We start from the raw sequence: 72,089 nt of genomic DNA, 5'->3' as shown, positions 1-72,089 counted from the left end.
GTATCCGAATAAAAACATCTATATCCGAAATGGATACATTGTTACAACCGCAATACTTTTTCATGTCAAATATAATAGCGGAGCTCTCTGTAAGTTACACAAATAATTAAATGCCGGCCGTAGACTGGACGAAAATTGGACGATTTTTTTAACCGTTGGTGGTAACTGTCACGATCGCAAGATCGCTGCCACCAACATGCGACGATCGCAACCTCCAATATGTGACGAACGCGGCATCAGACCCCAGCCCTTCTCACCAAACTCGTGATCAAAGGACTAGCCAATCTAAAACCGCGATGTCACGTGCGTAACAATGCCACACCCAGCTGCACCCTGCACAACGATTTTCCAGCTAATGGACCACAGATCGATGTACCGGCAGCCTGAGCAATTGTTACTGGGTCACGTTAATTACGCAATTAACCCTTCACACTGCCACCACCTCCTTTTTGTCAGAGAAAGAGGAAACTCAGCGATCTCAGCTAAAACACTATAACAATAATCGTCTGCATAACACGGTCATAAAACAGGCCAGTTATACAGAGGGTTAAACAAACAGTAGCATTCTCTTTAGAGGCAGGGATTCGTAAATTATTATACAGTATTTATATAGCGCTAAAAGGTTTGCTCAGCGCTGTACATTTTAGTGGGGGACAGAACATGAGACAATACAGTAGCAAAACAAAACACGAGGGGTTCAAGGGCCCTGCTTTTTCGAGCTTACAATCTAAGAAATTGCAATACAGAGCTATAGAAACAGTTCAACACTTTCAGAAAGAAAGATTTATTACTAAAAGGTCACACGGGTGCAATAGAAAATATTTAGAGAAAAAAGATGTAACTAAGATATATATAGATATATATATACACATACAGAGAATAACAGCACAACAAAGAGATAACAGAGAGAGGTTAAAGGGTTAAGGTACTTGCCATTAAGCCTTGGATGTAAGCAGATCAAGTTTCTGAGCAGAAGGGGCACGGGTCTCCCCCAGGTGGTACTGATGTTAAAAATGGGAGACGGCTTCATCTACTCTTAGGCCTGACAGCCTATTTTGTAGTCCCCAGCAGGGGGTGTCACTGATGTCAGGGACCAATATCCCATGTAGGCGTGGAGGTCTGGGTGTCGACCTAAACTAGAGCCAAGATCTCCCCTAACTCATATTTTGGCCTATAACTTTCGATCTGCACAAGTGACATTCCACCCGCGGGTAGATTATTATGGAGACAAGTCTGAGGATTGATTAGATATGAATTATGAAAATGTACACTGAACTGTTCACGAGATCTATTTTCCTGCTTTACGGTGTGTCCGAGACAAGGCAAGTGACCCATCAAACTGTTCGCCTGCTCATCGTCCATCTGACGATATGTCTGGTTTTTATGTAAGTCTCATATTCCAAGATATGAGACATAGGCAAAAAATGGATTTTGAGAAGTGTTATCTGATTCTGTCACCTATGCTGAGTTAGGTTTATTAGGTCGGGATCTCTTTCAACTCTTGGGAAAGTTTGCCTTATCTCTTCCGAGGTGTGAAATGGCACAGGCTCAAGGACAGCTAGGCCCCCCGCTCCCTGGGGGGAGCTTTATAGCTTCTATGACCCTCCCGTGACATTTTTTAACACACACATACACTGTCACTGTGCCTCACGATTGCGACAGTAACGTTGGCCTATTGAACGACCGTTTTTTGTTTTTTTTTTAAATGGCCGGTTTTCGACCAGTCTATGGCCTGCATAACGCTGCATTTATGGGGATGCTATACCAATGTGAACGCTGGTATAGTGCTGATCTGATCAAAGATATTGATCCATTCAGACACTATACTAGCAATGGAGGTTTATTGTGCATGAGCGTGTTCCTGGCAATCAAGGGGTTAAATGTGATGACTGGTGTACTGACGGGCAATCTGACGCTATCTGGAGGGGCGTGAAAACCACAGGAGCGTGAATCACATATACATATATATGTATATGATTTTGTGCACCCATGTCTCCCTGTAGCAGTATTTCTGCTATAGGGCGGTCAGGAAGCGGTTTGTGTTACGTCGCTGCGTTACTTTAACTGACAATTGCGCGGTCACGCAACACTGCACCCAAATTAAATTTATGTCCTTTTTTCCACAAATTAAGCTCTCTTTCGGTGGTATTTGATTGCCTGTGCGTTTATTTTTTGCGCTACAAAAAAAAAGGCTAACAATTTTGAGAAAAAAAAATGATTTTTTGGACTTTTTGCTATAAAACAGGTCCAGTAAAAAAAAAAATGTAAAAATCAAAATTTGTAAAGTTCAGCCAAAATTTATTCTGCGACATGTCTTTGCTAAAAAAAAAAAATCCCAATACGTGTAAATTAATTGGTTTACGTGAAAGTTATAGCGTTTACAAATGGCGGTATAGATACTGGATTTTTGAAATTTTTTTTATACTAATAATGGCGGTGATCAGCGACTGATGGCGGGGCTGCCGGTGGCCATTCTGACACTGGGGGGGGGGGGGGGGGGGGGACTGTCTTGGGGTCACCGACATCCCCAGTGACACCAATACAGTGATCAGTGCAAAAAAAAAAACAAAAAAAAAAAAAACACTGACACTCTACTAATGGCACTGGGGAGGAAGGACTTAACTTTTTTTTAGGTAATGAAAGGGTTAACTGTGAGGGGAGTGTTTTATTAGGGGGCGGGGGTGTGTACTTCACAGGAAGCTGATCTGGAGAGATAAACTCTCTCAGGATCAGCCTGTGCTTGGAAGTGACAGAGAGCAGACTTGCAGTGTAAACACTGCAGCTGTGCTCCCTGTCAGTGATTGCCGGTAATCGCCGGGGTGATTGACACCCCCTGCCACGATCGGCAAGATGGTTAGGGCGGGCACGCGCCCCCTACCTGTTTTGCAGAGCGCTGTTTAAAAAGCGGTGCCGCCCTGCCTCAGTGAAAACACTGTTGCTGGTCGGCAACCAGTTAATAATATGGTTGGGGTGTTGAATTTTATCAGGTTTTATATCCTTTTGCTGTAGCCGATTTTTATTTTTTAGAGGTTGCATGTCCAGGAGCGCTGTGGGTGGTGGTGGAGTGCCCGGGGAGTAGCACCCCTATGGCGCCAAAGCCAAACCATTCTTTGGGTAGTCTTGGGTAGTAGGGCACCACCTCCCCTTTTTGAGAAACTTTGGCGGTGTTGTGTGCATGCGTTTTCTTTTTTGTTTTTTTCTGGTGCCCAAATGTTACTGTGGTGATTTTCCCATTCCCCATTACTGGCCTGTGCTGCCTGTGGCAGTGTTTGCGCCTGTGCGGTAAATCACGTATGCGGCACCGCCCGCCATTACGTTTGTGGGGTTGGTGCCATTTTGAAATGTGCAAAACGCATATGTGATTGCACTTCACATCGCAATAGCCATCCTGGAATCAGTGGAACACGCCGCAGCATCCTTGTGGAGGGATTCCACCTGTGACTAATTTCAGGGGCTATTTAGGGGTGCGCAATGTGCTCAGCCATGCTGTATTGCTTTTGATGATACCACTGATGGACCTAACCATGCTGAGCTGCTTTAGGTCGCGATTTTAACTACAGGCTTATAGCATGTGGAGTACATTTAGGTTTTTTGGATAGTTTTTTTTTTAAGAAGGTATGTTGTCAGTATATCAGGATGATGGTTGATAATAGATAGTTTGGAGCGATTCTAGTATAGTAATGGGACTTTATTTTTGGTGTTGCTACTCTAGGGTATCCCAGTTTTATTCAAGAATTTGTCCTGGAGGTTAAGATATGAACCATACATTAATTTTTTAATAGAAGATATGGAGCTGTATTTTTGTATCATTGAAGGTGGGTTATTGGTATTAAACAGTTGTGCTCAAAAGTTTGCATACCCTGGCAGAAATTGTGAAATTTTGGCATCGATATTGAAAATATGACTGATCATGCCACAAAATGCTCTTTTATTGAAGGATGATGATCCATGAAGCCATTTATTATCAACAGAAAAGAACTTTAAAAAGTCCTACGTAACAAGGTAATGGAACTTTATAAAGATGGAAAAGGACATAAAAAGATGTCCAAAGCCTTGAACATGCCAATCAGTACTGTTAAATCACCTATTAAGAAGTGGAAAGTTCGGGGATCTCTTGATACCAAGCCAAGGTCAGGTAGACCAAGAAAGATTGCAGCCTAGATTGTAAGCTCGAAAGAGCAGGGCCCTCGAACCCCTTGTCTATTGTATTGTTACTGTATTGTCTCATGTTCTGTCCCCCCACTTTAATGTACAGCGCTGAGCAAACCTTTTGGCGCTATATAAACACTGTATAATAATAATAATAATAACTGCCAGAAGAATTGCTCGAGATACAAAGGGAAACCCATTAGGTAACCACAAGAAAAATACAGGCTGCTCTGGAAAAAGACAGCGTGGTTGTTTTGAAGGAGCACAATATGATGACACGAACAAAAATGAGCTGCATGGTTGAGGTGCCAGAAAGAAGCCTTTACTGCATCAATGACACAAAAAGGCCTGGTTAGGCATGTCAAGGTGTTGTCAGGCATATTGTAACTGGGCTTTTTTTGTGGCATTGGTGCAGTAAAAGCTTTTTTCTGGCCCCTAGACCAAACAGCTAATTTTTGTTCAAGTATCACTGTATTGTACTCCTTAGAAACAACCACACCGTCTTTTTCCAGAGCAGCCTGTATTTCTTTTGATGTTGCCTGTGGGTTTTTCTTTGAATCCCAGACAATTCTTCTGTCAGTTATGGCTTCAAACTCTCTTGGTCTACCTGCCCTTGGCTTGGCATCAAGGGGTCCCCAAACTTTCCACTTCTTCATAGGTGATTTAACAGTACTGATTGCCATATTCAAGGCTTTGGATATCTTTTTATGTCCTTTTCCATCTCTATTAAGTTCCATTACCTTGTTACGCAGGACTTCTGACAGTTCTTTTCTGATCCCCATGGCTCAGTATCTAGCCTAGTCAGTGCTTCCACGTAAGAGCTAATAAACGCATTAACTATTTATACACGGACACTAATTGCAATTTAAAAAGCCACAGATGAGGGATATTAACCCATAATTGGCATTTTAATCCATGTGTGTCACCTTGTGTGTCTAAACCAAGGCGAAACATTCCAGGGTATGTCAACTTTTCATCATGGCCATTTGGGTGATTTCGGTTACTATTAGGATTTAAAAAGGAACCAAACAACTATTTGATAATGCATGGCTTCATGTGATCATCATCCTTCAATAAAAAGGGCATTTTTTGGCATGATCAGTAATATTTTCAATATCAATGCCAAAATTTCACAATTTATGCCAGGGTATATATTGTATTTTTTAACAATTAAAATTATTTACTTGAGCCAAGGATCTCCCCGTTTGCAATATTTGTTAATAGGCGTATGTTCTGCAGCAATATGCATATATACCTAGATGCAAATGTTGGTCCATCAACTGAGTTTTCAATATACAATCAATCTAATTTGAAGGAACATTAACATTCCTATAGTGGAGTCTCTTATGCTGGCTATCACGCAGAGGTAAAATGCTTACTTAGATATCTTTGTTGTCAACATCCCCTCCTGTGTGGTAGGTAGTAATGTGGCCACGTACATAAAATTAAAGCGGAGTTCCAGACGTTTTTGTGTTTATTAAAAGTCAGCAGCTACAAAAACTGTAGCTGCTGACTTTTAATAAACACACACCTGTCCCAGAGTCCAGCGATGTTCTCACCCGCGCGGTCTCAACTGTGGGCACCAGGCTGTGACAGCTTGTGGCTTCACAGCCTGGTTCCCACTGCACATGTGCGAGTCGCGCTGCGCCTCCTAATTTGTACAGCAGTCTTCTGGGACCTGTGAAAGTTCCCAGGAAACTACGGGAGGGAGGAAGGGGGCCGAACTTCCAAACTGGGAGGAGGAGGCAAATAAGCAGGGCTTCCACTTTTGAGTGGAACTCCACTTTAAGGAAATCCTTTTGGCGACTGCTGGGTATTTTGTTTTTATTATTAATATTAATAATATATAGTTGGAATTTTCTTATAGGGGTAAACTTTATGGCTCTAGCATGGCACAATTTTATCCCGTGCCCTTGGGGGGAGGGGGTCTTGGTCTCTTGGGCTTTTCTCCCCTGTCCATGGTGCATTTCCAATATGCTATCCTATTATGTTTATACCGGAATGAAAAGTGGTAATTAATTAATGATGTGTTTTGTTTAGATCATTATTTAGGAATACTGTATATATTGTGATGGCTCCTGAGGAAGTGGATCAAGTCCATGATACGCATCAAGGCTAAAGAACTGGATCACCTGTGAAGCAATATGTTATTCTATTATGTTGTAACCTTTTAACTTTTATATAATATGGGGTTTTTGGACATTAATATAAGTTTTATAATGTGTGGTGATAACTGATATGAAACTGTGATTTTATACAGATGTTTTTCTGTTTTTTTTTTTTAGGGGTTCTTTCCTTTTCCCCCCTTTTTTCATTTGTAGATTTAGGAGTATAAAGAACTAGGGATGTGGCACGATTACATTTTATCAATATATGAACAAAACAGCTCTGATTAGCAGTTAACAAGCCACTGATCAGAGCTATTAACTTAAAATGTGACCCCTTCCAACTCGTTACCACTGCTGTGTCTCTCTCCTACTGCCTTCTCCCCTCTTCTCCTACCTAGCTCCTGAACTGCAAACCACCACCCCCCCCCCCCCCCCCTTCCTTACTGGCCCTTTCGTCCCTTATCGGTGTCCCCCAGCACTGATCCTTTCCCCCCTCAAGCCCCCTCCCCCAGCACCGATCCTCTGTGGCTCCCTCCTCTGCCTCTCCCGCCAGCAATTGCATGGGAAACACAGCCTAAAGGGTTAAATAATCCCCGCTGCTGTTTACCTTTTATAACATGTTAAACCCGTTACAGATGCAGAGGATCCCATTGCGACAGCTGTCACAATTTAAAAAAAGAAAAAGCACAGCTGTGCGCGGCTCCGCCCAATGGGCTGCGTCATTTATTCACAGAGTACTGTAAATGGGAGAACAATTAGTAGTGTTCAATGAACTACCAGGGTGCTGGTGAGCAAAATATATAATAAATGCACATTTTTATTTACATGCAAAAAGATGTGCATTTATTTTTTAAACCGGTGTATCTTTGAAACATGCTAGGAGACCTTTAAGGGAACCCATACTGGTAAACTTCGCTAGGGCCAATGCATGCTGGTCTAGGCACGTGTGCACCCTGTCAATAGGAGCTATATTATAGAAAGATATTAATGGCCCCTGCGTTTTGAGTTAACATGGCTGGAATGTTCCCCATAAATTCAGACATATTAGCTGAGAATTCCTCCCTAGATATGGCAGCAGTGACTAAATGGTTAGCACTTCGCTTGGTAGTATTAGGGTCGCTGGTTTGAATCCCAACCACGGCACCACCTGCCTGGAGCTTTCTCTGGGTACTCCAGTTTTCTCTCACACTCCAAAGACATGCTGTTAGGTTAATTAAATCCTGTCTAAATTGACCCTACTATGTGTATGTATGAATGTAAGCTAGGGACCTTAGATTGTACGCCCATTGAGGGTTAGGGACTGATGTGAATGTACAATATATATGTAAAATACTGCGTAAATGGTACGCAGCGCTTTACATATATTAAATATATATGTAAATTGACAGTGCTATATAAGTACCTGTAATATAATAAAATAAAAAGAAGGGGGGAGTTACACCTAAAAGGTGTTAAGAGAACACGGTGGAGTACAGCAATAGGAGACAGTGATCTGGGCTGTGTCAGGTCCTTAAGAAAGAAAACTGCAACTCACACTAGAATAGGATCAAAAACTGGCAAGGCCTGTGGAACCTATGGTTCCCACAAGGAGTACTCACCAACACCAGTGGAGCAGGAAGGCCTAATGCTGCCTGTGACCCTTAATGCTGGAGGCAGCAGGGAGCCAAATACATTAGTGGAGGGAATACTTCAGTTCTCCTAAGGACAGGTCCTTACCCTCAACATGGGCATTACTAAAAACAAAATGAATTGCGGTTGTATTGGTCCTCAGACCCGATTCATCATATGACCGTGTTCTCTGCTGCCAAGACCAGGCATAGATATGAGAGTATAATGTCTTTTATGCATTTTAACGACAATACACTCTGTCGTCCTCGAGGTGACCCTGAATTTGACCGGCTCCTCAAAATTCAGCCCCTCGTAAATCACCTTAACCAAACATTTGCAGGTATCACCGTGAACGTCAGATCAAGGGCAGTAATTCTAACACTAGACCTCCTCTGTAAATCTAAAATGGTAGCTTGTAAAGGCTTTCAAAACGTTGCCTATGGATATTAAAAACGTATGCAGTTTGTCGCCATTGCATGTCATGTTTGGTATCTATTTACTCGGCAGACCATCTTTTATACTTTTCCAAATAATTGCCCAATATATTGTGTTTTTGTGCATTAGAAGTTAAACTATTTTTTTTAAATCACGTTTTAAAAAAAAAAAAAAAGAAAAAAAAAAAAATTGATGCTCAAGTACTATGTGACATAAAAAAAATCACAGCACCCACCATTTTATTCACTAGGGTGTTGGCTTTAAAAAATGTATGTTTGGTGGTTTAAATTAATTTCCTAGCAAAAAAATAGATTTTTTTTCACGTGAACAAAAAGTGTCAGAAAAGGCTTGATCTTCAGGTGGTTAGAAGAATGAGTAATGTGTGGCATAAACTTCTAATGCCCCCCCCAAAAAAAGACACCCCAAACCATTTGCTGAGAGGCATGTTGAATCAATAGAAGAATTTATTTTTTACCACAAGTTTTTGGAAAATGACAAAATTGTCACTTAAATGATTTATTGCTCACACATGCCATAGGTATATGTGGAATGACTCCCCAAAATACATTCTGCTACTTCTCCCGAGTATGGGGGTACCACATGAGACGATTTGGCAGTCTAGCCAAGTACAGGACCCCAAAATCCATAAAGCAACTTCAAGCTTTTAAAAGGGCTTTATTTCCTCATTACACTTCCTCACTATCTATCAGTTTCGGAGGCCCTGAAATGCCAGGATAGCACCAAACCCCCCCCCCCCAAATGACCCCTTTTTGGAAAGTGGACACCCCAAGGAATTTGATAAGCATGGCAAGTATTTTGCAGATCTCGTTTGTTGCCACAAGTTTTTGGAAAATGAAGAAAAAAAAACATTTTTTTCTTTTTATATATTTCAGAACCTTGTGAGAAATAATTAGATCTGCAAAATACTCACCATGTGTCTTTTTAAATTCTTTGGGGCGTCTACTTTCCAAAAAAAGGGTCATTTGGGGGGGGGGGGTGCTAAACTGTGATAGGTAGTGAGGAAGTGAAATGACGACGTTATGCACCTTCAGGCTTTCAAAGTGGTCATTGGATTTCAGGCTCCTGAAGTCTCACACATCCCCGTACTCGGTAGAAGTAGCAGAATGTATTTTGGGGTGTAATTTCACATATACCCAAGGCTTGTGCAAGAAATATATCATTTAAAATGTCAACTTTGTGTAAAAAAAAAAAAATATATGTTTTGGTCATTTTCCAGAAACTTGTGGGAAAAAAAAATATCTTCAGTGGACTCAATATGCCTCTCAGCAGATACAGTGAAGGAAATATGTATTTGATCCCCTGCTGATTTTGAATGTTTGCCCACTCACAAAGAAATGATCAGTCTAAAAATCGATTGGTAACACTGGAGAGACAGAACAGCAACAACAAATTCAAACAAAATGCATGTCTAACAAATTATGCACTGATTTGCATGTTCATGAGGGAAATAAGTAATTGATCCCCTTCACAAAACATGACTTAATACTTGGTGGCAAATCCCTTGTTGGCAATCACAGAGGTCAGATGTTTCCTGTAGTTGGACACCAGGTTTGCACACATCTCAGGAGGGATTTTGGCCCACTCCTCTTGGTAGATCATCTCCAAGTCATTAAGGTTTGGTGGCTGAGGTTTGGCAACTCGAACCTTCAGCTCCCTCCACAGATTTTCAATCAGATTAAGGTCTGGAGACTGGCTAGGCCACTCCAGGACCTTAATGTGCTTCTTCTTGAGCCACTGCTTTGTTGCCTTGGCCCTGTGTTTTGGGTCATTGTCATACTGGAACACCCATCCACGCCCCATTTTTCAATACCCTGGCTGAGGGAAGAAGGTTCTCACCCAAGATTTGACGGTACAGTGCCCCATCCATCGTCCCTTTGATGTAGTGCAGGTGTCCTGTCCCCTTAGCAGAAAAGCACCCCCAAAGCATAATGCTTCAACCACCATGTCTGACAGTTGGGATAGTGTTCTTGGGGTCATAGGCAGCATTCCTCCTCCTCCAAACACAGCGAGTTGAGTTGATGTCAAAGAGCTCGATTTTGGTCTCATCTGACCACAACACTTTCAACCAGTCCTCATCTGCATCATTCAGATGTTCAGTGGCAAACTTCAGACGGGCCTGGGCATGTGCTTTCTTGAGCAGAGGGACCTTGCGGGCACTGCAGGATTTCAATCCTTGTAGGCATAGTGTGTTACCAATTGTTTTCTTGGTGACTGTGGTCCCAGTTGCCTGGAGATCATTGACAAGATCCTCATGTGTAGTTCTGGGATGATTCCTCACTGTTCTCATGATCAATGACACTCCACGAGGTGAGATCTTGCATAGTGCACCAGTCCTAGGGAGACTGACAGCTGTTTTGTGTTTCTTCCATTTGCGAATGATTGCACCAACTGTTGTCACCATCTCACTAAGCTGTGGGTGATAATTTGGTAGCCCAGTCCAGCCTTGTGTAGGTCTACAATCTTGTCCCTGACATCCTTGGACAGCTCTTTGGTCTTTGCCATGGTTTGGAATCTGATTGTTTGATTGCTCCTGTGGACAGGTGTCTTTTATACAGGGAAATAAATATTAGCAGCACTCCCTTTAAGAGACTGCTTCTAATCTCAGCTTGTTACCTGTATGAAAAAGACATATGGTGGCCAGAAATCCTGCTGAATGATAGGGGATCAAATACTTATTTCCCTCATGAACATGCAAAACAGTGCATAATTTGTTAGACATGCGTTTCTTTAGAATTTTTTTGTTGCTATCCTGTCTCAGTTTAACAATACACCTACCATTCGATTTTTAGACTGATCATTTCTTTGTGAGTGGGCAAACATTCAAAATCAGCTGGGGATCAAATACTTATTTCATACACTGTAGCTTAGGGTGTCTACTTTCCGAAAAGGGGTCATTTGGGGGTGTTTGTACTATCCTGGTATTTTAGCACATCAACAAATGTGATGGGCACTCAGAAAGTAAAAGCTGTGTAAATTCCATTATCTATACCAGGAGTGGGCAACTGTAGCCCTCCAGCTGTTGGTGAACTACAAGTCCCATCATGCCTCTGCCTTTGGCAGTCACGCTTGTAACTCTGTTTTGCAATGCCTCATGGGACTTGTAGTTCTACAACAGCTGGAGGGCCACAGTTGCCCACCCCTGATCTATACCATATTTTGAAGAGGCTATAACTTTCACACAAAGCAATCAATATACATTTATTGGGATTTTTTAACCAAAAACATGTAGCCGAATACATTTTGGACTAAATTTATGATGACATTTTAGTATTTTTGGATATTTATGACAGAAATGAGAAAATATAGTTTTTTTCAAAAACTTTGTTTATAGCGCCAAAAATAAAAAGTGCACAGGTGATCAAATATGACCAAAAGAAAGCTAGAGCTTTGTATGAAAAAAAAAAAAAAAAAAAGGACATAAATTAAATTCATGTACCATATAGCATTACCACGCAATTGTCAGTTAAACTAGCATAATAAGCACAAGGTGGGTAAGTGAGCGCTAGAAGTCGCTACAGCCGCTGAAACACCAAAAAGGTACCAAACAACCTCCAAATAAATATTGTAAACAATGGGTGCAGCGCTTGAAATAAAAAGTTGTCACAAATAATGCATCCAATATAAACATGTGCAAAAAACATATATATGCAATAAATAAAGTGCTGATGAATAAATAAATATGGTGACTGATACATGTCACTCTATGTGACCCAACATGGTACATAAAATAAAGTGCAAGAATATTTAGTTCACATATACGATAATATCCGTGTCACTACGTTGTGACTATACATGCATATAAAGTGATATATGAAAGCATAAAGTCCTCAATCTCCCAATAGGTAAGTGCATGGAAGATCACAAGGATTCCCAAAAAACTGGTGGGCTAATCCAGTAGGTGATAGTGTATCCAAAATTGATAAAAAAGACTGCGCACTCACCAGATGCGCAATCAGCATGCGCATTTCAGAAATAACACTCTTAATAATAACTGGAAATCCCTCTGGAGTGTGGTCTGGTCTGCTGTCACTCTCTCCTTACTCAGCTGTCAGCAATGGCTCTAACCTCCTTTCAAGTGGCTCTAGGGTGGTGGAAAGCTCACAAGGAGCCCTTTAATCCAATCTTGTCAGCCTTGAAAGATCACAAGATAATCATCTTCACCACGTATCAAGTTCACAAGAACTTCTTTCATAAGACTACCTCACTCCACCTCGGATCACACCATTCCAGTTAAACTAGCGCTGTATAGCAAAACAAATGGCTTAAATTGTAGTATCTATACCATAGTTTGTAGACGCTAAAACTTTCACACAAAGCAATCAATATACACTTCTTTGGATTTTTTACCAAAAACATGTAGCAGAATACATTTTGGCCTGAATTTATAACTAACTTTGAGTTTACTACATATTTTTTTATAGCCGAAAGTAAAAAATATTGTTTTTCTTCAAAATTTTTAGTCTTTTTTTTGTTTATAGCGCAAAAAATAAAAGCGCACATGTGATCAAATACCACCGAAAGAAAGCTCTATTTGTGTGAAAAAAAGGACGTAAATTTCGTTTGGGTACAGCATTGCATGATCACGCAATTATCAGTTGAATTAGTGCAGCGCTGAGTAGCAAAAAGAGGCTAAGGGGGGCTTAATGGTTAATGGAGGGCAAGTGGTTAATATACGATTAACAAAATGACTGAAGATGAGAGCATCACTGTGCTGCTTTTCCTTTCAATAGCCAGTTACAGGATGGAACACAATAAACCACAGCTTGGGTGCTTTGGGGAGGGGGGGGGGGGGGGTTTTGACAACTCTGGATTGCAGCAAATCTTTTTATGGGGCTATACATTTTTTTTTTTTGGCTTCAGTTTGGATTTAAAAGGATAACTGTACTAAAATGCAGTTAATGTAAGCCTTGCTACCCTCTTGAGGCATAGAGATTCCAATGAGCTGAGTAAAGAGGAGATACTACAATTTTTGGGGGGATATCAGGACACCAGAAACCTAGGCACAGATTTTTTTTGTGTGCCCTAGAGGTGATCTGTGTTGTTCATCTGCAGAAAAACATACCTCACCGCATATAGTGTGAATGAGCCTTTAAAACTGAACTAGACTCCCGAGTATACTCACCGCCACCTTGCAGCAATGTGGTGGTAACATACCCTGCCGGCTGTAGACATCTCCCTGGGTGGTGGGGAATGTTGATTTGAGGAGCCATGTCATCTGCTGGTGTTGGTCCACTGTGCTTCATTAAGTCCAGGGTCGCCGCAGTCGTCTACCAGGAGATTTTGGAGCACTTCATGCTTCCTTCCACAGACAAGCTTTATGGGGATGCTGACTTCATTTTCCAGCAGGACTTGGCACCTGCCCACACTGCCAAAAGCACCAAAACCTGGTTCAATGACTGTGGGATTACTGTGCTTGATTGGTCAGCAAACTTGCCTGACCTGAATCCCATAGAGAATCTATGGGGCATTGCCAAGAGAAAGATGAGAGACATGAGACCGAACAATGCAGAAGAGCTGAAGGCCGCTATTGAAGCATCCTGGTCTTCCATAACCCCTCAGCAGTGCCACAGGCTGATAGCTTCCATGCCACGCCGCATTGAGGCAGTAATTGCTGCAAAAGGGGCCCAAACCAAGTACGGAGTACATATGCATGCTTATACTTTTCAGAGGTCTGATATTGTTCTATGTACAATCCTTGTTTTATTGATTGCATGTAATATTCTAATTTTCTGAGAATGTGGATTTGGGGTTTTCATGAGCTGTAAGCCATAATCATCACAATTATGACAAATCATGGCTTGAACTATCTTGCTTTGCATTTAATGAGTCTCATATATTAGTTTCACCTTTTAAGTTGCATTACTGAAATAAATGAACTTCTGCACGATATTCAAATTTTTCTAGTTTCTCTCACACAATTTTTTTTTTTTTAAAGTAAATGGGACTGTACGCACCATAAAATTATTCTCTCTGCATTCATTGGAAGACACTACTCTACTTTCGTTCACCACTGAGAATATCGCCACCTGCAGGTGGTGGACACTAGGCGCACCAAATAAACAAGACAATCTGGGTACAGCCCCTACTGATAGCCAAAAACCCTACCCTCCCCCACTGCTGTGAAGATCTCTGAACTCTCAGCAAACTTCGACCTCTTAAATGTGTGGTGACATGAATGAAATGTAATTTTTGTGACAAAGTTGACAGGGAGAAAAAAAAAAAATTGTGTGATGTGCTAAAACGATCATACAGCCCCCTGCTGCACCTCACTGCAACCCAAAATTTTCAACTGACTATACACTAAAGTGGAGAATTTAGTGTGGGGGCAGTGTGAATGGGCCTCAAACTGCCACATGTAAAACTTTATACCCAAGAATGGCATCAGTTGATGCTGCCACATCCATCTTGTAAAATTTGGTGAATGTATGTATGGGATGACCAAGTGGCTGCCTTGCAAACCTGCAATAATGACACATGATGAAAAGCCCAGGATGAAAAGCCCAGGATGTAAATCACTGCCCTGGTTGAGCGAGTCATTACTAGAAAAGGTGATTCTTGGCACTTGATAGCACACCAGTACAATGGTTTGCTGGATACAGCAAAAGATTGTAGTCATCAATGCTTCAAGACCCTTACATGCACCCTCTACAACCAAAAATACAGAGCCTTAGCATGAATTCACACTGGAATGGAAAGCTCCGGTAGGGATCTGTGTGGTCTGCAATTCAGCGCATCAAACAGCTCCTCTTTGTACAAACTTTATGTAACGTGCACAAACTTGTGGTATGTTTCTCTGCAGATGAACACTGATGTACAGTGCCATGCGATATGGCATGTTTAAAGTATAAAAGGGACACAGGAAATAATTGTTTTCTGTGCAATCCTTGTGGTGACAGGCATTTTTACAATGCAGTAAAACACCTGTACCACAGTATGTGTGAACTCTGCCTCCGGAAGCCAAACCGTACAGGTACATGCAAGTCACTCTACTGTACATCCAAAGAATGTAAAACCACTTCAATAGGGTTAGAGAACAGTAACAGAAGCATGATATCCTCCAACAAGTGTAATGTGAATACCACTTTTTATTCAAGGAGAGGAGCTTTGGACATAGGACAACTTTATCCTTATGCAACATTAAAATATGGAGGATTGCAGGATGAGGCTACCATTTCTGATATGAGGCGTGCCAAAGAGATGGAAACTAGAAAAGTCACTTGCTAGGACAATGTCTACAGCAGTACACCTCAGTTGCTTTTGGAGGGCAGTTTTTGCAAAATCGACAATACTAGATTAGGATCCCACAGCGACAATGATTGTCTTATAGGAGTACCAACGTGTTCAACTCCCTGAATGAAAGTGGGGATAAGTGGCAACGATACCAGAACCAGATTCCACCAGCTCCACTTTGCACTGGAGAAAGGTAAAGAGACGAGCAACTGAAAAAGATCAAGGACATACCAAGGAATTCACATCATGCAATAAACACTATCCACAAGCTATAGCAGATATTACAAGACATGGCCTTACGAGTTTTGATCACAGTATGAAAGACTGCTTTCAACAACCTTATGTCTTTCAGAACTTGGCTTTCAAACAGTCAAGCCATTAAAGATGGTGACTGTAAAGCAGTGTAGTTACCTGGCCCTTGCAACAGTAGGTCTGCTTGCATTGGAAAAATGCCACAGCGCATCCATTATGATATTCAGGATGCATACAAGCATATTAGTGTAGCAATCCCACAGAGCTACCAATTCATCTGCCATGTCTGGCCAAGGGTCTCTTGCCCTTGCTGAGAACCTGTCCAGCTTCCGTTTGCGAAATTATACCAGAAGATCCATATCTGGTATTCCCAAACATTGGCAGATCTGGACAGAGCAAGTAAATTACTTTCTATCCAATTCAGAATGTAGAAAACTTCCAGCACTGCTGCCAGGCTCTTGGACTGGTATTCAAAATCAGCCTCACATATTCTGGGCAAAGGGCCAAAATCTGCAAGATTTCTGTAGGTTCAAGATCCAGTCTGAATCGTGATGGATAAGGAGTCAAGTTCTTAACAAGAATTGACATGCAATAGGAGATCACAACTGATATCCCTCTCAACCTCATAGTGGCTACGACTGGCACCAATGTTTTGGCAAACACTCAAGCAGCCATGGTTAGGCTAAAAGGCAAAGCTGCAAATTGTCAGTGCTCCTCTCTCATCATAAAACTCAAGAACTGCTGGTGCTCCTTGCCATTGTGTACATGAAGGTATGCATCTCTATGTATGGCATGTGGTGCCCCTGATGCAGGAATACCACTACTGAAGGGATGTACTCCATCTTGAACGTTTGGATTTTTGAGATCCAGAACTGGATGAATTCTGCTCATCCATAAAGAGTTTTGAGTAAAACCCATGTGGCCAGGAGTCCCTAGATGGCCAAATGCAAGTCCCACAACCTCTGAAGACAAAAGCAGATTAGAGGTGAAAATCTTCTGTGGAGGAGGTGCCTGATATTTGATTTTACAAAGCTGCCAATTCATGAACTTAGTTGTCCAATACATGAGCTAGCCAATAATTTCAAAAACTATATGTTCACCCACCTTGCACTAGACAGGAGGGAGAAATTTCATGAAAAGAAGGTATGGGCTTTTCTACAGACTTGGCAGGTTTTAAATGCCAGGTATGATAGTGCAAAACTCAGTCACTGTGGAAATGGTTAGGAAAAGGACACATGATTTGCACATTTGCTGAATGCAGGACTACAGACCGTTGACTCTGAGCGGTTGACTGTTTGCAGCTTTCTCTGGGTTCTGGCATTTCCATATAATGAGCCGTAGTTTGGAGATTTCAAAGTACTTGGGAGGGACGCAAGCAGTTTTCTTCCCTAAAAATAAACGCTCTGTAGTTCTACACTCAGTACGTGTGTAAAACCCTGTGTCCTTATCCTGACTATTTCCACTGCTCTTTACCTTCACAGGGGGCATGGCACCCTGTGTGATAGTGTGAGGACACTGTCACACAAGGCTCCATGCCCCCTGTGTAGGTAAAGAGCTTATGGGACTTAAGCCAGCCACAGATGGATTGAATCTCGGCTGGTTCAGCAGGCACCGGCCAACATTCGATCCATCAATGGGCAGGCAGGTTATACTGAAGTCAATCCATTGATTGTCTTCATAACAACTAGTGTCGGAAATGTTTCATGTGATCACTGCTGGCAGCTATAGTTGTCAGCAGTGATCGTGTTCTGCTAGCAGTGAAGGCTATCCACTGGCAGAACCCAAGAGCGCTTTGGGAGGGAGTCTACAATCAACACTGACCCAAAGTGGAAGGATAGAAAATTGCATAATCTAAGACTGCTTTAGACCACTTCTCCAAAGTTCTTTGGAAAGGGAAAAAAGAAAAAAAAAAAAAAAAAAAAAAACACCTATGGACAGAAAAGATGCCAAGATTTGCAACATGAATGCTTGGCTTTTTTTTTTTTTTTTTTAAATGTACTCTTTCCTTCATGTCTTAAAGGGTTAGGCACTCTAAAAGCACACAAATCCTCAAACTCCAGCGGTAACCCCACTATAGAAAACCACTTAGCCATGCTACCTGTTATACATCTGTGTTTTAAAGTGGTAGGTGTCTTGAAAGCATGACAGACTCCACGGTGAGAGGAACCCTGAGGCCTTCATGCATCCAGTACATTAACTCCCATATGATAAACAGAAGAAGCGGGAAGAGAAAGGGTCAAAAAGGGTTGGAGGCAGACAGGGAGGACATCTACTTATTTCACCATAAGCAACGAATGCTAGCAGCCACAGCTGTCTGCCATGGTACTGAAGACCAACACCATTCAGAGCCAAGGTTTGGCCAGTCTCCTTAGGGTCAAAACCCCAAGAGCTGTCGATTAGGAAACTGTGCTGTTGCAGCTGAACCCGCATGGGGCAAGAAACTGCATGGGTTCAAAGGCTGTAACTTGGGTTAGTACCCAAAGTAGTATTTTATCTGGTCTGTCACCCATCCAACTATTTGCTTGAAGAAACCAAAGCAACTTAAGAGTTCTTGGAGGAAAAAAATCTATATACTAGGCTAATAACCGAGTTGTCTACATCTGTGGAAGGGGTTTTGTCCAGCAGTAGGGGGTCTTCTCTGTTTTTTTTCCAGTACTTCAACTGTCCAACTCCTGCAGGTGGTGAAATACACAAGATCATGTACGTACCCACAATGTATCCCTTTTGCAGATGAATGGCAATGAATGTATAGCCCTATACAATGTGCAAGATCATGCAGTTTCCTCTAATGAACAAAAGAGAAAAACATTTATATTTCACAAATTATTACACACTGGCAGTGTTAATTACCTGCTGGCGACGGGTGAGGGTGCCATTGGCTTGAGTGGAAGTGGCCTCCTGAGGGGTCACCCACACCCGGTCCAGCTGAGCAGTGACGTGTCTCCTCTCTTCTTCCAGAGCACGAGACAGCAACTCAAACTGTGCTTCCTGCGCTCTCACCGAGGCCAAGATACTGGCCGGACTCTCAGAATCATCCATAGAAACAGGAAAGAGAACCCAAACTGAAGGAGAGATCATACAGCAGAGGTGGTTTTGGGGGGGGGGTTTAAGAGACAGAGAGAGATAGTGGGGGTTGAAAGGGGTGACATAAGGAAAGGGGAGAGAGACACCAAATTAAAACCAGCAAAAAGAGACAGTCCCAAAAACCAAAGATGATTACTTTCACAGCAAATTGTTGCTAAAGGGAAGCTATAATGGTTTTGGGTCAATGTGTGATTTGTTAAAATTCTGTTTTTAAATTGATGTGGGAAATTTTAGATACATTTTTTTTACCAATTCTGTATCTTTTAAAAAAATATTTGTGTTTAACAAAATATTAAAATATATGGACGCAGGATTTCCATAGTGCTAAAGGACACTCACACCAGAACACGATGTGAAAAACCCACATTCCGTGCACGTCTACCACACATGATTCAAAATCCACTGCAGTTGCGATCTGTAGTGTGTATCAATATTAAGTTAATGACATCCTAAACTCAGGTCACAAATGCAATTTGTCTGCCCACGCCTGATCGCAGGGTACAGAAGTACCATGTGATGCAGTTGCAGTCAGCTTACAAAAAAGTAGCGAATGCACTACTTTTAGCCTGGTGCGATTTCTGCCCATTCTTGTGTAATCGCACATGTGAATGTTTTTTACCAGGACAGCACATTAATCTCCACTCAGGAACTGCCTTTCATTGAAACCTGGGACTAAGCCACTGAGTGGAAGGGGGATGAGACGTCTGTTCTGACTAAAAACATTCACATTTGTAAGTGTAAATTTCAGTTTTGAGATATTAAACTCTAAACAAAAAAAAAAAAAAAAAAAAGCTTTTTTTTTCCCCCAGTCCTGACCAAGAATTAATGAAAAATATACACAAAACCACTATAAAATCCCTTTAAACAACGAAAAATGTATACATTACTTTAAATCTTTGCAAGCCAGGTATAAAAAGGCAGAAGAAATAATTCCAAAGACTATCTCAAATTGTTCAACAAGAGTGAAAAAAAACCTCACCACTAAGATACTGAGCACAGTGAAAAACCACAGGTACAAAAAAAAACAAAAACACATTAGACTGACACTAGGCTTAAGGTATTCTGAAAAAATTGGGGGGGGGGGGGGCCCAAACAATTTTCAGCCTCTGGATCTTGTTATTTAAAGTAGGATTCCAGGACATACCCAAATAATCTTAAAGCAGTAGTAAACGCTTTGAATTAAAAAATAAAGAAGGGTTCAAGCTATAATGTGAATCGCATACTAGCACATTATGGCAGACTTACCTTAGAATGAAGCCCTCCAGCGGTGTGCTCTAACCGCTGAAAAAGGCTTCCATCGTCACCCAGTCTTTCTTCTGGGTTTGCGGGCTCTGGCCACTTGAATGGCTGAGCCACGATGACACCACACCCATTCATAAGCACAGGTATCAAGACCACGGCTCAGAGTTTTGAAAGGACAGCATGCCAACCCTTGAGAGCTCAGTGCGCATGAATCTGTGACAATACCAGCTGCTTCCAGTGTGAATATCTGCTAAACACTTACACTTACCTATTTTCAGGCCACTTCAGTCAAGTAAAATTATTCTCTCCCCGATCTGGGCTAGCGGCAGCTACAGGAGAGAAGAGTGATCACGACAACAGATAGCCCATAGCAAGACTATGGGCGGCGTCACCACTCAGGCATTCCAGCTATTGTTGAGCACTATTCCCTGCCCCCACCATGTATAAAGACCTTTTTTTTTTCCTCCACAGGTGTTTGGGGGGAGCAGTTTTACCATTAGTTAGGTATATCCTGGAATAATACTGTAAACAGTCCTAGAAAAATGGTTGTCCACAGCAAAGTTTCAGCTTACATAAGTGACTGTTTAAAAAAAAAAGCAAGAAAAAAAAAAAAGGAAAAAAAAAAAAAAGAAAGAAAAAAGGGGCAGATGCAAAGTAGGAACTATGGACAGAAATGTGCTTTTTTTGTTTTCAATCAGGTTAAACAAGGTACACACACGCGTATATACAGGCACACATCTGCTGAATCCTTTTCTTTTTCCAATACATTTATTGGGCTCTATAGTACATCAAGCATATCAGCACCACACTCCTGAAGCATTCCAGCCCATCAGGGGCTGAGGAAAAGCCACGAATGTGCTTCTTGGACTGCATAGTGTACACACGCACACACTTTATTAGAAGATTAAGGACAATTAGTATGCAACTCAAACTCAGGATGGCATCAGCTCTAAACTGCAGCTCAGGAAGCCTTAACCTTTTGAAGAGCAAGGACCATTTTAAGAGGTAGCAAACCGCCACCAAAAAAAGAAAAAAAAAAAATTGTGCCCCTACAGTTTTAAGATATTACATACTAGTATGTACCGCATACTAGTGCATTATGACAGATTTATCTGAACGCTGAGCCCCCAGGTGCAACGCTGTCACAGCTCCTGGGTGCATCTATCTTCACCTAGTCTTCCTTCCGAATTCACGGACTTTGGCTGTATGAATGGCCGGGGCCACGATGATGTCACAATCCCAGCCCACCCAGAGCTCTGAAGGTACGGCATTGGTATGTCGTCCCTTCAGGCTGCATGCTGTGTGAATATCTCACAAACAGTGCAAGTTTAGGAGATATTCACTCTACCTACAGGTAAAGCCTTTATTACAGGCTTACCTGTAAGAAGTAAAAAAATTAGACTTTACTTTCACTTTAACTGATCTGGTAATCAGTCACGAGCCACAATGAATTGGTTCAGAATTTAAATTTTTAAATTCCAAAAATCCCAGGTGGCATGCCACCATGGCAGCTAGGAATTGCATCCTGGCACCTGAGCTTTTGTCAGCCCATTCACTTTAGCAGTAGCAGCTCGGGGTGGCTGGAGAACTATGGGAAGGAATGGGGGCTAGCAGTACCAGCATGGGCTGGGTTGTAGGATGGGGAGGGGGGGGGGGGGGGTGACAAAAATCCTTGCACTGGCCCGGGGAACAGACGGCATGAAATAAACTGGCTCCTAACTATTTTAGCTTGCTCTTAGACTCTGAGCAAAATTTCTTTGAGGGGGGAAGAAGATGACGAAGAAGAAGACGAAGAAGCCCTTACTGTCCTGAGCCCCCTTTATAAGGCTGCTTTCAAACTGAGGTTAGCTGCGTTTTTCTATAGATTTCTATTTTTGTTCTATTATATCTTGCAGGGGTGGTGCACTTTCCAAAATAGCACCAAAATGCCTGCATTCGGGAGATTTGGCATGCATTCAGAAAGTGTACCAAACTAGGGGTATAAAATAGAAGTGTAGGGCTGTGTGATGCTAAGCAACTGAAAAGCCGCAGGTGCCCTACGCTGCACCTGCAGATCAGTGTGAAAGCAGCTTAATAGTTAATCATTTTATAGGTGCTAATATGCCCCTTGCAAAAGCGCAGTGTATGTGTTTAATCACTCACCGACTAGTCACATACTAGGTCTTCAAGTGGTCCTACTGGGATGATGCCTGCAGTTACAAGCATTACCCTGGTACAGTTATTTGCAGCTGACGTTTCCCCCCCCACCCCCCTGCCTTCACGAGATCTCCTGACCCATCAAGAGTCCCAAAAGGACCAGCCAACACTGCTACCAGCTGGTCATGGAACCGATCAGAACTCCAGTGACAAGGATAAGTAGGCGAGACCACTTCGGTGTTCAACAGCCCTGTGGCAATCTTAGACCCAGGCCTCATTCCCAGCTGGTATCCGTCAAGACAACTGTCCAGCAAAGAGGGAGAAAGGATTTCCCGGCTTGAAGAGTCACCATAGGAAAGAGGCCCCCGTTCACTGGTCCAACTGATCCTGTTTGTCCAAGAAAGCCATAGACTTCGCCCACTGGAAGATAATCTAGGGAGTAGGGATGCAGCACTCTCTCATGGAACTGCACACAGTTTGTCTGCCGGGAGAAACACCATGGTCTGCTCGGATCCGCGAAGTAGGCCCAGACACTTCAAACTCCTAGGCAGGGGTCAGGGTAAACACACGCAGGGCTTCAGGCCCTAGACCAACTGGTCCGCCAGATCCACATACACTTAGTCCACTTGTCCGGTAGGCAGACACTGCCACAGAACTTTAGCCCGCACAGTATGCGTTTGAGACAACAGGCATGTAGTCAACAGATGCAACGCTGACCCTGCACAGGTAAACAGGGTGGGAAACTAATTCCACCCAGTAGGTTTGCGGGATCGCTAGGGAAGAGGGACTCTACCACCGGTATCACAGTTGCTTTCATCAACCTCTAAAAGAGGAAGATCCACTCCAAGTAAACTTCACCATCTGTGAGGAGTAAGATAACGGAAGGCGCTTTGGGACACACTGTGGGCATTCCCCGCATAGACAACTTCCGTGCACCAAAGAGGATGGCTAATGTACCGGGAGCCCCCGAGAGCTGTGCACTTGTGAACGTTCCCTGCCCTGAGGAAAATAAATGCAGCCGTTAGCCGCAGCTATTTCTTGGGAGCAAAGCAGAGGCCTCTCCTCGCTCACAGAAGACCTCAAACAGCATCTGGAGACTATTGAGCTATAGAGGATGACAAACCAGTACCGCCATTCCCAATACCAAACTGTGGAGCAGAAGCCATGCCAGGTGGGATGCCTCAGACCACATTTGCCCACCCCAACAATTCCACCAGGGCAGTAGTGGGAGAGAGGCATCGTGCAAGTGGTCGGGACAAGAGACCCCCACTTTTGCGCAGGACCAGGAAAAAAAACTCAGACACACTTGCTAACATGGAAGGTGTCCCATACCACCTCTTGTGCTGTCCCCAGTAGATGTGTTTTTTTTTACATGTTAAATGGAAGCACTTGTTATATAGCATAGCACACCTATGTAACAGGCAAGGCATGGGCTACAGCACAGCTATGAACTCAGCAGCAATGTGGCCTGAGGACTCAGTCTGCCAAAGCAGACCGACCCCCCATAGCACACCCGGGTACAGAGCCCACCGTCGGCGACCTGGGGAAAAGAAGGGCATTAGCCCAAACCCAAAATGGCCATGCACCCCATAACACCACCCATCACTGCCCTAACAAGGCACAGCACCAGGCTCAGGACCACGAAGGAGGGCAACTGCCCAGCAACATGAATGGTGGGCACTGCCGCCCAAACCAGTAGGTCGCATCCATCTGGGGTCACAGATACAGTAACTGATAAGGAGGAAATGCACAGTCACTTTGCAGTCTGCAATGCTAACAGCAACACCCCATGACACATGGGGCGTGGGGGGATCAGGGAACCAGGGCACCTAACCCCATGCCAATTCACCCCAGAGGGTAAGGGGGAGAGGTGGGATTGTAGAGACAAATTCCTGGTGGGGAGGATGTCAACCCTGGAGGGACCGACCACCCCAGGGAGTACCCGCACACCACACACGGCCTAAGGGGGCCCCTAAAACAAGTATAATTTAAAAATATATGCCCCCGCAGGATAAGAGAGTCTAGGGGGTTTCACCCCAGAGAGACAAATGGGAAGCTAGTGGAAGACAAGAAATGGAAACAAACAGTAGAGATCAATCCAGATTGTCATTGGAAACAACTGATTTGAATCAATGTGAGGGGCACAAAAAAAAATACGGAAGGACAAACAAGAAGCATGTTTGCGAAATTAGAAACTAGAATTCTCAAAAAATGATATGGCAATTTTGCATAGGGACTTCGGACACGTTTTGTCCTGAGTGGAAGAGACTGAAGATGAATTGGATAAACACACTCAAGCAATAGTTATTGGTTGAGAGTGAAGGGGCAAATGAAGGAAATGCGACGTGAAAAAAGGAAACGGTTATACAGGATAGAAGATCAGGAGAATAGAAATAAAAGGAACAATCTGAGGGTTACCTGAAACACCCCAGAGAGAAGAATTCAGAACGGTACCGAATAAGTTATTAAATTCAATAACAGAGCAATTGAAAATGGATAACGTTCATAGGATAAGAAGACCCCAAGGAGTGAATACAGAAATACCGAGGTACCCGATTCCACTATTTTGATGATAAAGATTTGAGAGAAATCAAATCACTTGATTAGTGTATTCATTACATTTGTCTCATTGTGGATATTTACATGCGTTTTGTGTTTATTTTTTACAGGTTTAGGGTTTTATTAGGTAGTTGCGCCACATCGTTTCTTTGTTTCATTATTTGATTTATCACCTGGTATATGATTGGATGTTGGCAGCTTTTAATCATCTTAGTATAGGCTTAGTAGCGCAGGAGGTTCACATATTTTATTTACTTCCTGATGATGACTGGCGAATGATGAAATGTGCAAAAGGCGGGACTTCCAGACTGATGTCCCTGCCTTACCATGGAATGCTCGCTGGCTCCCAGAAGGTGCTTTGTATAGCAAATCTCACATTTTTCTGCCATCCCAATGGCTTCTTGGTGAGTCAGCGTAATACCATACCGGATAGTTTTTGATTGTAACCTAATTCTTGTATCATGAGATAGATGTCTCTTGTAAAAATACTACATCAATTGAACGTTGATAAATTTCCCTTTTAGGTCTTATGTCTTTTTACCGGAGTATTCAAACCTTTTACATTATAGGTCATAAAATTAACTACATTTTTATCCGCCATCTCTATTGTATTAATTCCTCTTTTCCTCCGATCCACACAAGGGTAGGTCTTGGTATAATAAGTCTAACACATCGGGTAACTACAAAGGTAGGTCTTTCTTCTTCCCCTTCCCTCTTCACACTTCCCCCCCACCTACCCCATAAAAACCTATGGCTCATCTCTAGCCTTTGGATCGGTTGTGGGACAATTCCCATTGTCGGTCCCTCTAATTGGGGTAAGTCGGTCCCTCTAATTGTCCCGGTATTGTCTGTCCCTCTAATTGTCAATGAATGCCTCCCACCACCCAATCCCTATGAAGCGTGGGTCCAGAAGTGGTTGGCCTCCACGTATCCCACTAATGCTGTACCTTTCACTCCATACCTCCATCTCCCAAGCCCCATCTCCATGACCTCCTATATATGTCCCACCACCTTGTATTGCGTAAGGACAGGAGGGAGAGGAGAGAGAGGGATAAAAAAAAAAAAAACCTAGAATCGAGTTCCAAATTAGGTTCCTATTCAGCTCCATCTATTAAATAATTTCTAGCAATATAGGGTCTCTCAAAGGTATTATCTTCTTCTGTTCCTCATATCTCCATTACCGTCTCTTTTTTTGGAGATTAATTGCCACCTCTCTTCTTCCAGTCCCCCTTTCTCCTTTATCTCATTAGGCCACCCTGGGATTTCTGGCATTTGCAGTTCTAAAAATCCTGAAGATCTTCTGGGAACCTCAATCTAGCTAAATGTCCATCCTTCCATCCAACTAAGCATGCTCGGAAACCCCAACTGTATCGGATATTTTTTTTCCGCATCAGTTCCAGCAATGGTCTCAAGGATCTTCTTGCTAGTGTTCCCGGTGCTGTAGCTGCATAGATTTGCAAGGTCGCACCTTTATATTTTATTGAGGGTATCCCTGATTTGATTTCAAATCAAATAGTGTTGTAAGTATGGCCAGTAACTGGAGCGGTAGAATGGCACACACGGTGGCCTTGGCGAGGACGCTGATCGGCAGGGACAGCGGTTAGTGCGAGGCAGCAGGTGATGCCACCGTGGGTGCCATTCTACCACTCCAGTTACTGGCCATACTTACAACACTACAGGAAAGAGGTCTGCCATTACACATGCCAGTCTGAAAGAGGGATGTCATCCAGGCGAAAGTGACGCGGTTATGGAGGAGCTTTATGCATGAAGGATCCATTGATAGAGATCCTAATAGCGTTGTGACCCTTCACAGGTCAACGCGGGAGGTGAGCGCGCATTTTTCCATTAGTGGATGCCCTCGTATCACTATTTGCACATATCACTCAAGTTCACAAGATCGCATATTTTAAGTGTATTGCACCCATTTTGGACATTTGCTGTTATATTAGGGTGTGCTATATACTGTATATGTATGTTCTGCACGGCATGAGATATATTTTTTGCACTTTATGCATGTGGATATATTGATTTGCGCTTCCCATCGTTACAATGAGTATTTGCACAGAATGTGATGTGTTTTTTTCACAATTTGATTTAGTTGGTTGGTTCATTTTATATATGTTATATGTGTAAGTATTTTGACACTTTATGTGGGGTATATTTTTCTGAGAGATTTGTAGCACCTTTATAGTCCTATTATGGGACTACTCACGATCACGTGAAAATTGGACATTCAGTCCAGATTGGTGTGAGTGTCGTTTTGTTTGTTGTTTTATGCACATACACCATGCTCAGGCATCATCAGTTTATGCATGTTCCCCTTTTCACTTATATTTATCACATGCACTATATCACTTGATTTGTGTATTCATTACATTTGAATCATTGTGGACATTTACATGTGTTTGTGTTTATTTTTTACAGGTTTAGGGTTTTATTCTTAGGTAGTAGCACCACATCATTTCTTTGTTTCATCATCAGGAAGTGGTCACCCAGTCAGAAAGCTACACAATTTGTTGAAAATTCAATGGGCTGGTTTACTACGAACTTAACTGCAAATCGAACATCCTCAATCACTAATCACTTTCTTATGCATAAAAATTAGAGCAGGACTTCTGTATCGATGTCACTTCTGTACCATAGAATAACTCGCTCCTGGAAGGTAGCGAAGTAGCACTGCGTTGGATTTTACAGTTGGCTGGCTGATTTACCCAAATAAATGCCAGTTTAAGACACTTAAATGTAATCTGTTTTAATGGGCATTTTAAATGAAGTATGCAATGATCTGTACTCTGGTCTGTGTCTCCTATGTACTCTGAACCTTAAAGATATATCTTAAGGGTAGCTGATGCTAGTCAGTGGAGTTCCTGTGGCGAAACCATTTAAAAATGGGAGGATCCAGTCACACTGTGGAGGCACCACATCCCAATAGCAAAAACCCCAAAGTTTCTTTAAGTATAGTCAACACTTTTTTGGCTGTACTTCTATGGATCACAAAAGTGCAGTTAGTTCTGCACTCTTGTGACCTGCTGTCAGCCGAAAGCAGGCTAAAGCCCACTCAGATCAGACCCCTGCAATCTAAAAGCTGTTTGAAAGCTCAGTTCTCAGTCTTAGAGCTGGCAGGGCACAGATGCAGCATGGGAGTGATGCTGCGTCCACCTAGGTGAGTAAGATTTTTTTTTTTTCCACTGAAATCTGAACTTCTCTTTTAATAAGTTTGACTCTTTTTTTTCACATACATGTAAAAATCAAAATGTTTGCAGAAAACGGTTTTAAAATGGGGTCCTGCACCAGTAAAAAAAAAAGGAAGAACTGTCACACTGAGGGCCTACAGCAGAGCAAATATTTGCCTAGGGTTTTGCCTTTGCTTCCTTTCTCCTGGTTTCCACCATATATAAGGGTGATGGTATTCCCTTGTGGGGTACTCATAAAGAACGCTGCGGAATACTGAGTAAGCATGTCTTTCCTCATGGTGAAAGGGCTTGCCGTTTCAGTGTTTGAGTACCTTAAAAATGGCTGTAAAGTGTGCAACCTGTGGTGTGTTTGCATTGTACACGCAAGCCATGCACACCATGTATCAGGCACAAGCTCTGGACTAACTGATTTGTTTTTCCTTTTTTACCTTTTTTTTTTTAAATTGCATTTATTGTTACCCAAGCATGTTGCTGTGCTTGCACTGCAATAAAATGTATGACTTCATAATTTTATCATAACACTCACCACTTGCTATTGCAGTGAGGGCCTTTTTAAACTAATGTGGATCATGTGTTTCCTGTCTAGGTAGGAGGGTAGCTGTCCTGGAAGATGATTGGAGAAAAGAGGGTTTGGAAATACAAGAGTCAGTAGTAACACACAGTTCAAAAGTGCTTAGGCATTTCCTCTTGGCAGCACTAAGGTTGTTGGTTCGAATCCCAACCACAGCACACTCTGCCTGAAGTTTGCATGTTCTCCCCGTGCATGTGTGGCTTTCCTACGGGGACTCCGGTTTCCTCCGATACTGCAAAGACATGCTAGTAGGTTATTTGGCTCCTGTCTAAATTGGTCCTAGTACGTGTATGTATGAATGTGAGTTAGTGATCTTAAATTTAAAGCACCTTGAGGGCAGTCTCTGATGTGAATGTACAATATATGTTGAAAAGCACTGTGTATCTTGCCAGCACTATAAAAGTACCTGTAATAAATAAAAAGGTCAGTACTATGTAATGCAAAGTGTAGGGGGGTTCAGAACCAAAGCATAAAGTCTCTCCCCCCAAAACACACTCACAGACCTCAGATGCCCAGCAGAGTGAGGAAAGTTCTCCCTTCAACTGTCAAAAGACACTTCAAACCAAGGCAGAGCATAGGACTTCCCGTGGCCTCTGGGTTGCTGCTGTGCTCTGAGAGGCGGCACAGTGGGTCGCAGTTACTTTAAAAATAATCTCATGCACTCTACCTACGTTGCAACAGCTTATATGTCACCCAATATAATTAGACCAGTATCAGTAAAAGAATATAAGCTCATGCTGCTCCACCAGTCATGACAATATACAGGTAATCATCAAAAAGTTTTCTGCACACCTTCAGCCTGAGCCCCAGTCACACACTGTAATGTTTGTATACTCCCACTTCAAACCTTAGTGCAAGTCACCAGCTGATAGTTAGCTATGTGCCACCTATTGCCTGCCTGCAATCAAGGGGTTACTGACCCACTAGATTGGAAAATACAGAGAATGGATGTGGTGCTACCTTTCCAGACAATTCTTCAAAACCACTTTAAAAAAAAAAAAAAAAAAAAGGGACCGAAAGAATGAAAGTGCGTTTAAAACCATTTTTGTTTAACTTTAGGATAGCGTAGCAATTAATTAAAACTGACTTTTTTTTTGCTGTTTGTGCGTAATCAGAGGAATTTCGTTAAGACTTTCCATCCCAGAAATGTAAGTTAAAGGCCAAGTTCACCTTTTGAAGCATATTACACGCTACACTAGTATTTAGGGTGTATCATGCTCCAGCACCTCCCCCCACACCCCACCCCCATGACAGCAGGCGGGTCCCCCACTGCCACATTTTATACTCAGATACCCAGTAGAGTGCGACTGTGTGGGGCTCTGCCTGTGCAGCCATGACATTCAGTTATTGCAAACTGTGAAGAAATAAACTACAAGTCTGAACAGCCACTGTGGCAGAAGACTTGTAGTTCTCAATGGACTTCAAGGGCGTTTATAATGAGTCCATTGACATTTCCTCCAGCTTTCTAACAAAGTCCTACAGAGGTATAGGCAAAAAAGCTGGAGTAAGTGTCTGCAGGAGCCCGACACTGCACCCATGATCCTTCGATCACAGTTGCAATGCTTATGCAGGCTCCGGGGGGGGGGGGGAATAAATGGGGAGGGGGTGCCCAATTTCCCATCCTAGAGAGGAAAAGTGTATGGGGACAACTCTACATTTTTGGACATCCACTTGCTTTTTGTTTCAATCACCAGGAAAAACATCCTACTGCTCATGTAAGTTGCGCTGCATTGTGTGACTAGTCAGGCAGTCTTCTGGGACTTGAATGTGTTGGGGAAGGAGGAGGGGCCAAAAGATTGCAGCGGCGATCTTGCTCGAAAGTGGGAGCGGGTACCTGTCAAAATCAGGCACCGCCCCCTCCAAAAAAAAAAAAAGGGCCAAATGTGACAGTGAAAAGGGGGGAGGGGGGGGATGCAAAAAAAAGCGGAACTTCCCCTTTTGGGTGACGTTCCACTTTAATAGCCCTGTAATCTATGTTTCATGAAATTGTTTTTTATTGTGCTTTTCTGCCTCCTTGAAACATCATTCTCATGCTCCCTAACCTCTCATCTCTCTCCCAACCCCCACCCCCTCCTCCATTTGTATCTAGAAGGGCCTGTTAGTTGCAGTCATATGCACTGCTCTATGTACACAACAGGTGGTTAACCTACATTGTTGCTGCCCACTTAACTAACCCACCCAAGCTACAAAGGTAGCCATATGAGGGTATACAAAATTATCCCCGTTGCGTATGGCAGGCCATACCACAGCTGTTGCAGTGCAGTGTTACAGGCTTTTAGGAGTTAAAACAGTTGGTGAGGTACTGTAAAACACCCTCTGAAAAGCGATTCACTTGATGATCACTCTTCAGAGAGCTAAACAAATATAAACACACCCTTAGGCCCTATTCACAATATATCAGGCATGTGTTTTTTTTGCATGTTGTCACACTACACACAGAGCAGCCCGTTCATTTTAATTGGCTGCCCTACGTGCAGACAAAGTAGCTCATGCACCTTTTCAAGCTTCTCACATCCACTTGTGTCTAGGGTGCCATTAAAGTTTCCAGCCTACCACTAGGCTTAGAAATGTTTTCACCTCCCCTTCTCATGGCTAATCTGTATTTAAAAAAAAAAAAAAAAAAAAAAAAGTGTATAAAAGCGTTATTAAACACAAATCCAAAAACATATTCCATTGCAGCTTACCAGTCATTAGATGTGGTGGCTGCATCAGTTTCCCCCCCCCCCCCCTCCGTTTTCATCTGGTGATCATGCCAGTAAACACACCACCAGCATTAGACCGGGTTCACATATGTGCAGGGCCGGTTTCAATGTGATTTGTAAAAGGAGTCAGATGTGGTTTCATTTAGCAGTTCTGATGCAAATTTTTAAAGTGTATGGTACTTGAAATTGCACCTAAACCAGTCTGAAACTCGGACCTGACTTCTTTTAAAAACGCACTGTGGCCAGTTTACATATGTGAACCAGCTCCATAGAAAGCCAGTTTGGTTTGCATGTCATGCAGTTCAAAATGCATCCAATTCGTATATGTGAACAGAGGCTTAGTGAGACAACTTTGAAGGAAAGTGCAAGAGGCACAACAGAATGAAGCCAAAGTCCAGCTCACACTTTATAATCAGTTACGCCAAACAGCTGTTTACCTTTTTGGGATAAAGGTTTTGCATGAATTAAATAAAAGCTGATCATTTTAATCAACCCTGACAGTATTAAGTGGTTTGTCTCATCCATATAAACTGATACAGTCTGCTGGAGAGCTTGAGAAAAACAACAGACTTGCTGGCTGGACCACCAGATGAAAACAGAAGCAAGTCTAAAAAAGGAAATTAATACAACCATAGCATCTACGAATTGGTAAGCTGCAACATAATTAAAATGTTTGCGTTTAATACTGATTTACTTATTTTTAGTCCACTCCAGTCACATGATCCCACAGTTCCCGCTTCCCCACATCAGTGAGCAGCAACTGCAGGGGAGGAGGGAACATGAGGACATGGAAGCTGTAAGCAATTTCACGGCTCCCAGCAGTTGTCAAGCTCTCCCTCTTCTCCCCTGCAGCTGCCGATCGCTGATAAAAGAGGACCATGTGACCTGAGCAGATTAAAACCATTTAGGCGTACACATCTCTTTTAGGAAGGGACTACTGTTAGGCTGGAATTCCACTTGAATGATAAATGGCGATGTTTGTTCATCCACTGCAATAATACAAATGCAGTCTTAATTTGGAAAAACTTCCTATTGTACACCTATGGGACAGGAAATGAACGGTAATTTCTATAATGGGACAAAGTTGTAGAAACAAAAAAAAAAAAAATTGACATGGGTTGTAGTCTTTTCCCTACTCTGCGAGATATTATATATAGACAGATAGAGAGAGAATTTTTTTTTTTCTTTTTACTGGATTGAATGGAGCTTAAAACACCTGTCAGCTTATATTGTTCTCTGCCCCCTTTATGGCAAGTTCACACTATAGAAAAAGCAGTTCAGATGAGTGTTTTTGACACGTTCTGGTGCGGTTTTTATGCATCACAGTCCATTTTTTTCCCCTCTCTCTTCAATTTAAATAAGGACATGTGCATTGCAGTGCATTTGTTGTGCATTTTACTGCACTCCAGTACAATTCTGTGCAGGAACAAATGCAGCCTGTTCTTTTTTTTCCTCCAACCGGTACACACTGGAACTGCAAGCCCTGATGTGAACTATGACATTGACAACCATATAACCAATTTTCTGTGCATTTTGGATGCAGAAAAAAAAGCACACTGAAATGCATGTAGTGTGAACTGGCCCTTAGGTCTCTTTGTCCTGTTTACATTTATCCTGAGAGTGAGTTCCGGTTACAAGCAGAGATCCCCTCACTTTGGAAAAACTTCCTATTTTACCAAATGGACAGGAAGTGAAGGGAAATATCCCAAATAGGCCACAGATGGCAAACATAAACTGATAGGCTTCTAATCCTCTCTTACCCTAAAAACAATTATTGCCTTTACTTCTACTTTAAGCCTTTGTATACGCTTTCGGTTTTGCCTTGTCCCACACTTCCCACCACACCACTAAGCCAAGTCTAATGTGGGCAACTAACGCCTCAACAGCTAAGTACAAACACATTCATGACCTAGCAAACCATGCCTATGGCGGTTGCATACTAGGGCTGAAGATCAACAGGCCACTTACACAGCATCCAGATGTCACCACCCTACAGGCTAGCTAAAACCGCATTCACTTTTACAGGCCTCCCAACACACCCTGCACGACTGCCACACATGACAATTCAACAAATAAATCATGAAGACACAAAAGACATGCTACGTACGGTGTTGTCTGGATCTCTCCCTGACGTCAAGCCGAATTCAGTGACGTCCACCGCAGTCACAAAACCCAATTCTGCCGCCTGAACCGAACCCGCCCTACCAGGCCCTGGTACTGACGTCACCAGACGTCTGCCACTCGGCTTACGCGAAAAGAAAGAATTCCAGGACAAGCCAATCAGTGTGTACCTTGTACAAAGAGAGGAAGAAGGAGGTGGGTATCACGTCACATTGCTGAGATTGCGGGAGGGGGTGGGGTAATACACATTTTGGAGGAGAATGATAGGTAGAGACCATATAAGGAAGAATAGTAATCAAGTCACTCTTTTTACAGAGCTGGAGTTCGTGTAGGGTTGTGTTGCTGTTTTAGTTTGGAGAGAGTAGGCCATGTTACCAGCTAATTTTGTACACGCTATGAAGAGCGTGCCGTTTTTAACGTAAACAATATCCGCCGCAATTTTAAATCCCTTGAAGGGATGTAGTAAACTGCATATTGGGATGATTGGATTATTGGCTGCAATGCTGAACACTCTCATTAGGTGTCAGTATATTTTTACACACACATAGTAATAACTCTGTTTTTTCTCAAAATAAGTTTTTCTTTTCTGCACTGCTTGATACTATGTTGCAAGAAGTAGGGGCTAATGTTTAACTCTTCACTTGCTGTTATATATATGCACCTGTACCATGGAATCATAGTAAAATATACAGAGATAATAGAAACATTACTCATATTTATAGGAATATATTTATTGGTGTTATACAGTACATGTACAGTGCCTTGAAAAAGTATTCATACCCCTTGAAATGTTTCATATGTTACAACCAAACTGTAAATGTATTTTATAGGGATTTTATGTGATAGACCAACACAAAGTGGCACATAATTGTGAAGTGAAAAAAAAGCTAAAGTTTTTTTTAATTTTTTTTTACAAATATATATCTGATAAGTGTGGTGTGCATTTCTATTCAGCCTGCCTGAGTCAATACTTTGCAGAACCACCTTTCACTGCAATCACAGCTGCAAGTCTTTTTGGGGATGTCTCTACCAGCTTTGCACATCTAGAAAGTGAAATATTTGCCCATTCTTTGCTCAAGCTTTGTCAGATTCGGTGAAGAGAGTCTGTGAACAGCAATCTTCAAGTCTTGCCACAGATCCTCAATTGAATTTAGGTCTGGACTTTGAGGGGGCCATTCTAATAACATAAATATGCTTTGATCTAAACCATTCCATTATAGCTCTGACTGTATGTTTAGGGTTGTCCTGCTGGAAGGTGAGCCTCCACCCCAATCTGAAGTCTTTTGCAGACTCCAACAGGTTTTCTTCTAAGATTGCCCTGTATTTGGCTCCATCCATCTTCCCATCAACTCTGCCCAGCTTCCCTGTCCCTGCTGAAGAAGAGTATCCCCACAACATGATGCTGCCATCATCATGTTTCACTATGGAGATGGTGTGTTCAGGGTGATGTTTTGTGCAGTGGTAGTTTTCCACCACACATAGCGTTTTGCTTTTAGGCCAAAAAGTTCCATTTTGGTCTCATCTGACCAGAGCACCTTCTTCCACATGTTTGCTGTGTACCCCACAGGGCTTCTCACAAACTGCAAATGGGACTTCTTATGGCTTTCTTTCAGCAATGACTGCTATCCACTCTACCATAAAGGCCATATTTGTGGAGTGCACAACTAATGTCCTGTGGACAGATTCTCCCACCTGAGTTGTGGACTTCTGCATGGGCCATGGGTTCCCATGGCCCTCTTGGCTGCTTCTCTGATTAATGCTCTCCTTGCCTGGCTTTTCAGTTTATGTGGACGGCCATGTCTTGGTAGGTTTTCAGTTGTGCCCAGGGGCGGACTGACAACTCATGGAGCCCCTGGGCAATAGGGGATCATGGGGCCCCTGTGTCCTCGCCCGCACCCAAAAAAGCCTATGAAAAAGCCAATGAAAGGTACCAGGGGCATCTCATGGGGCCCCCTACTGACCCTGGGCCCTCGGGCAGTGCCTGAGCGCTCTAATGGTCAGCCCGCCCCTGGTTGTGCCATACTCTTTTAGATGATGGACAGTGCTTCGTGAAGTGTTCAAAGCTTGGGATATTTTTTTATAATCTAACCCTAATCTTTTCCACTACTTTATCCCTGAGCTGTCTGGTTTTTCACAGACAATCTGCTTGCATTGATTGTGGATCAAAGCAATTTATATGCGCAACAATTTATCGCCGCCAACCAAAACTCAAACCCTGCCAGACCATTCGCATGGAAACTCATTACGGTTTCCGAATTTACATTTTTTTGGGGCCTAACCCTCAATAAGTGTATTACTAAAAAAATGAATTGCAGTTGTATTGGTCCACAGGCCCGATTCATCATATGCCGTGTACTCTGCTGCCATGGCCAGGCATAGATATGAGAGTATAACGTGTTTTATGCATTTCAACGACAATACACTCTGTCGTCCTCAGGGTGAACCTGAATTTGATTGCCTCCACAAAATTCAGCCCCTTTCACAAATCACCTTAACCAAAAATTTGCAGATGTCTATACTCCCCAGCAAAATATCTGCGTTGATGAGTCCCTCATAAATTCTTCTAGCTGTCTTGCATTCAAACAATCTCTTCCCTACAAGCGTGCCAGATATAGGGGCAAGATATAGAAGACCTGTGAGAGGACAACAGGCTACACTTATAAGTTTCGGATTTATGAGGGAAAAGATAGTCACGTGGAGCCCCCCGGATGCCCAGACTACATGGGGAGCAGTGGCAAGTTAGTTTCGGACTTGGTGTCATCCTTTTTCCATATGGGGTACCACTTATACGTGGACAATTTTTATTCAAGCATTCCACTATTTAGACATTTGTACAATCTTGGAACTGGAGCATGTGGCACAGTATGACCTAATGTGTGCCCACCATTAGAAGTGAGTGGATGCAGCGCAGTATTTTTTCTTTTACAAAGAGCTTTATTGAATATTAAGCAAAGATAAACAAACATTCGGAACATAGATTCAATGACCAACAATTACAAATTGTAGTGGGTGAGGGGAAGCTAATTCAAGGCATGCACTGGAAAAGGCATAAGCTGAAAAGTTTACATAGGTGCCCTGTAGGAAAAGATGGGGGAAGGGGTTGGGAGAGAACGATTAACAAACCTTTGTGGGTCAATGATAATATAAACTCTAAAGGGGAGTTTTGCTACATCAACATTATAGAGAACGGGAGAGGCACAGGAAGAGGCCTTCAACAAATGATACATGTTCAAAACCTACAGATTACAAAGAAATCCAGATTGCATTGGTAGTATTGCAGATGTAGCGCAAGCACTATCCGAAAAATATGTTTAAGTACAGATTTGACAGGAGGTTAGGAAAAGACAAACAGTAGACAGACATGGACAACAACAACACCAAAAAAAAAAAAAAAAAAGGGGGGTCTCCAAGGCGATCACAGCGAAATCCATCCTCATATCGACAGAAGGGACTGGTCAAATCTCGAAGGTTGAGATATATCCAGCCAGGGACGCCATATCTGCAGAAATTTTGTATGGGTATCCAACAATATGGCCGTCAGTTTTTCATTAACCATTATGAAGTTCATTCGGTTTTTGACAGCCTCAAAACTAAGGAGAGGAGTTTTCCAAGCTCTCGCAATTGTCAATTTAGTTGCCATAAATAAGAATGATGCCAGCTGCCGTTCAGAACGGAGGAGGCCCTCCAGCGGTTTAAATAGAAGCGCTTCATACGGGTTACGCTTAATGTCTGCGTGAAGGATAGTGCGGAGGAGGGCATACACTCTGATCCATAATCTGCTTACTTTAGGGCAAGTCCACCAGATATGAGCCATAGTACCCAATTGTTGGCATCCCCGAAAACAGACCGGGGAATATGTAGGGATAAAACTAGCTAGACGAGCAGGCGTATAATACCATCGGTATAGAATTTTGTAGGCATTCTCAAGAATAATGACATTCCTAGAACATTTAGATAGTGCTTGGGTCATGTTTTGCCAGTCCTGTTGATCCAAGGTCCCCCCTAATTCAGACTGCCAACGCTGATGATAGGAGCGAACTGGAGGGGTTCTATAAGATATAATGGAAGAATAAATCCAGGAAATCAAACCCGGGGCATGAGGTCTATGTCTGCACTGGCTTTCAAAGAGGGACAGACGATAAGGTCCCGGATGCGTGCGTATTAGTGTATATAATAAAGTGACGAAGTTGAAGATAACCAAAATGTTCTCGGAGAGGGATGTTATAAGAAGAACGCAAAGCGTCAAAGGTAATTATTCTAGTGGGAGATAGGAGTGAGTGAACATCATAAAAACCATGTGTCTGCCACCAGGCAAACTGTCTAGGATTATCCCTACCCGGAGGGAATAATGGGTTATGCAATAGACGTAACAGCGGCAGGTGAGGAGAGATAAGGCCAGCGGAATATTTGATAGAATCCCAGAGACGTAGCAAAAGCGTCAGCGTTGGACTAAGGGTAGATGGACGTTGAGAGATAGGAAGCCATGGCAAGGAGGAGAGCGGTATCGGGTGAGAGTCCATCATATCTACAACAGCCCACAGGGGGAAGTGGTGAGATACATGAACATGAGCTAAGGGGGCAATGTTAGCTGCCAAATAGTAAGACTGGAGATTTGGAACAGATAACCCGCCCATACTCCGTCGTGCGAATAAGATATGTTTGCTAATTCTGGCTCGAGAAGAGCTCCAAATAAAGGACACGAAATAGATATAGTAGTTTAGGAAGATAGGTCATGTGGATTGCGTTAATTCTGCCGAACCATGAAAGCGGGAAATGAGACCAAGAGGACAATAGCTCTGTCAACTCGTGAAAGACAGTGGGAAAGTTAGCCTGATACAGTCCGTCATATGTCAAGGTAAGCTTAATTCCTAGATATGGTAAGGCCAAAAGCCATTGAAAAGGGAACGTTTGCTTCAAAGTGGTCAAGAGTGATGGTGGGAGGGTAACTGACATAGCTCTTGATTTAGCTGGGTTGACATGTAAGCCTGAAAGGGTTGCAAAGGAATCGAGAACCGCGAGCAAATTGGGCAAAGTAACCCCCGGGTTCGAGATTGACAATAATATGTCATCTGCAAACAAAGACAATTTATGTTGGGAGCCTGCCACATCAATCCCCTTAATATCAGGATGTAAACGAATGGCTTCTGCCAATGGTTCCAAGGCTAGGATAAAAAGTAAAGGGGAAAGTGGGCAGCCTTGTCTAGTGCCTCTGGCAACCAAGAACGTAGAGGACTTAAATCCATAGTATTTAAGCTTTGCTTGAAGGGATGTGTATAGCGAAGAGATCCATCGTAGGAAGGAAGGGCCAAAGCCAAAGCGGTGAAGGACCGATAGGAGATACGGCCAGGATAGAGTGTCGAAGGCCTTATTGATGTCTAAGGATAAGAGCATCATATCGAATTTACGAGTATGGGCCAAATGTTGAAATTGTAAAATACGTCTGATAGCATCTCCGGCCTGCCTGTGGGGAACAAATCCCACCTGGTCCTTTTTGATTAGGCGAGAAAGGAAGGAATTCAGTCAAGTAGCCAAGATCTTAGTAAGAATCTTCATGGCGATATGCCTATCGAGATAGGCCTATAGTTTGCCCAGGAAGAGTGATCTCGATCCGGTTTAGGGATCATAACCACATTAGCAGTTAACGAGTCCGGGGAAAAATTCGAACCTCCCTTCACCGCGTTAAACATAGCGGCAAGGTGAGGAGCGAGTACATCAGCTAATTTCTTATAGTATAGTGCCATATATCCATCGGGACCAGGGCGTTTGCCCGTTTTCAGGTCTGCTATGCATTGCAAAACCTCAGATACTTGGATATTACGATCCATCAAATCCTTATGGGCTGACGTTAAAGTAGGCAGGGGCAGACAAGATAAAAAGTCAGAAATGGACTGAGGGTCGGCCCGGGTGGGATCAGAGTAAAGTTTAGCTAGTCGTGCCGGAACTCTTCTAAAACCGCTACAGGGTCGCTCGTAAGGGTATTGTGACGAGTACGTAAAGATATTGGTTTGGGATGCTGCGCAAAAGAACGCAATCTACGGGCCAACATAGAGTCTGGTTTGTTTGCTTTGCTATACCACTTCTGGCGAGTCCATCGTAAGGAGCGCTCAGCCTCATCCGTTAAGCAAAGATCCAATTCTAAACGAGCCTGATCCAACAGTCTACGGTTCGACGGGGAAGGTGATTGTTTAAAGTGGGCCGACGCAGAAGCTAACTTCGATTCCAACTGACACTGTTTAAGCTGTCTTTCCTTCTTTCGCCTTGAAGCTATTTGGATAATATGTCCCCTAAGAACTGCCTTGTACGCTTCCCACAATGTTACTGAAGAAGAGACAGAACCCAAGTTCAATTGGAAATATTCCTGAGACTTACGATGTAGTTCCGTCTGGATCTCCTTCAACGAAAGCAAGGAGTCATTCATTATCCACTGTGGGAACTCACTTCAGAGTGGTAGAGCTTCTTCAAAGCACACAGCAACTCGCATCTTTTTAAGGGCCTTTTTGCCCAATTTTATTTACAAGAAAGTTCAAGAAACACAAATGCTTCCCACGCAGGGGTATCCAACATCAAGCAAATCATATTCAGCCTCCTGGCTTGTACACGGTTTTAAGTCTGCCTCCTGCAGACTCTTCCCAAAGTATGGCACTAGCACACAGCTAGTCTGGCTTCCACCTCTCCTAGGTGTAGCCCACCTGACTCCACGGCAGAGACCTCCCGTCTGCCTGGGTGGAGACCTCCTGACTCCTAACTGCCGGGGTGGAGCCCTCCTGACTCCTGTCTGCCGGGGTGGAGCCCAGAATCATGGCCTGGCTTTCCCCTACAAGGCCTGCACACACCTGTGCAATCAGCACGCTGGCTGCTCCCAAAATATGGGCCCAGGATTGGAGATTTCATCCCTCCCAAATCTCTAAGAAATCTCCAGGCTACAGGTCCCAAAACAGGCTTTACCAACCAAAGAGGAAACTGATAAACCAGTTTCCTCTGCATTAGGAGATCTGCCTGGAGCCCCTCAACCTCTATGGTTGAGAATCCTGGGTCACCATCGTGCTTTCCACCGTGGCAGGATACCGCACTGCCACACCACGAAGAGAAGGCCGGCCTACATAGGAGAGATCGACAGACCACCAAGATAGGCTCATGATCTGACCATGGGACCGTTAAGATAGAAATAGAGTGAACTAAAGGGAGGTGTTTACGTGAAACGAAGGCATGATCAATTCTGGAATGCGAATGATGAGGGTGTGAATAATGAGTGTAGTCTTTCCCCCGAGGATGAAATTCACGCCATAAATCTACCAGATCATGAGAATTTAACGTACGTGCAAAGGACTTCGCTGATGCGGAAGGGCCAGAGCACTCCGCTGGATATTTATCCAATGCAGGATTTAGCACTAAGTTTGAATCCCCTGCCATCAAATGCCTACCCCTTTGATGTGTAGCCAGGAGAGAACATAGGTGCGACAGAAACGGTCCAGGATTAACGTTGGGAGCGTAGTAGGACATTATGGTAACATCTTTTCCATGGATCATGCCCTGGAGCAGAAGGTATCTGCCATTGGGATCAGCAATACGCCTCACACAGACGAATGGAGTTTTACTATGGAAGGCGACCAATACGCCTCTCTGTTTAGTGGGGCCAGTAGCTTGAAATATCTGAGGGTAACGTGCATCAAAATATTTTGGGGCAGAGGTAGTGGAGAAGTGAGTTTCTTGCAAACAAGCAATGTCAACTCGGCGAGCCTGGAGAAACTTAAATATCTTTACCCGTTTCTGTGGAGAGTTCATCCCCTGGACATTCAGTGATAACCAGTTCAACGACATGGTGATCTAAAAAAAGGAAGATTAAATCTGCCGCGATCCCTGGAAAAAAATTTATAAAAACACAATACACATAACAAACGACAAGGAGAAAGAGACAAAAAAGAAAAGAGAAGACCAGAAGACATCTGATATACAAGCAAGATATCTGTGAAGCATTGATATCAATTCAAATAATATAGTAATCAACTGTGGGTAAAACACCCACATAAAGGCTAGGTAGCGGGCAGGTCAGAAGACCATACCGCCAGCCAGCTCGATGGGGGACACGACCATCCACCGGAACAACTCGGCATTAATATAAAATATAAAAATATTATACAGACAATTAAGGCTAATACACCTGTGAATATGTAATCTGAAACTCGCAGGACAATAGAAATCTCAACCAATCAGTGCGGAGAAAAGAAACATCCACTCTGGATTGGAAGAGATAAACCACACGGAGGCATGAAATCCCTGAACAAATCTAGAGTCAAATCTAGAAAGTGGCAGCAAAAATCCACATGGAGCAAAGCTACCTACTGGCGGCCAGCCTCTAAACATCATGTCGTGGAGACTTCCTGAAAACGCTGAGCCTGTAGGGATCTGAGAGCCTGGGAACTACTTTGACTAGGAGGAGATTTACGCGAAGACTGGGAATTGTGAAGACGCGTAGGGATTGAAGTCTCCTCACTCTGGGATTGTGGCAGTTCCAGGTTGAGCTCCCGAAAGTGACGCCGAAGATCCGCTGGCGAAGAGGCCTGGAATTGACGACCTTGAAAGGAGAACGAGAGCTTGAAAGGGAAGTCCCATCTGTACTTGATATCAGCCGATTGAAGAATTTGAAGATAGGGTCTTAGGGTACGACGTTTGGCAATTGTAACTGGGGACAAATCCGCGAACAGATGTACAGAGTGACCCTGAAATTCCAGAGCCGAGCGGTTCCGAGCCGCCTGCAGTAGACGTTCTTTAGTACGATAAAAGTGGAATTTAATAATAATGTCTCTGGGAGGACCCTCCGTGGGCTTGGGTGCTAGAGTTCTATGGATACGGTCAAACTCCAGACGTTCTATGGGAATCTCAGGGGCCAACTCCTGGAAAAGAGCAGTAGCAGTGCCCTGCAAATCGGTGATTGCCTCGGGGATTCCGCGGATGCGGAGATTATCCCTGCGTGCTCTATTCTCAGCATCCTCCAACTTATCTTTTAAAGTGTCCAGCTCAGCATGTAGATCCTCCACTTCCTGTTCATGACCCTCCAAAACTGTAGTCGCCAGATCCATACGTTGCTCCAATTGGTGGGCGCGAAGGCCCAGCTCCTTTAGGCCTCTCGTCAGATCAGAAGATAATTTACGTGAGGCAGCTGTAATCTCCTCTTGCACTATAGCACGGAATTTGTGTAGCAAGGCTTCGGGATTGTGTTCAAGAGAATCAGCCATCCCCGATGGAAATTGCTGCTGACTATCGCCATCAGACTCAGGGTCACCTGGAAGCTGGGTGTTGTCATCAGGCTCAGGCGGGTTAGGTATCAGCTTAGCGATGTGGCCCTGCGGAGGGGATTGCTGTCGGGTCCGATGTTTAGGTTTAGTGCGGGGAGTGCGGTGCATTGCCGGGGGTGGTCCACAGGATTCCAAAACCCCCTAAGACTATTGAGGTGATACGCTAGGGTGTAAAAGCCCAAGGGCAGAAAGAAATGTTTTGGTGGCACGGCACAGGAAGGTCACTCTGGCGTTTTCCTCCTGGCTCGTGTACGTGTCCCCCACCGGGGAGGTGTTCACAGAAGGCTCAACATAACGCTGCGGCCAGTGAAATGTAGATGGTTATGGTTATGATAACTTGGCCAAGTATGCAGGCTGTGTATAGGCTGCCAAAATATGTCCCAGACACCCCTGATTTATCCACTTGAGGAAGGGGGTCATTAGAAAACTTCCCCCATCCAGCACTACTCCTGCATCCACACTGATCCCCAGTAGCTTGCAGGGATCCTGCAGGGACGTGATGTAAGCCACAGTGCCACCAGGAGGATCAAAGGGACCCCCCCAGCCTGTCCCTGTAGCTGACCTGTCTCCAGAGTTGGCTGGGCAGGGTGGTGGTGCGACGATGCGGCGATCCGGCTGCGGCGGCTATCCGCTCCGGCCGCGGATTCAGGATACACCGCAGCTTCACACGCCGCGGTAGGCCTCAGAGCGCCCCGCGCCCCAGATGCTCGGAGAAGGGGCAGAGTAGCTCGACACCCCTCCTCGGGTGTCAGGAAAGGTCTGGGCAGTCGGGGATCTGCTCTGGATGGCCGCTGTTCCCTGGATGGCAGCGGATGGGAGATCAGGGTGCCGGAGCTCAGGAAAACACATCTGCTCCCGGCGCCATCTTGAACGCGCCCCCGCAGCGCAGTATTTTTTAATGGTGGGCATACCACACACTTTTTCTGGCAGAGATTTATTTTCTTTTTTTCATTCAGTCCACAGGCTGCATACAAAAAAAAAGAACATAGCATATATACCCAACAAGGACCAGCAATGTACTGGTACATCCCTGGACTTTGAATGGTTATACCAGGATGATGCCTACAGCTGCAGGCATCATCCTGATATTGTTTTTTTCAACCTGCGATTGGATTTCATGTAAAAGAAATCCTAGTGGCTAACTAGCTGCAGGATTGCTTTTACAAGCAGCAGGAGATGATGTCCCCCCTCCCCTGCTGCCTTCCATGGCCTTCTCAGGCAGTCCCGTGCCATCAGGGGAACCTGAGAATGCAGCCGGTGTTTCTGCCAGCTGACCATAGAACTGATTGAAGACCAGATTGGTGCACATCATCTCTATAGTCTAAGAAATCGGAAACTACGAGCATTTTATCACTTCAGTTTCGCAGGATATAAACAGCGCCATTTGTAAATTGGGAAAGCATCTGATCACACCGATCTTGGGTTGAGTAGATAATGTAAGGGCAGAGGAGATATCTAGAGTCTGATAGACCCCAGATTTCTCAAAAAATACTTGACTATTGTAACTTCCTCCTCATTGGCTATCCTAATCGCAGGCTATCCCCTCTTCTATCATGAATGCTGCTGCCAGACTCATCCACCTTACTAACCGTTCTGTATCTACCACCTCTCTCTGCCAATCCCTCCACTGGCTTCCCATTGCCCAACGGATAAAATTCAAAACATTAACAATAACATATAAAGCCATTTATAACTCTGCCCCAAATTACTCACTGTCTCCAAATACCACCCAAACCGTACTCTCCACTCCTCGCAAGACCTCCTACTCTCTAGCTCCCTTGTCTACTCCCATGCTCGTCTCCAGGACTTCTCCAGAGCTTCCCCCATCCTCTGGAACTCTCTCCCCCAATTTATCAGACTATCGCTGTCAGGGATGCGGGTGTGACCAGAAGTGTGTGGACTGACACAGGGAAACGTAGGCTTCAGATATAGTAAATAATATAATTTATTGAGACTAACAATACAAATATAAACGCAGTGCACCAAACCCCAAGCTAACACAAATACATACAACAAGGTGAAACAAACCCAAACCTAAACTGATATAGATACACAGGTACATACACATATAGAGCACAACGTAGTCAGGCAGGCCGGGTGGATAACTATCGGGCAGGTAGGTACAGGAGGAGCAGGCGGAGAGAATGGTCAGGGTCACAAGCCAGGGATCAAACAGGGGAAGTCAGCAGAGGTCAGGATCAGGCAGGGTCAGCAACAAGTCAGGCAGAAACAGGAACAGGAATGCAGGTTACAAGATACAGGGGCCCATGGAAAAACACACACCAAGGCCCTTACTGTGAGTCTGGCCATTCCTTAAATACAACCCCTGCAATCAGTTTCAGGTGTTTTGGCTTACTGCAGGGGTGAGTCTCTGATTGCTGAGAGCACCTGCTGGCCAGCCCTGGTACTGCAGCCCACAAGGCAGGTGAGTCCCACCGTTATTGGCAAGTCCATTCCTGACAATCGCCTACTCTGCTCACTTTTAGGCGAACTCTGAAAACCTATCTCTTCAGGGAAGCCTATCCTTCCCTCAGCTAATAATGGAATCTTCTACTCTTCCAACCAGTCCATCCCCCACAGTTACTACCTTTTGTACCACTAGCCCCTCCCTCCTAGATTGTAAACTCCAAGAAGCAGGGCCCTCTTATCCCTCTTGTATTGAAATGTATTGTGGCTGTATTGTCTCCCGTTATATTGTAAAGCGCTGAGTAAACTGTTGGCGCTATATAAATCCTGTATAATAATAATAATTTTAGTTAAGGGTATCATAGTAAAGGGAGCTGAATACAAATGCACGCCACACTTTTCAGATATTTATTTGTAAAAAAAAATTTTAAACCATTTATCATTTCCTTCCACTTCACAAATATGTGCCACTTTGTGTTAGTCTTATCACATAAAATCCCAATAAAATACATTTCCGTTTTTGGTTGTTACATGACAAAATGTGGAAAATTGCAAGGGGTATGAATACTTTTTCAAGGCACTGTACATGTGTAAAGCACTACATTTTGAACAGTTTTATTAGGAACCTGGAAAAAAATATTTTTTTCAAATTATAAATACCTTGTAAAAAATGTATGCATTTCTGATAACAATGGGATTATTATTGGTCTGTATGGGGATTATGGATGGAATATCATGGTTAATCATCCCACATAATACAGTCCACCTTTTTAGATAATAATATGGGGAAAATTACTTTTAAGTAAGGGGATTATGAGTGGAATATCATAGTTACATTTAAGAAGAAACATGTTTAACCTATTTCTGATAAGCAAATGCAGATAAATATTTTTCCACATGGGGATTGTGGGTGGAATATCATGGTTAAACATGCCTAGGAACACATTTGACATGTTTCTAATAAGAATATGCAAATAGTTATTTTTCTACATGGGGATTATGGGTGGATTATTGTGAATACAAATGCCAAGAACCATATTTAACCTATTTCTGATTGGAATATGGGTATAATTATTTTTCTACATAGGGATAATCAGTGGAATATCATGGTTAAACATGTCTAGCAATGATGGGGGGCGCTCGTGAGCAGCGACCGAAAACAGCTTCATAATCGGCGTGCTGCTTACCACCGGACACATTGGCAGGTCCGCCGGCTCCCAGGGGGGTAAGCCGATCGCCTGATACCCTTCCCCGGATCGTTGCCACACACCCGCACCCATGGGGAAGAAAACGGGGGCCTCCCCTGGCTTCCAGCGCTCAGCAATCTGCGCCAGAGCTTGCAGCCCTCTTGCCGGCTGAAGCCCCAGCCTCAATTTCGGACCAGCCGTCGCTGCTACCCGCTGATGACCCAGATCCCTCCTATGACACAGGTACTGTGTCAGAGGCCCCCCTGCAGCCCCCTGCACCTGCCCTTCGGGATGCTGAATTCCTGGATCACTTTAAATCCATGATGCAGACCAAATTGTGTTCCACCACTTCCAGGCTAGCAGAGCATCTCTCTAGAGAAAGTAGGGAGCTGCGCAATCATACGAACAATCTTGAGGATAAAATGGATGGTGCAGTCAAGGTGATTGAAAATCACGAGCAGGATCTGAGCGACCTTAAGAACAAATTGGTGGATACGCTACTCCAGCTGGAAGATTTTGAGAACCATTCCCATCGTGGCAACTTACGCCTCAAGTTTATTCCAGAAATCGTTATGGATCTCACTTCCACTGCCACTGTCCTGTTCCAGGAGCTGACCCCCCCACCATTCCCATCGACCGACTCGAATCTTACATCGAACGTTGGGTCCCTGATGGACATTATTATCAAGTTCACATACTATCGCAGTAAGGATAGTAACTTGGCTGCCAGGAATCGTAGAATTAAATACACATGGGGCTTTCTGTTCCACCTCACCTTCAACTACCAGGGCCACAGCCACTCCGTTGCTACGCTGGAGGAAGCTCAATCTTTTCTGGAAAATTATATAAGGATAAGCCTCCTGCGCTACCTGCTTATGATTATAGAAAGGGAGCAGCTATTACCTGACTATATGCCTAGATAGAACATAATTGAATACAAAAAAAGCGCTACACCACTTTTTTTGTATTTAATCTTTTCTGAAATCATTACACCTTATCCCGCTGGGAGACACTGCGCAGAGCCCGGCGCATTCCTCGGGATCCCAGATGGAGCCGCCGCCTCTGGGAGAAGACATCGAGCTGAAAGAGGACCTTCCCTCGGACTCCCCTAACCTCCAGTCCAACCTGCTCCTCACCGGACTGAAGCTGTGTCCAGGACTTCCTCCATTGTACCTCATCATTGACTCCTTTTGATTGGGACTGTGAGTTTGACCTCTTGGGCTTTCCTAGTATTGGTTTAGGGTTGGGTCCTTTCCGGCCGTTTCTCCTGAGTCCCACCTTGGGCAGGGGGTCGCCTGATGGATTTAAGCTCTAAGACTTTTCTTAGTCCTGGTCGGGTTAATGGGGGTGGTTTTGGGTGATGGTTCCCTCGGGTTGTGGGGAGGGAGGTTGGCTCGGGTGGGACCTTGCTCAGTACCATGCTGATGGGTTTGTTGGGATACTGGGGCGGGGGACCATCTAGGCTGAGTTGGTTGAGTTCTACTATGACCTGTAGTCACCCCCCTGGAGGGGGTTGGGTCTCTAAGCCTAGTTGGGTTTCCAGCGGGAGGGCATCCATGGGTGGGTCCCACTCCCTGGGGACTCCTATTTCTATTGACGAGGGCCTCCGCCATGTTATTGACTGTTTTATGTTTTATGTTTGTTGCCTTCTCACCCCCTTGGGGCCTATGTTATTGATATATCCATTTGCAGTCGTGTTCGGTAGTAGAGCCACCCCAAACTGGTATCCTCTGAGCGTAGGATGCGTTTCACCATAGGTGTGATATGGCTATGCCATTGTACATACTCTTTGTGTTTCCTTTTCTCTTGCTTTTTTTATCTTTTTCTCTTTCCTGGCTTTTTTGTTCTTGTTTTCTGCAGCGTTTCGGGACACCATGGACTGGTTGCCCTCGGGAGTGGAAATTGTCGGCCGACCTATGCCTTTTCTGCTGAGCGGATTACACTGATCCCGACATGGCTTCACCCCCTTTGAAAATACAAAATGTGCAAGGTTTTAATTCGCCTCAGAAGCTGTCTAAAGTCTATCACCTTACGTCACAGCACACTGACGTGGTGTGCCTGCAGGAAATCAGGTTTTCCCAGTCCTCTGCCCCACAGTATCTTTTGCCTCTTTACCCCACTTTTTACATGGCCACAGCTCCTGAGAAACGACGGAGTGTTCTGATAGCCTTCAAACACAATCTCCCCTTCACCTGCGTCCGGAATATAGCTCCCTTTGGGATCAGGAGGTCACCTTTGTCTCCTATTATGCCCCTAATCGCTTTCAGCACAAATTTTTCTCACATTCCAAGGGCCTTCTTCTTTTGGGGGATTTGAATGTTACCTTGGATTCTGCTCGGAGGATGACCCTTTCCCATGACTTGGTGCAGGAGCAGCGCATGCGCTTGCTCCTGCAGTCTGCGTGGGCTGGTAGACATTTGGAGGGAACTACACCCTACTGAGCATGATTTCATGTTCTACTCCAATCCTCGTGACTGTTTCTGCAGAATTGACCACGTATTCATGCAGGTGCAACAGCTTCCTTTAGTTAGGCAGATATCTGGGGCAGCACAGTGGCTAAATGGTTAGCACTTCCGCCTGACAGTACTCGGGTCGCTGGTTCGAATCCCAGCCACGGCACCACCTGCCTGGAGTTTGCTTGTTCTCCCTGTGCCTGCGTGGGTTTCCTCCGGGTACTCCGGTTTCCTCCCAAACTCCAAAAGACATGCTGGTAGGTGAATTGGATCCTGTCCAAATTGGCCTTAGTATGTGTATGTATGAATGAATGTAAGTTAGGGACCTTAGATTGTACGCCCCTTGAGGGTTAGGAAGTAATGTGAATGCACAATATATATGTAAAGCGCTGCGTAAATTGGCGCTATACAGTGGGGCAAAAAAGTATTTAGTCACCCACCAATTTTGCAAGTTCTCCCACTTAAAAAGATGAGAGAGGCCTGTAATTGGCATCATAGGTAGACCTCAACTATAAGAGACAAAATGAGAAACAAAATCCAGACAATCACGTTGGCTGATTTGGAAAGAATATATTTGCAAATTATGGAGGAAAATAAGTATTTGGTCACCTACAAACAAGCAAGATTTCTGGCTCTCACAGACCTGTACCTTCTTCTTTAAGAGGCTCCTCTGTCCTGCACTCATTACCTGTATCAATGGCACCTGTTTGAACTTGTTATCAGTATAAAAGACACCTGTCCACAACCTCAAACAGTCACATTCCAAATTCCACTATGGTGAAGACCAAAGAGCTGTCGAAGGACACCAGAAATAAAATTGTAGACCTGCACCAGGCTGGGAAGACTGAATCTGCAATAGGCAAGCAGCTTGGTGTGAACAAATCAACTGCGGGAGCAATAATTAGAAAATAGAAGACATACAAGACCACTGATAATCTCCCTCGATCTGGGGCTCCACGCAAGATCTCACCCCGTGGGGTCAAAACGATCACTAGAATGGTGAGCAAAAATCCCAGGACCACACAGGGGGACCTAGTGAATGACCTGCAGAGAGCTGGGACCAACGTAACAAAGGCTACCATCAGTAACACACTACGCCACCAGGGACTCAGATCCTGCAGTGCCAGACGTGTCCCCCTGCTTAAGCCAGTACATATCTGGGCTCGTCTGAAGTTTGCTAGAGAGAATTTGGATGATCCATAAGAGGATTGGGAGAATGTCATATGGTCAGATGAAACCAAAATAGAACTGTTTGGTAGAAACACAACTCGTCGTGTTTGGAGGAGAGAGAATGCTGAGTTGCATCCAAAGAACACCATACCTACTGTGAAGCATGGGGGTGGCAACATCATGCTTTGGGGCTGTTTCTCCGCAAAGGGACCAGGACGACTGATCCATGTACAGGACAGAATGAATGGGGCCATGTATCGTGAGATTTTGAGTGCAAACCTCCTTCCATCAGCAAGGGCATTGAAGATGAACATGGCTGGGTCTTCCAACATGACAATGATCCCAAACATATCGTCTGGGCAACGAAGGAGTGGCTTCGTAAGAAGCATTTCAAGGTCCTGGAGTAGCCTAGCCAGTCTTCAGATCTCAACCACATAGAAAACCTTTTGAAGGGAGTTGAAAGTCCGTGTTGCCCAGCAACAGCCCCAAAACATCAATGCTCTAGAGGAGATCTGCATGGAGGAATGGGCCAACATACCAGCAACAGTGTGTTCCAACGCTGTGAAGACTTACAGGAAACATTTGACCTCTGTCATTGCCAACAAAGGATATATAACAAAGTATTGAGATGAACTTTTGAAATTGACCAAATACTTATTTTCCACCATAATTTGCAAATAAACTCTTTCCAAATCAGCCAATGTGATTGTCTGGATTTTTTTTTCTCATTTTGTCTCTCATAGTTGAGGTCTACCTATGCTGCCAATTACAGGCCTCTCTCATCTTTTTAAGTGGGAGAACTTGCACAATTTAGTACCTGAAATAATAATAATATCTACAGTGAAAGAAATAAGTATTTGATCCCCTGCTGATTTTGAATGTTTGTGCACTCACAAAGAAATGATCAGTCTAAAAATCGAATGGTAGTTGTATTGTAACACTTAGAAACAGAATAGCAACAAAAGAATGCATGTTTAACAAATTATACACTGATTTGCATGTTCATGAGAGAAATAAGTATTTTATCCCCTACCATTCAGCAGGATTTCTGGCTACCAGGTGTCTTTCATACAGGTAACAAGATCTTAAAGGGAGTGCTGCTAATCTCATTTTGTTACCTGTATAAAAGACACCTGTCCACAAGAGCAATCAAACAATCAGATTCCAAACTCTCCACCATGGTAAAGACCAAAGAGCTGTCCAAGGATGTCAGGGTCAAGACTGTAGACCTACACAAGGCTATATTGGGCAACAAACTATCGCCAAGCAGCTTGGTGAGAAGGTGACAACAGTTGGTGCAATCATTCGCAAATGGAAGTGTTAGGGATCCGGGTATGACCAGAAATGTGTGGACTGACACAGGGAAGTAACAGGCTTCAGGAACACAGGCGTAGTCAGGATGGAGAGGTGGAATGGTCAGGCAGGCCGTAAGGTACTGTCAGGTGCCGCCTGGTAGTGTCTCTAGCAGCCCACAGCACGGATTTCCTCAGGGCGCGGAGTCTACGTCCCAGCCTGCTATTCACCAGGGCCCTTGATGGTGGGGATGGACTTGGTGTAGACTGGAACCAGGTCGCGACCCCTGAGTGCATCCGGCTGTGGTAGAGAGTACTGGCAGGGGAGTGCAGGAACGGAGTCTGATGAGAAGAGGCAGGCAGACTTACTAAAGGTGATCTGTGCGGGATGGATGGATCGTCGGGTGAAGTAAGCATAGTCAGACAGGCCGGATCGGTATCGTGCGGGCAGCGTGGTACAGGAGGAGCAAGCAGAGAATGGTCAGGGTCACAAGCCAGGTTTAGCAGGTAGCGGGCAGCGTGGTACCGAGGATCAGGCAGAAGGATGGTCAGGCAAGCCAGGGGTTCAACAGGAGAAGGTCAGCAGAGGTCAGGATCAAAGCAGGGTCAGCAACGAGGCAGGAACACAGTATACCAGGTTACAGGGGCTCATGGGAAACATACACCAAGGCCCTGATCACAGGCCTGGTCATTCCTTAAATACACTTCCTGCAATCAGCTTCAGGTGTTGGCTGATTGCAGGAGTGAGCTTCTGGCTGCTGAGAGCACCCGCTGGTCAGCCCTGGTACTGCAGCCCACACGGCAGGTGAGTCCCACCACCAGTGCTGAGTCCATTCCTGACAGTACCCCCCTCAAGGAGCGGCCTCAGGACGCTCCAAACAGCAAACAGTCCTTAGTGGGCAAAATGTTCCACCGCCCGAGTCAGGTAACTGGCTGGATATCTTACTGCCGGAGTCAACCAGCTGGCTGGGTTTCCTGCTGGCAGACTTCTTTTTATGTAGGGGAACCCAGGAAGGCAGGTCGCTAGACACAGGATTTCCAGGAGCAGGCTGGGAATCAGTTATTGGCCAGTTTAGCTGGACATCAGGGGCTGGCACATCCGGCTGCGCAACAGACAGAAGCACATCGGGCTGCGCAGCGGGCAGAGGCACGTCAGGCTGGGCAGCGGGCAGAGGCACGACAGCGGGCACAGAGTCATTTGGCACGACAGCGGGCACCGAGTCATCTGGCACGACAGCGGGCACCGAGTCATCTGGCACGACAGCGGGCACCAAGTCATCTGGCACGACAGCGGGCACCAAGTCATCTGGCACGTCAGCGGGCACCAAGTCATCTGGCAGAACCGCGGGCACCGGGTTACCAAGCTCGACAGCGGCACCAAGTCATCTGGCATGACAGCGGGCACCGAGTCATCGGGCACCGAGTCATCTGGCACGACCGCGGGCACCGAGTCATCGAGCACATCAGCGGGCACCGAGCCATCTAGCAGAACCGCGGGCATCGGGTCACCAAGCTCGACAGCGGGCACCGAGTCATCTGGCATGACAGCGGGCACCAAGTCACCGGGCAAGTCAGCGGGCACCGAGCCATCTGGCACGACAGTGGGCACCGAGTCATCTGGCACAACAGCGGGCACCGAGTCATCTGGCACAACAGCAAGCAACGAGTCATCTGGCAGAACAGCGGGCAACGAGTCATCTGGCAGAACAGCGGGCAACGAGTCATCTGGCACGACAGCGGGCACCGAGTCATCTGACACGACAGCGGGCACCAAGTCACTGGGCAAGTCAGCGGGCACCAAGCCATCTGGCACGACAGTGGGCACCGAGTCATCTGGCACGACAGCGGGCACCGAGTCATCTGGCAGAACAGCGGGCAATGAATCATCTGGCAGAACAGCGGGCACCGGGTCACCAAGCTCAACAGCGGGCAACAAGTCATCTGGCAGAACAGCGGGCAACGAGTCATCTGGCACGTCAGCGGGCACCGAGTCATCTGGCACGACAGCGGGCACCGAGTCATCTAGCAGAACCGCGGGCACCGGGTCATCTGGCATCAGGTCATCTGGCTCGACAGCAGGCACCGAGTCATCTGGCATGATAGGATCATTAGGCCGGGTAGGAACATTAGGCTGGGTAGAACCATCAGGCTGGGTAGAACCATTGGGCCAGGCAGAACCATCAGGCCGGGCAGAACCACCAGGCCGAGCAGAACCATCAGGCCGGGCAGAACCATCAGGCTGGGTAGCGTACACTGGGTCATCAGGCATCAGGGTATCAGGCTGAACCATGGAAGGCGGGTTCTCAGACAGCAGACTGACCAGTTTGGATACTGGCAGGATGGTTCTGGTTGGAAAGAATTTTCGCCTTTTCCTGGTTTTAGTTACTGGAGCACTGTAAGTAAGTGCAGGTTTGTAAACAGATAGAGCAGCTGTAGGCAGAGAAGAGCTGGGGGATGGAACAAAGGAGGGAGCAGTTGCTACAGAGGGCTTCTTTACAGGGTAAAAGGCAGGATAGGTGCAGCGAGTGGGAGCAGGGGACTGTCTTGTGGTAGCTAGCAGGGTATACTCGGCTGTCACTGGGGGTGCTGTGGGAACTGGAGGAAGAGAGCTTTGAGCAGAGTAATGGTTAGAAGCAGGACTGGGTTGTTGCAAGCTGACTGAGGCTGGGTGTAACAAATCCGACCATGTCTGCAGTACTGGCTGAACAAAGCTCAGCTTACACAAAGCCTGTCTGGTCAAAGACTGCACTGTGTTTATACAATCTCTTAGCACCTGTTGTGAACATGCAGAATAACGCTCCAAGAAGCAATCCACATCATCCTCTAATAACCATACCATGGACTCTACCTGGTCTGCACTAAATGGCGGCAAAAAGTTATCCCTGCCCTCAGGGGCACCAGACGAAGCCAACTCTGCACAAACCTGAATCAATGGCTGCACCTCAGAGAACTCTGTGCCCTGATCCACTAGAAAATAAGTGATCCGTATGCATTCTAGCAGCTGATCCCTGGTATACTCCTGCAGAGTCTCATAGACATAATCTCTGTCATCAAAGACTAGCAGACACAAATATACAACATCATCAGGATGCATCCTTCACAACAATAAGCCAAGATGGCTTCCCTGTGCGGCCACTTCTGGTCAGGACTGGCCTTGGTGTTCTGTTAGGGATCCGGGTATGACCAGAAATGTGCAGGCAGCATGGTACAGGAGGAGCAAGCAGAGAATGGTCGGGGTCACAAGCCAGGTTCAGCAGGTAGCGGGCAGCGCGGTACTGAGGATCAGGCAGAAGGATGGTCAGGCAAGCCAGGGGTTCAACAGGAGATGGTCAGCAGAGGTCAGGATCAAAGCAGGGTCAGCAACGAGGCAGGAACACAGGATACCAGGTACAGGGGCTCATAGGAAACATACACCAAGGCCCTGATCACAGGCCTGGTCATTCCTTAAATACACTTCCTGCAATCAGCTTCAGGTGTTGGCTGACTGCAGGAGTGAGCTTCTGGCTGCTGAGAGCACCCGCTGGCAGCCCTGGTACAGCAGCCCACATGGCAGGTGAGTCCCACCACCAGTGCTGAGTCCATTCCTGACAGGAAGAAACACAAAACAACTGTCAGTCACCCTAGGTCTGGTGCACCATGCAAGATCTCACGTTGTGGAGTGTCAATGATCATGAGAACAGTGAGGAATCATCCCAGAACTATACGTGAGGATCTTGTCAATGATCTCCAGACAGCTGAGACCACAGTCACCAAGAAAACAATTGGTAACACACTACGCCGACAAGGATTGAAATCCTGCAGTGCCCACAAGGTCCCTCTGCTCAAGAAAGAACATGTCCATTTCCATCTGAAGTTTGCCATTGAACATCTGAATGATTCAGAGGAGGACTAGTTGAAAGTGTTGTGGTCAGATGAGACCAAAATCGAGCTCTTTTGCATCAATTCAACTCGCCGTGTTTGGAGGAGGAGGAATGCTGCCTATGACCCCCAAGAACACCATCCCACCTGTCAAACATGGTAGTGGAAACATTCTGCTTTGGGGGTGTTTTTCTGCTAAGGGGACAGGACAGCTGCACCGCATAAAAGGGACAATGGACGGGGAAATGTACCATCAAATCTTGGGTGAGAAACCTCTTCCCTCAGCCAGGGCATTGAAAGTGGGTCGTGGATGGGTGTTCCAGCATTACAATGACCCAAAACACACGGCCAAGGCAACAAAGGAATGGCTCAAGAAGAAGTACATTAAGGTCTTGGAGTGGCCTAGCCAGTCTCCAGACCTTAATCCAATTGAAAATCTGTGGAGGGAGCTGAAAGTTGGAGTTGCCAAATGTCAGCCACCAAACCTTAAAGACTTGGAGAGGATCTGCCAAGAGCAGTGGGCCGAAATCCCTCCTGAGATGTGTGCAAACCTGGTGGCCAACTACAGGAAACGTCTGACCTCTGTGATTGCCAACAAGGGATTTGCCACCAAGTACTAAGTCAAGTACTAAGTCATCTAAGTACTAAGTACTGTAGCCATCTACACCTCCTCCCTTGGTCAACTGATACACTCCCACGGCTTCAACTACCATCTCTATGCCGTTGACACTCAAATCTATCTCTCTACCCCTCGCCTCACCCCTTCAGTCTCCGCCCGAATCACTAGCCTTCTGAACGACATATCAGACTGGATGTCACTCCACTTCCTCAAATTAAACCTTGCCAAAACCGAGCTCCTAGTTTTCCCCCCAGCCCGCACCCCCCCTGACCTCTCCATCACGACCAACAACGCCACCATCAGCTCCATCCCGCAAGTCAGAGTACTAGGTGTTGTTCTAGACTCCAATCTGTCTTTCCAGCCCCAGATCCAATCGCTGACAATTTCATGCAGACTCCACCTCCACAACATCTCCAAAATACGTACGTTCCTAACTCCAGAAACTACAAAGCAACTCATTCACTCCCTTATAATATCACGACTTGACTACTGTAACTCCCTCCTCGCCGGCCTACCCCAACAAAGGCTATCCCCGCTTCAGTCTATCCTAAATTCTGCGGCCAGACTCATCCACCTTACCAACCGCTCCATATCTCCATAACCGCACCCCTCTCTGCCACCCCCTCCACTGGCTTCTGATTGCCCAATGCATACAATTCAAAATACTAACATTGATGTACAAAGCTGTTCATAACACTGCCCCAAACTACATCACCGACCTGATATCCATCTACCACCCAAAACGCACTCTCTGCTCCTCACAAGACCTCCTACTCTCCAGCTCCCTGGTCTCCTCCTCCCATGCCCATCTCCAGTACTTCTCCAGGGCTTCCCCCATCCTCTGGAACTCACTACCCCAATCCATCAGACTGTCACCTACCCTCCTCACCTTTAGGCGCACCCTGAAAACCCATCTCTTCAGAGAAGTCTACCCCGCCCTCACTTAACTGCTGATCTCCTCTGCTCTCCCCACCACTCCATCCCCCACAGCTATTTCCTCCTGTACCACTCTCCCCTCCCTCCTAGATTGTAAGCTCCAAGGAGCAGGGCCCTCGAACCCCTCCTGTATTTTATTGTATTGTTACTGTACTGTCTCATGTATTGTCTCCCACTGTAATGTACAGCCCTAAGCAAACTGTTGGCGCTATATAAATGCTGTGTAATATAATAATAATAATAATGTTTTGTGAAGGGGATCAAATACTTATTTCCCTCATGAACATGCAAATCAGTACATAATTTGTTAGACATGCATTTCTTATTAATTTTTTGTTGCTATTCTGTCTATCAGTGTTACAATACACCTACCATTCAATTTTTAGACTGATAATTTCTTTGTGAGTGGGCAAACATTCAAAATCAGCAGGGGATCAAATACTTATTTCATTCACTGTACCCCTTCCTTACCCTGGTCGAACCATGATCCCTTGGTCCTACTTCTCACACTATCGGGTATGGCATGGTACTCCTTTCATTGGCGTATTAATGAGTCTTTATTGACCACTCAGGTCACCTATCAACAAATTGAATCTTTTATACGGACATATTTTGCAGACAACTCATGATCTGTTTCTTCGGTGGTGCCCCTGTGGGAGGCTCATAAAGCTACAGTGCAGGGCCACATTATACAGCTGGCTGCGGCTCGGAAGCGGGAACGGAAACATCGCCTTTCTGAACTTCATTCCCTTCTGGCCTTGGCGGATGCTCGGTGGAAGATGCAACCATCTGCGGCCCATAAATGTACTCGAGACACCCTAGCTGTAGAACTGGACTTATGTGCTTCTTTGGAGGCTGAAAGTATGTTCAGCCGAATTTCCTCTGGCAGATTCAGGCAAGGATTATGCGATTTATCTGGGCTAGCCGGTACCCCAGAGTCTCCAGAACTACACTTTTTTTTACTAAGTTTTAATTTTGGAGGAGAGTTACCATTTAATGGACACTGGCCCTTTAAGATCGCTTAGATCTATATGTGGAGGTTGTGTAGTTTAGTTACCCTTTATGTATAATTGCCCTTTAACATCGGCAAGGTTTAACGTGCAGATATCTAATGTTTATCCCTCTTTAATGTTTGAGTAGAGTTGCTTTTTAATTTATATCGTCCCTTTAATGTCTGGGGGTCATTGCGTGCAGATATTATGAGTAGAGAGATTTTTTTTAGTCAGGTTCTGGCCCGTTAAGATCGGTAAAGTTTAACCACTTGCCCTCCAGAGGATTTACCCCCCTTAATGACCAGTCCTCTTTTTGCTACTCGGTGCTGCACTAATTCAACCGATAATTGCACGGTCATGCAATGCTGTACCCAAACGAAATTGACGTCCTTTTTTCACACAAATGGAGCTTTCTTTCTGTGGTATTTGATCACCGATGCGCTTTTTTATTTTTCGCGCTATAAATGAAAAAAGACTGAAAATTCTGAAGAAAAACAATTTTTTTTTTACTTTCGTTAAAAAAAAATATATAGTAAACTCAAAATTAGTTATATATTTAGGTCAAAATGTATTCTGCTACATGTTTTTGGTAAAAAAAATTCCTAATAATTGTATATTGATTGCTTTGTGTGAAAGTTATAGCGTCTACAAACTATGGTATAGATACTGCAATTTACGCCTTTTATTTGCTATACAGTGCTGCACTAGTTTAATGAACAATTGCGCGGTCATGTAATACTGTACATAAATGAAATTTATGTCCTTTTTTCACACAAATAGAGCTTTCTTTTGGTGGTATTTGATCACCTGTGCACTTTTTATTTTTGGCGCTATAAACAAAAAATGTATTCTGCTACTTGTTTTTGGTTAAAAAAATCCCAATACGTGTATATTGATTGCTTTGTGTGAAAGTTATAGCATCTACAAACTATGGTGTAAATAATGGAATTTACACAGTTTTTACTTTCTGACTGCTTAATACATTTCTTGAGATGCTAAAATACCCCCAAATTACCCCTTTTCGGAAAGTAGACACCCTAAGCTATCTGCTTGAAAGGCATAGTGAGTCCATGGAAGATTTATTTTTTTTCCACAAGTTTCTGGAGAATGACAAAAACATTTTTTTGTTTTACACAAAGTTGTCATTTAAATGATATATTTCTCGCACAAGCCATTGGCATATGTGGAATTACACCCCAAAATACATTCTGCTACTTCTACCAAGTATGGGGACACCACATGTGTGAGACTTTTTGTAACCACATACAGGAGCCTGAAATCCAATGGCCACTTTGAAAGCCTGAAGTGCGTAACTTACTCATTTCATTTCCTCACTACCTATCACAGTTTTGGAGACCCTGACATGCCAGGATAGCAACAAACCCCCCCACCCAAATGACCCCTTTTTGGAAAGTAGACACCCCAAGAAATTTAAAAAGAGGCATGGTGAGTATTTTGCAGATCTAATTTTTTCTCACAAGGTTTTGAAATATATAAAAAAAAGAACAAATATGTTTTTGTTTTTTTTCTTAATTTTCAAAAAACTTGTGTCAACAAACGAGATCTGCAAAATACTCACCATGCTTCTTATCAAATTCCTTGGGGTGTCTACTTTCCAATAAGGGGTCATTTGGGGAGGTTTTGTGCTATCCTAACATTTCAGGGCCTCAGAAACTGTGATAGGTAGTCAGAAAGTGTTATGATCCGCCAGGTGGTGCCTCAGGCTGCCCACTTGACAGACCTACCCAGAGCGTGGAGTCTAAGCCCCGGTCTGTGCTTTCACCAGGGCCCCTGATGGTGGGGATGGACTTGTAACAGACCAGGGCCAGGTCACGACCTCCGAGCAGGCCCACCAGTGGCAGAGGGAGCCTCTGGGGATGTATGCAGGTACCGGGAGAGCCAGATATGAGAAGGACGGCGGACCTAGCAGGATGGTCATGAGCCGTGGTCCCGTGGGGTAGCAAGGTACCGAATCGGCAGGCGAAGAGTAGTCAGGTCACACGTAGGGTCAGCAGGATAAGTCAGTCCGCAGAATGGTCAAACAAGCCGGGGGTCAGGAAGGGAGAAGGCAGAGTAGTCAGGGCAATCCGGGTCAAATCACAGGAGAAGGCAGCGTAGTCAGGGCAATCCCGGTCAAATCACAGGAGAAGGCAGCGTAGTCAGGGCAATCAGGGTCACTAATCAGGTACAGGAACTTCAGGATCACAGATAGCCCTTGCGGCAATCTATGACAGTGCAGGGCATCTTTAAATAGTGCGCCCTGCACTGTCATTGGCCGGCCAGGACGCGCCCTCGGGCTGTCATTGGTCGCCCAAGGCACGCCCGTGGCTCCTACTGCACATGCGCGGCGTCCTGTCAGCCGCGGCCCGGCGGGACCTAGTGCCTGTGTCCCTCCGGGAGCCCCACTGATCTCTCCACCGCGGGTGACTACGAAAGAATTCCCGGATGAGCCTGGGTGCGTGAATATTCTGGGTGGGTTCCCATGAGTTCTCCTCAGGGCCATAACCCTTCCATTTTATCAGGAACTGCGTCTGGCCCCCCCTCTTTCGGCAACTGAGGATAGTTTCCACTTCATATTCTTCCTGTTCATCTATGGTGACCGCCTCGGGAGGTCTGGATTCACGGTCCGGGAAGGAATCCGGTCTGGATGGTTTCAGGAGAGACACATGGAACACCGGGTGTATTTTGAAGGTTCGCGGAAGCTCGAGTTCGTAAGCCACCTCGTTGATTACCCATTTAACCGGAAACGGGCCAATGTACTTTGGTCCTAGCTTCCTTGAAGGACACAGCATCTTCAAGTTGGTCGTAGCCAGCCAAACCTGATCCCCCGGTTGGAGCAGTAACTCTCCTCTTCTTTTCCTGTCGAACGCCTTTTTACTGTCTTCTTGGGCTTTTGCGATGGCCCCCTGAATTGTTTTGTTATTGACAGAGAAGAAGTTCAAGACATCTTGAGACGCAGGTACCGGATTTTCGGGCATCAGATCAGGGAGGAATGTGGGGTGATATCCGTAATTGGTGAAGAACGGGGATTGTCCCGTGGCTGAGTGATTCAAGTTGTTGTAGGCAAATTCTGCGGAAGGCAACAGCGTCAGCCAGTCATCCTGTAGGTAGGATGTGTAGCATCTTAGGTACTGTTCTAGCGTCTGGTTGGTCCTTTCCGTTTGCCCGTTGGTCTGAGGATGGTAGGCGGATGAAAGTGACAGCTTGATTCCCAGCGCTTTACATAAGGCGTTCCAGAACCTTGATGTGAACTGGACTCCCCGATCCGACACTATATCTTCGGGAACCCCATGAAGCCTCACTACTTCTTTAATGAAGATCCGTGCTGTCTCCGGTGCCGATGGTGTCTTTTCCAGGGGCACGAAATGAGCCATCTTCGAGAAGCGATCGACGATCACCATTATTGCAGTGTAGCCTTGAGATGGTGGGAGTTCGACCACGAAATCCATGGCTATCATTTGCCAGGCTCGTTTGGGTATTGGCAACGGACGCAACAATCCCCATGCCCTGCTCCTGGAGGGCTTGTTCCTTTGGCAGGTGGGGCAGGTTTGGACGTAGCGTTCGCAGTCCTTAATCATGTTTGGCCACCAGAACGAGCGCTGCAGTAGTTCCTGAGTTTTCGTAACCCCGAAGTGACCCGCCATTGGATGGTCGTGGCAGTGCCCCAGGACCAAGGTTCGAACTCCTTCTGGGACCACGATCCGATCTTCCTTCCAAAACAGACCCTCGCGGTTCTGGAGAGGCGACCCAGACGGGACTGGCAATCCTACGGAAGCATCGATAAGTCTGGAGCGAAGTTCTGTTTGCAGAGCGAGGAAGCTTCCGGAAGGTAAGATTGTGTCAGGTAACACTGCATCGTCGGGGTCCTCAAACATGCGGGACAGAGCGTCTGGTTTTGTATTCTTAGAACCGGGTCGGTACGTTATATGGAATACAAACCGAGAAAAGAAAAGAGCCCATCTCGCCTGGCGAGGTCTCAGTCGTTTTGCCGTTAATATTAAGATTGGGTGTGTGGCTCCTTCCAGTAAATACCTCCATTCTTCTAGAGCGGATTTAATAGCCAGGAGCTCCCGATCTCCAATATCGTAATTTCGTTCCGCCGGCGTCAACTTCCTGGAGAAGAATGCCACAGGATGCAGTAGCTCCTTGGTACCATTCCTTTGGGACAGAACCGCTCCTACCGCGTTTCGGAGGTGTCCACTTCCAAAACATATGGGAGAGAAGAATCCGGATGGCAGAGAATGGGAGCAGAGGTGAACAATTTCTTGAGCGTTTCGAACGCCGTCTGAGCTTCGGGAGTCCACTTAAAGCGGATCCCTTGTTTAGTCAGTTGCGTGTTTGGGGAGACCAGACCGGAGAAGTTCCTAACAAACTTTCTATAAAAGTTTGAGAACCCGATGAAACGCTGTACCCCCTTCTTATCAGCGGGTATTGGCCAATCTAGGATCGCCGTGACTTTCTGGGGATCCATCGCGACCCCCGCGGGAGAGAGGACCAGTCCCAAGAAAGTGATTTTGCGCTGTTCGAAACAGCATTTGGCGTATAGTCCGTGTTGACGTAACCGTTCCAACACCCGTAACACGTGACTTCGATGAACCTCCAGTGAGGGAGAGAAAATTAGGATGTCATCCAAATAGACAACCACAAAAACATCCAGGAAGTCACGAAAACGTCGTTGATAAAATGTTGGAAGGTTGCCGGGGCGTTACAGAGCCCGAACGGCATCACCAAATATTCAAAGTGACCGTATCTCGTACGAAAAGCCATTTTCCATTCATCCCCCTCCCTGATACGAACAAGGTTATATGCCCCCCGCAGGTCTAATTTAGTAAAAATCATCGCTGACCTCAATCTCTGGAGGAGCTCGGGGACTAGGGGTAATGGATAGCGATTCTTTACCGTGATCTTATTCAGATCACGGTAGTCTATGCAGGGCCGCAATGATTTGTCCTTTTTTTCTACAAAGAACCCGGCCCGGCTGGGGATGTGGACGGGCGAATAAATCCTTTCCGAAGGTTTTCGTCAATATACTCCCTCAGTACTCCTGACTCCAGTTCCGATAAAGGAAAGATACGGCCGAACGAGATTTCAGATCCGGGTAGGAGGTCTATGTGGCAATCGTATGAACGGTGCGGGGGAAGAATGTCTGCTCCCCGCTTACTGAATACGTCTAAGAAGTCATGGTAGGCCGGAGGAATAACCTGAGATAGATCGTTATCACCATCCAAGCACAGAAGAAACCCGGGGAGCCACGGACCCTGTGACGTGGCAGTGACTCAGACAGTATGGTGACCAAAATTGAACTGTTCCCTTCTCCCAATCAATCTGGGGGTTATGGGCCCGCAGCCAAGGGAGCCCCAGAATGATTGGAAAAAGGGGGGATGCGATGGCATCCAGACAGAGGAACTCTTGGTGATGGTCTGCCATCGTGGTAAAAATAGGAGGTGTCTCCTGGTCCACCACCCCTGATTTTATGCTAGACCCGTCTGCCAAGAAGATGTTAAACCCCCTTTCTTTGGTCTGGAGAGGGATCTTTTGCCGGTGAGCAAAAGTAAGATCGATGAAACAACTACATGCTCCCGAGTCAACGATTGCGGTCACCAACAAGGTTCCTCCGGGGAGCTGTAAAGACACAGGTATCGCCAGGTAACTAGACTGATCACCCCCTTCTGCAGGTAAGGGAAAAGAAAAGGAAGCGGACTTACTCATTTTTGCAGGACAGGAGCGCACCTGGTGACCAGCTTCCCCGCAGTACAGACATAGGTTCTGCGATCGCCTCCTCTGGCGTTCCTCGACCGATAAAGTGGAACGGGCCAGTCCCAGTTGCATGGGTTCCGAAGTGTCCCCCGGTTCCGTGCTTCGGTTATGGTTCCCTGGGGTTGGAGCCGTTTCCCTTGGTGGAATCCATGCCACCCTTTGACCCTGGCTGCTCCTTTCCAACCGACGTTCCCTCAGTCTGCGGTCAATTTGAATGGCCAACTCTATCAGTTTCTCAAGGGAGTCAGGTAGGCCTACTCGTGCCAACTCATCTTTGAGTGACTCAGACAGCCCGATGCGGAACTGGTGACATAATGCCGCATCGTTCCATCTGGTATCTCCCATCCAACGCCTAAAATCGGACGTGTATTCTTCGGCTGCCCGGCGGCCTTGCCGTAGAGAGTATAGGGTAGCCTCTGCGGAAGCAGCCCGCTGAGGGTCGTCATATAACACGGCCATGGCCTGAAAAAACTCAGTCACGGAATCAAGATGGGGGTCGTGCTTCTCCATCAGACGGTGAGCCCAATCCTGGGGCTGATCCTGAAGGAGAGAGACTATAAACCCCACCTTGACGGTCTCGGTGGTGAACGTGCGGGGCTGCAAGTCAAAAAACAGGGTGCAGGCGTTCCGGAAGGCTCGGAAGCGGCTTCGGTCTCCACGGAATCGTTCCGGCAGGGGAACGCGGGGTTCGGGAGCTAGGGGCGCAGCAACTGCTCCGGATGCCGGGGTAGCGGGTGATTCCGCAGTTGGAGGACTTTGAGCAGGGGGAGTCAGGGTGGCTAAAGACTCCATGCGGTCCTCAAGTCGGGTGCAGCGACTGTGGAAATTCTGAACAGCCTGGGTCAGAGTTGCCAGGTGCTGACATATATCCTCTAGGGACGCCGGTCCTCTTCCTGGCTCTGTCATGGCCGCAAGGTACTGTTATGATCCGACAGGTGGTGCCTCAGGCTGCCCACTTGACAGACCTACCCAGAGCGTGGAGTCTAAGCCCCGGTCTGTGCTTTCACCAGGGCCCCTGATGGTGGGGATGGACTTGTAACAGACCAGGGCCAGGTCACAACCTCCGAGCAGGCCCACCAGTGGCAGAGGGAGCCTCTGGGGATGTATGCAGGTACCAGGAGAGCCAGATGTGAGAAGGACGGCGGACCTAGCAGGATGGTCACGAGCCGTGGTCCCGTGGGGTAGCGAGGTACCGAATCGGCAGGCAAAGAGTAGTCAGGTCACACGCAGGGTCAGCAGGATAAGTCAGTCCGCAGAATGGTCAAACAAGCCGGGGGTCAGGAAGGGAGAAGGCAGAGTAGTCACGGCAATCCGGGTCAAATCACAGGAGAAGGCAGCGTAGTCAGGGCAATCCGGGTCAAATCACAGGAGAAGGCAGCGTAGTCAGGGCAATCAGGGTCACAGGGCAAAGCAGGGCATCTTTAAATAGTGCGCCCTGCACTGTCATTGGCCGGCCAGGACGCGCCCCCGGGCTGTCATTGATCGCCCGAGGCGCGCCCGCGGCTCCTACTGCGCATGCGCGGCGTCCTGTCAGCCGCGGCCCGCCGGGACCTAGTGCCTGTGTCCCGGCGTGAGCTGTCGTAAGTGCGCGTGCGCCGGGAGAGGCGCCGCGATCCCTGACAGAAAGTGTAATGAGGAAATAAAGCCCTTTAAAAGCCTGAAGGTGCTTATTGGATTTTGGGGTTCTGTATTTGGCTAGACTGCCAAAAATGTCTCTCACATGTGGTACCCCCATACTCGGGAGAAGTAGCAGAATGTATTCTGGGGAGTAATTCCACATATACCCATGGCATGTGTGAGCAGTAAATAATTTAAGTGACAATTTTGTGTAAGAAAAGAAAAACATTTTTTCTTGTCATTTTCCAAAAACTTAAGGTAAAAAAATAAATTCTTCTATTGATTCAACATGCCTTTCAGCAAATAGTTTGGGGTGTCTACTTTCCAAAAACGTGTTGTTTTGGGGGTGGGGGCATTTTATGCCCAGCATTAGAAGTTTATACCACACATCACTCGCTCTTCTAAACACCTGAAGATCAAGCCTTTTCTGACACTTTGGTCCTGATTTACTAAGACTTGAGTCTACCAGCAGACTCTGAACATTCAGGCAGACTCAGTTAAATCAATCAAGACCTGTCAGTCTTCTGAGCAGCGTCTAGCAATCTCATTGACGAGCGTCTACTTTGCAATTAGTAAATGTGGAATCGCGTCTCGCACATTTTTAGGTGCAATACCGGATATGTTCGCTAGATGGCGCACAAGCACGGGCTTTGCCCCGTTGGCGTTTTCCTGTTAGCAAAAGAGAATACTTAGAATGTAACATAAATAGTACACCTATAATATAATTTTTTTTTTTTTTTTTTTGCTGTTTCTCCAAAATGATCAGACAACTAATGCATTTACTAATGAATGTCATACATTCTATTTTCAAATGTTAAACATTTTCACACTTATATCTCAAATAATTTGGATAGTTCTAATTTTCCAATATAATGATATATCTTCATTCTCTTTAATCATGTAACTATTCTATGTTAAAGTCAAATGCAGCGCTATAAATGCATGTGATCAATAATGAACGCATGTAAAAACCAAAAAGTGCAAATAATTGCAATAATGATGTAAAACGGTAAATGGTGCTAAAATAAGTTCATATAATCATTCCTGAATAATGGAATGTCCTTCGTGTGAGAGTACCAACTCAGAGAGTGCCTATGAATGGCACGTGTGGTTTCTCCATGACGGACAGTAGTGCATGAACTCGTGAAAGATAAACCACCCTTGGGACTGGTCTACACTCACCAGAACAAAAGTATTAATGCGCATGGGTTATACACATCACACATCTGGGGGTGCAGCGGTATGCTGGCAGCTATGGGTTAGTCATCCAGCTCCAGCCATCCATCTATCCATCCATCCATCAGGGTGGGTGCCCAAATGGTCCTGGAGAGGAATTAGCTCAGCCACAGTAGCCAGAAAGGTGCTTAATAGTGTAGTACACTGTCACAAGGGTGGATGACCTTTCACGAGTTTATGCACTACTGTTCGTGGTTATATTTATCTTGTGTAATACCATTTTAGTAGTCTATATAATTTGACCAGCGCTCGCTTTATCATTTTTAAACAATGTAACTATTCTACATTGTATCTCAAATTGTGTCTTCCACAGTGGTTTAGTGGTTAGAGCTCAAAACGTACAGCACATGGGTCATGGGTTCTAATCCCAGTTTGCATGCTTTCCCTGTATGGATGTGTTTCTGCCAACACTCAAAAGACATGCTGTTAGGTTCATTGGACCTAGTTACATGGCTGAGTTTCTGCCCTTAGATTATAAGCTCCTTGACAATTATGAATGTTAAAAAAATGGAGATCAATTTTGTGGGTTGTGTCAGTGCCAGGAATATTGATCAATCAATTATGATTTTGCCTAATGACTAGAAAGTGGATGAATGTTACCTGCGCCCTGTTCTTCTGCCAATTAGGAAATGTGCAAGTTTCATGCTGTGTATATTTCATTGCAACTTTTTTCTCTTCTTTTAAATCTGTCTCCTTATACAACTTGACCCCCTCCCCCAACCCATCATCACCTGTCCCATATGCAAATCTATGGATCACCGCCCCACTCTTTTTAACTATTTACTGATCAAGTGAATGTGTCTCATTTTCTATCAGCTACAGCTCAGATCTCACATTATTATACGATTGCTGATTGTATATCACCACTAGTCTGATTGAATTCACAATCCCTGGTCAGTCCCGTTCCCTTACCTCTAATAATCTTTAGGACCAGTTCACACTACATGTGTTTCAGTTGCTTTTTCGGCATCACACGCACAGAAAGAAGGTTATATGGTTGTCAATGTCATAGTTCACATCAGCGCTTGCATTTTCAGTGCATTGCAGGTGCTGTAAACAAAGTTGACCACGCTGCATTGTTTCTGCACAGAACTGTACTGGAACACATTGAAATGTCCTTGAATGCACTAAAATGCACATGCCCCTAATTTAATTGAATAAAAATAAAGTAGAAAAAACGAACTGGAAGGGATACAAAAATGCAATGCAACGTATCTAAAACGCATCCAAAATGTACTGGAACACACTAAACATGCATGCCAAAAGGGCATGCAAAAACGCATCAGGAACACATCTAGACTGTTTCTATAGTGTGAACTGGCCCTTAGGACTTGTTCACACCATTGGTGGTGCAGAAACACATGCAAGAACACACATTTTCCAGCACAGCAAAGAAATGCAATGCCCTTTGCAGATGTGCGCGGTTAGGTGCAACACACTTTTAAAATAATATGCCTGCAGTATTTTTGCATGTTCCCACACATTAGGCAGGTCATTGAAATTAACAAGCTGAGGGAAAAAAAAAAAAAGTAAAAAATGCCCCATTCACACAGGTCCTCTGGCCTGTACAGCATGAATGAGTGGGTTGTTTATGTGGCTAGAGCCACCTGTTACACTATGGGGACACAGCAGCTGTATGAACACAGGTTTTAATCTGACAGGTGTGAAGGCGTGGGGAAGTGGCCCTGAATGCTCACTGTCTGTGTTCAGGGCTGTGCACCTGCACCCATATGCTTGTCAAATTATGACCTGCAGCAATTCCATAGTGTAACATAGGTTGCCTGCAAACGGCGATAGCCACAAAACAAACCACTGATTCCCACTCTACAGGCCACAGCACCCATGAGCCCCAAAACCTCAATTACACACACAGCTTTATTTATGAACTCAGTACAGTTTTATCATTTAGATTTCACAGGAATGTGGTTGGGATTATGTCCATTAATAATGTTTTTAGTGTATTTTTACCATAAATATAATTTGGAAATTTTCTCTGGTGGTGGGGGGCTGTCAGGTATGCTGTACGGGGCCCCATGATATCTAACAGTGGCCCTGGGTGTATGCTTGTGTCTGTGCCACCTGTATAGTTAGGAAGAACCTTGAACCTCTGCTATGTACCTCAAGGGATCTAGGAATTGGACATGTTTTCAACTGAAAATACAATTATTAGTAATGTTTAGCAAGCAAATGAGGATCAGCTCCTCGGTGGAGAACAGCGATCTCGCCATGTCCATATGTGGTCTGGAATTCCACAAAAGAACAATTCACAAAACTAAAAAATAGACTTGCAAATTACCACTAAACTCTCCTAACTACACTCCCATCCACTCACACTCCCCACTTCCACTTCCGGGTGTGTGCAAACGTCCTTCCGCAAACGTCATGATGTACTTCCGGTATGACAGCTGCTCTAGCGCCTCCTCCAACAGCCGTCTTGGCGTTTATTTGTGCACCATAGCAATTTTACACGCGGCTCCATTGTGTATATGACATTCGCAAATATATGTTTGCAGTTCTATTGTAGATTTGGTATTGGTGAATGTATGCTTGCAGCTATACTGTGTATATCACATTGGCGAATATATATTTGCCAGTAAAGGCCCAAAGTCAACATAAATTGGGGGCCCAATTTATTACTGTTAAGAGGATTGTAGAAAAAGAATAGCTAACTGCACATTGAACACGACCTATTCATTGGTACAGAACATGGTCTTGTCGTGCAATAGGGGGCTTTTGGTTTGTTATTTTGGACATACTTGCACATGTGCGCTCTAACAAGGAAGATTTGGGCATATTATATAGCTAGCAAAAATAAGTGTTAGGGGTGCTAGTACATTTCAGATACTTACATAGCGCTGTCAATTTACGCAGCGCTTTACATATAGATGTGGTAAATTCACATCAGTCCCTAACCCTCAAGGGGCATGCTAAGAACCCTAATTTACATTCATACATATACTAGGGCCAATTTTGACAGGATCCAATTAACCTACCAGCATGTCTTTAGAGTGTGGGAGGAAACCAGAGTAACCGGAGGAAATACAGGCACAGGGAGAACATGCAAACTCCAGGCAGGAGGTGCCATGGCTGGGATTCGAACCAATGACCCTAGTACTGTCAGGTGGAAGTGCTAACCATTTAGCCACTGTGGAACATTCAACTAGAACATGAAATAATCCCCCCCCAAAAATATGTAGTACAAATGTTTATTGATCAAATACACATTCCACATTTATTTGGACAGCAACAAAAAGCTACATTCAATATCTTGATGTGAAAAAAAAACAAAACAAAACACAGGATTGATGTTGCTAAAATAGAACGGTCCTGCTCATAAGAGCTTACAATCTAAAGATTATACTTATAGTGAACTGTGCTTTCACAGGTTACAGCAGGAAACAAACGGTTAATATCCCCCACACATACATTTCTCACCATGTTTGTCTGAAAACTGCATTTCATTCTAAATAAAGCAAATTTGGAAGAGCAGAGCAATGGACATGTGTTAGGATTACAATGCAAAGCTAATAAACACAATCATTGTACAATAACACACAAACACACCTTAGAAGGAAAAACATGCAAAACATTTACAGCCCACATCAAAACACAGCGTGAGTATGGCCTGGGGGCAATTCACCACAATATCTCTTCCTCCCCCAAACCACCACAGACAAGGACATGCCGAAATAATGTGCCTGTATAAGGCAAAAATCAGCCACAATGCATATAAGGTAGGCCACACCCACCACTGTCATTCTTTTGGTCAGAGAAAGTGTTTGCACCTGATTAATTCTCTTCTCACCTGCCTTAACCCTTGTTATACAGGCCCCACAAATCAGAGTCAGAAAGAAAGCCACAGTGACGTGTACCTGTGCAGCATACAACAGAACATTGAACAGGGATATGAAAGGGATATGAAAGGCAATATTTCTTGGCCCTATGGGCACAATTCACTCCAGATTATCGCATGAGTTAAGGCAGTCACATGACCACATCTCGCATGCAACACTGAAAATGTCAATTCACTTTTGCTAGTATGTGGCATTTCCCATAAATCGGAAAAACACTCAGGAAATCAAACATAAAAAGGCCTTACACTGCGGTCACATCAAAGCCGATTTAGAAATTGTGCGACGTACAGTGAAGATGCTGATTTCCTTACGATTTGCAAGACATCTGACACAGATATCTCGGCACAAAAGTAGTACATGTACTACTTTAGAAATCAGTGTCGGAAACGCACCCATGTGACTGCTCTAATAGCAGACAATAGGGTGCGACTTGGCATACGATTTGCAAGTCGCGTGCCATGCAAATCGCATGCCAAGTCGCATCCAGGGTGCACGATTTCAGGTACAATTTGGGAATTGAAATTGTACCTAATATCCGATCTAATGAATGTGGATGTGAGTGTCTTAACGTAAGCGATTTGCTGCAGCACAATTTCAAAAGTAGTTCTCGTCTAACTTTTTCAGCATTTTGTAGTGATTTCACATATAGACTACAATAGAAATCGCAATGCAAAACACAATTGAAAACGCAATAACTCATTGGTAAATCTACAGAAAACACGGTGAAATTGCCAACAAAAAGCACAATTTTAAATCACATCTAGTGTGAACCAAGCAGGCAATTCAACAAAGGAAATAAATCTTTGAAGGCATGCGGTATCTGCATGCTCAGATGAGGGTCTGTTATGGATTTGGGGGGGGGGGGACTCCATGCCAATATTTAATTTTTTTTTTTTTAATCCATTTCTTTCGCTCACTCTTCTCATGGTTTGACAAACTTTCCCAAAAGGAGGTGGAGTGCAAACCAGCATTATCCAATCAATCATTAGTCCAGGCCCTTATCTCATCCCATCTTTTGACATTCACATAAGGTGCTACTTTAAAGGTGTTTGAACAGACAAGGCCTCATTCTAATTCACATTCTAGGGATAATTTAAACAGAAAGCAAAGATGCTGCCACCAGCACATGTATGTTAGGGTAGTCACACAGAGATCATGCAAATTCATTGCTGTGGTTGGGATTCAAACCAACAACCCTAGTGTTGTGAGACAGTAGTGCTAATCACTAATCCATGGAGCTGTTGAATGCTAATCCTGCCTGTATTTCTGTGGTGTGAATCAATCCTAAATCCCTGGGCAAGGTCAGTGTAACTAGCCAGATATCTCAAATGTGACACAAATGTTGTGCTATGTTGCCAAGTCAGATGTATGTTGGTTCTATGTATCCCAATACAAAGGATTGCAATACTAATACAGGCGTACCTCGGTTTACCAACGCCTCGGTTAACGTAATTTTCGGTTTACGAATGAAAATCCATTGAAAATAATGCCTCGGTTTACACAATTGTTAATCATTTTTTTCGCAATACAAAGTGTATGTCGGCGCTGATTTTCAAATGCAAATGCCAGCCTTTTTTTTCATCACTATAGTTCACAAGCTTAGAAGTCACTTTCCCCAAAGTTACAGAAAACTTTGTATCTTTTAATAAACTCAAAGTAAACATTGTTTCCTTTAGGGATATAAATTCCAAGAAAACTTTCTCTTTTAGCTGGGGGAAGTGACAGGTGAATTTCTGAGCTATAGTGAAGAAAAAAAAGGGAAAATTACATTTAAAAACCAGCACCATAATAAATAAAAAACGGCATGGGGTCCCCCCTCCCATCCACACCAAGCCCTTCGGGTCTGGTATGGATATTAAGGGGTAACTCCACGCTGAAATTCAATAAAAAACAGCTTGGGGATCCCCCCAAAATCCATACCAGACCCTTATCCAAGCATGCAGCCCGGCAGGTCAGGAAAGGGGGGGGGGACGAGCGAGCACCCCCCTCCTGAACCATACCAGGCCA

General features: G+C 44.8%; 1 long non-coding RNA gene across 1 annotated transcript; it reads right to left on the bottom strand.

Moving 5' to 3' along the window:
* Nucleotides 1–13,463: 13,463 nt before the first annotated feature.
* On the bottom strand, nt 13,464–33,550 carry LOC149429356 (uncharacterized). Its single transcript, XR_016310489.1, has 3 exons — nt 33,399–33,550; nt 18,654–18,865; nt 13,464–13,686 (listed from the first exon to the last, which is right to left on the bottom strand). It is a non-coding gene; the product is annotated as an uncharacterized LOC149429356 (long non-coding RNA).
* Between the last annotated feature and the right edge of the window lie 38,539 nt (nt 33,551–72,089).

The sequence above is a fragment of the Staurois parvus genome, unplaced genomic scaffold (assembly GCF_062004578.1).
Source record: "Staurois parvus isolate SC_StPar_1 unplaced genomic scaffold, SC_StPar_1.0 ptg002741l, whole genome shotgun sequence".
NCBI lineage: Eukaryota > Metazoa > Chordata > Amphibia > Anura > Ranidae > Staurois > Staurois parvus.
This window is presented reverse-complemented; position numbering and strand designations above follow the sequence as displayed.